At 40.3% G+C, this 72089-nt stretch overlaps 2 protein-coding genes across 2 annotated transcripts; both read left to right on the top strand.

Annotated features, from left to right (window-relative positions):
- Positions 1 to 24638: 24638 nt before the first annotated feature.
- On the top strand, positions 24639 to 25568 carry LOC145441568 (uncharacterized). The gene has a single exon (XM_080319467.1). It carries the CDS (start codon positions 24639 to 24641, stop codon positions 25197 to 25199), a length of 561 nt encoding a protein of 186 aa, XP_080175593.1. The 3' UTR covers positions 25200 to 25568.
- An 18754-nt stretch (positions 25569 to 44322) lies between these two features.
- On the top strand, positions 44323 to 50247 carry LOC145447722 (uncharacterized). Its single transcript, XM_080325977.1, has one exon. It carries the CDS (start codon positions 47122 to 47124, stop codon positions 48322 to 48324), a length of 1203 nt encoding a protein of 400 aa, XP_080182103.1. The 5' UTR covers positions 44323 to 47121; the 3' UTR covers positions 48325 to 50247.
- Positions 50248 to 72089: the final 21842 nt, after the last annotated feature.

The raw sequence follows: 72089 nt of genomic DNA, 5'->3' as shown, positions 1-72089 counted from the left end.
TGCGGAGGGATCATCTCAGTGACGTGCGGTCAGGAAGGGGAGTGAGGCAATACCTCACCCGTCGTCTGGACGAGTATAAGATAATTGCCAGTCGTGCCTCACCTCGATAATGCAATTCATCATGGACAGCTGAGAATTTATAATAACTAGCATCAATCAAATGCTATCGACGCTCTGATTCCGTAAATCCAAATACTAAAAATGACAGAATATCGAAACCCCCTCAAATCCACCAAGGGATGTGAAATTCTGAGCACTAAACACTGCGAAGATAATGACATCTAGGGCTATGGTTCTTTCTCTCTCTCTCTCTCTCTCTCTCTCTCTCTCTCTCTCTCTCTCTCTCTCTGTCAACATTTTGCTGGTAAGCCTTCAATAATAGTAATATTTCATCCAAATTACCGTTACGACTATGCAACTACAAAGAAATGCGACTTTGCCTTTATTCTACTGCTAAATGTCGTGAACTCGTACGGTCGCAACTTAGTGAAGTTTGTTTAAACGTACGAGCTAGCCTACTTCGTGGGTTTTTCAGGAGTGGAGATGGCAACATAACTTTTTTAAGGCAACACAACAGGATTTCCTGTATAGGTTTTCAAATTAACCGTATTCTCGTCCGATATAATAAATTTCGTATTTTGTAATGAGTGTCCTGATTTCAAAATATGCTATCCCTATATTGCAGGGGTGACCAACCTGCGTCCGTAGAAGGAGATTTATGCGGCCGTTGACACGTGATTCAATCACTACGTGTTGGCGGCGGTGGACTTGCAAATTGGCTTTACGATTTGACTCCCAAATTTTTTGAGAAATTTAGTAATCTTGAAGTTTTCTTCGTGCCCTGCGCGATTCAATGCGACTTCATTCGATCAATTTTAGCTTCACAGTACATATGCGAACAGCAGAAGAATATGATGAGCCCCACAATGAAATAAAACTTGGGAGACAGTGTTCCTCACTAAAGAAATTTGTTTTTGCTACGCATAGGCGGTTCCGATCTTTCCACTACCAACAATCGCGATGGGAGGTCAAGCAAAAAGAACAAAGTGACTAATAACAATCGGTTCACCAACCCAACTCTGCCAGTGAATCTATACACTACACATGGACTGAAAAATAATAAATATTTGATAGCAATATGTGAATCTACTAACAAGAGACGTAATTCAATGGTGAATCTGAAAATATATTCGCATGACCATAACGAATCTCAGGAACCATTCCAAACGGGACCACTCAGGATTTAGGTGCGTATAGTAAGACGATATGAAGAAGTAGATTAGTCCAGAGTTTATCGGAAATGGACCCGGACGGATTAACATGGGTATTTGGCGTTCAGTTAGTTCCTTACGGATATGCCCAGGAATGTGGAAAAGTAATTGAGATGCGGCCGTCAATAGCAAAAAGGGTCGGCCACCCCTGCCTTAGAACCCTATATGTTCTGTAAATTGACCAGACTACTTCTAAACGTAGGCGTTCACATGCAGGCTTCTAGTTTATTTCGTGTTCAAGACTATAGCAGAGACTGCTGCAGCCAATTGATGAAATTGCTGTGCCCGAAGTACAATGGTAGCTAACCGGACATTATGGATTGCACTTTACCGGTAATTTGACCTTGAGTCCGTTGCTTTCTTGGTAGTGAATTCCCAATCCACAGATTCGCTCAATACAGTTTATTCGGATACGTTATTGTCGTGAGCGTAGAAGAGTCTCGTCTTAAACCCCGAAAACCAAATTATAAACTCAGGGTTCCTCATTCAATAATGAGAAGATATCGAAGTGTGATGAGTAGATAACAGTGATATGGTGCGCCGATATGGTGCGCCGATTTGGTGCGCCGATAAAGTGCGTAAGCGGTGTCTTACAAAAAGCCTAGAAGTTGGCCGTGCTACAAGTCGACACATACGGAATCAGAAAATGCAGAAAATCGGGCTGGTGCAAATGAACGATGCAGTGGACAAACACCATGAATACACCAAACCAGTGCTTTTCAACCTTTTTTGGCTCCATTCGCACTTTTTTTGGGAAATAAATTTCACTCGCACAAACTAATCGAAAATTGTTATACAAAAAGAAGATGAAGATACTTAACAACATTTTGCTTTTCAGATGTGCAACAAATTGACTTTTATGTAGCTTAAACTATCAAGTGTCTCATTAAGAAGTGAATTTTTTTCGCTCGTTTTGCTTTCAATTATTCCACTAATACCCTTCCCGGCCAAAGAATGTTGTTGGGAATTTGTGCAAGAACGTCTACTGGTGCTTGGGTTAGATGGCCAGGTCTTACAGTATGTTCTGCACTCCTATCCAAAATACAGCGTATTTTTCGCGTGTGAAAAATGATACCTGGCAGAAATCGATTTTGAGACCTGACACAACACAAAGGTCCCGGAGGCTCCAGTTTGTCGAAAGGATGAAAAAACCAACATGTTTGTTTTGAGGCTTTTGCCTTATGTCTTGTAACATAAGGTGCAAAACGAGCAAGGAGAGTGGGCACATTAGAGCTCGCTACGTTATGATACGTTGCCCAACTTCGGTCTCGCGAGTTTATGAGAAGATAAAATAAACTCACGATTCTGTGTCTTCTACTCTTTAACTCAATCTAACCTGGGAATTCATAGCAGTTTAATAACGGTAAAGCAGCTTTTAGACTACCACCAAAGTCCGCGTTTTTGTAGCATCTCGCGACCCGAGCCTCACACATGAAAAGGAAATCATTTGTAATATTAATGTTGTATGCTACGATTTTACGGCATGTATGACATACAGCACGCGCACACCACAATTCTACCCAACACAACACAGCTGTACACAGCATGTCTGACGCACGCGATTTCAAATTAGGGAGAATTAAATTCTTCTGCGTGTCGCGATTGTACTACTGTCTACTCAGATTGCAAGAACGGGACTATTCCGTGCCAACAACGGAGCATAGCCAATCCTTCTCGAAAGGCTTGGCCATGGCCATCCAGCATCGGTCATTTTTAGGCCGAGGTTTTGTCACCACTTACATTTTTGGCGTCGCATTTTATCATCGGTTTGTTCGCCAATAGTTTACGTCTTCTTGTGCCCCGACGCAGTTGGGGTTGGCCTCGAAATGAATGAGACTAATAGTCTCAAATCTTATCATGAGTTTTCATGATAAAGCCTTATTTACTGCGTGTCTCGCTTATTGGCTACAGTACGCAACACAGTGACCTTGGATATGTACAAACTATCGCAGGATTTTTTGCAATAAATTCAATAAATATTACACACAATATTACAGATAGCTCTGGCACCGTGTCGACTTAAAATTATACCCTTTGCGGTCCATACTTTAATAACCCTTGAAGGGCTAACAATTTGCGTTACAGTAACTTACAAACGTGAGTCTGTAATGATGGTATTTACAATAATATCCTCGTGCCTCCCGCTAATCGAACAGGTATTACGAAAATGTGATGATTGTTTAGCGAAAGAAAGCAGAAGTGAATTTGACATCATTTTTCAGCTTGTCGCAGGCTCAGACGGGCTGATATATTGTGCTGTATGTCTGCCACTACACCAGCTTCCAAACTAGGCTTTTGGTTACGTAGGCTAATAATTATATTCCGAGAATAATAATTCAATACGGCTTGTGAGAGCTACGACTAGTGGTGCGTCGTATTAAGTTTTTACAATTTCGTCGCAACTACAAAAGTAACACATACCTTAAATTTCCTATTAGGTTTATTTGAATTATTCCAGAAAAATTAACAATTGATAACGATTTCCATTCGCACGTGATCCGGATTTTCATTCGCAACACCTTCGTCATTCGCACGTGATCCGGATTTTCATTCGCAACACCTTCGTCATTCGCACTTGATCTGGATTTTCATTCGCGCCATTTGCCCCACCTCCGCCATTCGCACTGCAATTTTTTGGATTCGCACTAGTGCGAACCGTCATACAGGTTGAAAAGCACTGCCACAAACAAACAAACAAACAACAACAACAATAGCTTTCGATTAAGAACAGTATTCTATTGTTAAATTGCAGTTTGATGCGGAAATTGGCAGATTTAAGAGGCTGGTGCGGAGCAGAGAAACCACTTTTGATCATAATGCTATAGCGTTTGCTGTTTTACAGTGGTTACTTAAAGCACACCTACTTGATTCCACACCATTCGTGTCTGACCATTTGTGTTTTAATTGCGAGCTGTGAGAGGAGCTTCTCAAAGCTCAAACTGATAAAGTCTTATTTATGTTCTACCGTGAATGAGGATCGACTATCACCTCCATCCATTCTTTTTTATAGAAAGGGACTACGTTCAAAAACTTGATTTTTAGGATATTGTCGCTGATTTCTTTCCGGCGAAAGCCCGAAAAGGTCAGTTTTGAGGCAGCTATTGATTTTGTTATTTGCCTAATACATGGCGCCAACCTTCTCGGCGAAAGGGCCTCATGAGATTTGGGAATTATTGCGCGGGTCACTTGGATGTTGAATTTTGATTACCATTCTTTAGTCGTCCGATAGGAGCGAGCCGGACTATACGAGAACATATATTACTACGCATCAAAATCGATAACAATTGTGTCATGAAAAGTCAGCGTGCAAAGTGCACTCGTGATCTAACCGCGCCCAGCGCTAACATTTTTCTAAGTTATATTGAATGAGTTCGGCCAATGCCTATGTCCCTTGCATATATTGAGGGTGGCCTCTGTATTCCGCTGGGCTCATTTGACAAGGACAGGAATATTCGGCGCTTAGACATATAAATATCGTAGATTCCGGCGTAGAGGCGTCTATCATTTTGTACAAAGGTTTCACCATCGCCTATCATCATTCTACAAATGCAGATGCGAAGTGGGATGTTCGACGACACGTTCTCTCATAATTGCGAGTATTGTCAGACTCAATTCGGTAAATTTTAAGAGGGGAGTACTAAAAGCAAGAATTTGAGTGACAATAAATCGCGCTAAGTGCTAATAAAAATATCGAGTCAACTAAATCTACCACGAAATATTCTAGTTTATGGTCATATACGAAGATCTTATGAAAAATCTGGCTGGCCCCTGGCTACGCCATTGCGTCGGAAATGATGTTCAAGTCATTAACAACCCAAATTTCGCGGTAACGTTTATCACATTTTTGGTTGGCCTTGCAAATTCACAATAAATTACATACTTTGTTGCACCGATAGCAGACGATATATTACATGGCATATTTATTTTGTAATGTTACAGCTAATCTCGGGAACTATTTCGCCGGCCACTCAAAATCTTCTCGCGGGAGACGGGTTGGCCGCCCCTGGCTTAATACATTCGTATCCATTTCTTGTCATTATTGTTTTGGCCTTATAAACGCTGAGATAGGCTTCTTTCTCAAGCAATATAGAACTTCTGATACGCGGCATATTATTTGTGATTATTTTTATTGAAAAGAGTGCTCGAACAGGAAACTATGTCGAAATTTGCTGTGGTGTGCTTATGCGGTGGCATTTTCAAGAAAAGCCATGGGCGACAGCACCTGCTGCTACGCCACTGCTGCCAACCCCATGAAATTGTTGTATATATTACTGTCAATCTAGCTGAGACGAAAAACTTGCACAGCAATGTAAGTGCTCATTGATTACTACCAACATTACAGACTCACATTTGCAATTTACTGCAGCGCAAATTCTCACCCCTTCAAGGGTTTTTAAAGTATTGGCCGCAAAGAGTATATGATGATAGGTCGACACGTTGCCAGAACTATCTGTTGATATGTATGTAGTATTTGTTGAATTTATTGCAAAAAATCCTGCGATGGTTTTTACATAAATGTCACTGTTGTTGCGTACTACACCCAATAAGCGAGAAACGCAGAAAATATGGCTTGATCATGAAAATCTGCGTTCTATGGTTCGAGTTCATGATAGGATTCGTACGACTGGTTTTCTGAAAGACGTGGTCGACTAACCCTGAGCTGAACTAATGTAGGGGTGTGCAACGAGCATGTCCAGGCCTATGAGACACATTCATTTCGAGGCCAACCCCTTCTATGTCGGGGAAAATGAAGATGTAAAGTTTTGGCCAACATACCGCTGATAAAGTGCGGTGCCAAAACATCAGCGGCGACAAAACCTCGGTTAAAAATGACCGTGGCTGGATGGCCGAGGCCTTTCGATATGGATACGATCCGTTATAGGCAGTCTGCACCTAATACTCTTGTGCTTGCAATCTGAGAAAACAGTAGTACAAATGCGACGGGCAGAGGAATTTAAAACACTCCTATTCGAAATCACCTACGTCAGACATGTTTCGTGTTACGTACAATTGTGGTCTGCAGGTTCAGTGTCCTATGTCATGCATGTCCTTGAAATCGTGGCATACTACCGTAATATTTTTTCAAAAATGCATTCTTTTTCACGTGTGAGGCTCAGGTCGCGAGGATGCCAAAAAATCTCTGATTTTTCTCGTGGTCCAAGTAGCAGGTTGTTGGTTTTCGAACTGATACTAAGTTTCAGGTGAGAGATCTTTGCTCTTCCCATTAACTCGCGAGACAGAAAATAGGAAATCGAAAAATAAAAACAGAACCCAAAGAGAGAGAGAGAGAGAGAGAGAGAGTCTTTATTTTCATCGAACCAAAATACATAACAAACGGCAGTGATGGTGGTACAGAAAATATGCATGCACAGTATTCGGTATTAGATAGGAATTATCGATAAGACCGTGAAGGTCATCTAGTCTGATCACACCAGCATCAAACAGGTACACTTGACTCTGAACAATCTGGCTGTAAAAAAATGTTTAGTTAAGAAAGGAAAATAGAAAAAATTCAAACAATGGTAGCAAATGATCAATGAAGCAATGTCTGGGCGAGGTAGGGCAACAGTGTTCGTGTAACGACAAGAGGTGATCAAGTAGGGCTTTTTTGAATCTATTATAAGGCAATTCACGGATATGTGGTGGTAATGCATTCCAGGTGATAGGTCCCGAGTAGTCGATAGATCTCTTAGTTAGGTTGCTATTGGGTGGGGGTAAGTAGATGTTTCCTTTAGACGAGGATCTCGTGTAATGGGAATGGACATGTTTAGCAGGTATGAAAAAGTCATCAAACACAGGAGGCAGACTATTGGAAAAATATTTGTGAACAACTTTTGATACTTCGAAGCGATATAGTTCATCAACTCGCAAAATTCGATGCTTACGGTGGTAAGGCGATAAATTGATACGTAAAGGTACAGATGAGATTAGCCGTATTGCAATTCTGAGAAACGTATCATAAGGTAGTGAGCTCTAATGTGCCTACTCTCCGTGATCGTGTTAGAGCTTATTTCCCAAGACATCGGGCAAAGTATAACAATTTTTGATTGGTGTGAGCTAATGAAATTCGTTATAAAAAAAAAGGCGAATCGGTTTCCCAAAAGGTAAAAAAGAGCTGTTATAATGTGTCTTTCCTGAATGTCTGCGTTCTGATACTGACCAATTTTGAGCATGTATGAAGTTTCCCATACTAGCTACTTTTTGCAGACTCGGTTATGGCGTGGAAGTCGCCGGCGGTGGATGTGAAATTCACTGCTAAAACTTTCGTTTGAATATTGGTACAAAGGAGTTTCTAGAAGACGACGTTGGCTTTCAAATATCTCACTATGACATGCGATGATATGAAATCATCGAGACACTACTATCCATCTTGTACATTGTACATTCTATGAATATTACTTTGAAACTGTTTTGATTGGGATCAGGGTATTGTCGACTCAATTATCACCTATACATAAGATTTTATCTACTGATTCCCGCTTGTGTGGACAATGTTGGTAGCCCTATCTCCGAGCATTATTTAATGCACTGTTTCGAGTAGCAGTAGCCTATGTACGGCAGAGTACAGATCTGAAACGTTATATTATAAATTATAGTTATTTTAGTACAGCTGAAATAATAACCAATGAGTGCATGTTGGATCATGTGATTTAGTATGTCAAGGGAAAACGGTTGGATATTTAATGTTTATGCTATTGAATTTATATATATACTGTTTGCAATATTAATTTAAAGGCAATCAGGACAAAGTCCAAAGTACATTTTCGATTTTAATATGAATCTCTGGTCATATACTTGGGAATAAAAGTAAGTTGCAACAATTGTAGGCACAACACAATATAAAGAGATCACTTTAAAAATGGTTGATCGCCACACGTAGATCACTTTTAATAGTATTCAGTGTTAAGGAAACTGGCCATTGATTTATCAGCATTTTCACAGCTGTATACGCGCTGCGCGTTCACGCGATTCGTGCATGGGGGTTTAGCATTAAATTACATCCGGCTTCGATCTGTTTCATGCATCGTCGCGGGACTTGCAAAATCGATGAAAAAGCTCGCTATGCATGTAAACGGTATTAGCGACGATATCGGTAGTCTATCTGAACGTAAGTATTATGGGAAGCTCATAGTCAGCATTAGTCAGGCTAACCCTGCTTTCCAGATAGCTTGCTCTGCGGTATATTTTACATTGGGAAGATAGCGCGATTACGATTATAGAATCTTATTTATGGAATCTGGAAAGTGTGCTAATTGTATTCTGATACGTATCCTATGATGAAACATTGCCATTTTGCCTGATATCTTCTAAAATTACCATACACATAATGGCACACGCGCCAGGGATAATCTTCAGAAACCAGTGTAGAATTTGACCGAACATTGTTTATCAAAAATCATGTCAATATCATGTGTCGCTAGAAAAAAAGATCATATAGCGTACCGGTATTTCGACTATGAAGTCTACTCGAATTTAATTTAGGATGCAGCCTGGATTCGTATTTGTTCATTTTTTTATATGACTACTGGAGTGGAGGGTTAAGTCATGGTTAAACTGTTGAATCAGAGTACACACTACCAATGTTCCCTCTAAGCTGCGCACGTGCGCAAATGCGCAGTGCTGAAACGTTCTCTACGCACAGAAAATCAAGGCCGCGCACAAAAAATCCGAAATGATGACTTTTTTTTAATCGTTGCGCACTCTTGTCCAAGGCATCGCGCAGGCGCTCTGACACGAGAAAAAATGAGAGGGAACATTACCAGTGCTATCGTTGAAGTCTGAAACCGAGGTAGGCCTATAAGTCCGGCTCGAAAAGGCAAATATTGCGCTCCGCGAAGCAATGAGAATTTGCAATCGTGTGCGTCTCACGAGAGAGATTTTTCTTTTACTGTGGTATCGTACGCGTGAGCGATACTGATATCATATCAATAGCGCAATCCTTTGCGGGAATGGCGGAATGGGCTAGCTCGAAGTTAACTGCGAGAAACTAACGAATAGTCTTCTCCGCGTGGCATGAATATTGTGTAAGATTTACTGTACAATTACATGCCGCGATGCGAATTTTCGAAGTCATCGCTTCCATAAGGCGAATCTGATCACGTATGGTGATATAGTATAATATGCAGAATATGCAAGTACAAGCACCATTATTGTTGAAAAAATCCATCCCTTTGCAAGCGTTGATCGGGAAATGCAGCAACTATATGCACTGTAGGGCGTTGTATTAGATCAGCTTCTCAGCAGTGTTGGGATGACTCGAGTCACCTTTTTCGCATGACTTGACTTGACTCGAGTCACTTTGCTAAAATGACTTGACTTGACTTGAATCGGCGTATCAAAAATGTGGATTGACTCGTCGTGACTCGGGGCAAAATTCAGGAGTCAATTTCAAGTCATAAATTAATCGGTGTCGAAAAAAATCACTGTATCTTGCATACGTCTGGATTGTTCGCGAAACGCTGGTGTAACCCGTGAGAGCGACCAATCATTCAATGATCGTGCGTTTTACTGAGCCTCCATTGTTCTCTCACAAATGAATTGACCACAAACGAATTGATCAAAGCTTACAGCTTACGTTGTCGTAAACTAGTAGTACAGTAATATAATAGAATAGAACCTCTTGTTTCATTGATTTTGAATTCGAATAAAGTTTATATACACCTCAACCATTGGCGCAGACTCGAATTGTATCATATCAATATGTATAAATGGGTAAAGGGTAATATATTGCATCTTATTAATTCGTTTCTCTATTCCCCATTTTGGTTGGTAACTATAAACTGAGGCCACGTGTATGTGAGCGCTACAGCGCCTTCTTGGGTATATATTTAGCTCTATATTCGTTCATCGGTTCAAAATCAATGACCACTCAATCTGTGTTTCAGAAAGCTAGCAAAATGTAATGACGTAATCATGCCTCATACTGCGAAAAGGCAACTGGACTTGAATTTTGACTTGACTCGTGACTTGACTTGACTTGACTTGACTCGACTTGACTCGAGTCACCTCCAAAAATCAAGTGACTTGACTTGACTCGAGTCATCTACGAAAACCGATTGACTTGACTTGACTCGAGTCAAAATGTGCAATGACTCGAAATGACTCGTGACTCGAAGGTAGTGACTTGATCCCAACACTGCTTCTCAGCAGCACTAATTTGTGATTTTATTCGATTCGTTTGAACGGGTATCTTCTGTCGATAAGGTAATACGCTGATCTTGTTCTTGCTTCAATCAGACTTGAATATTCGTATCACTGTATCTGACTGTATGTCTTGATAGTAATGAGTGCATTGCCGGTATTAAGACGTCACATAGACCTACATCGATCGCATGTATTGATTTCAAGTGCGTTCTCGTGCGTGTATGTCTGTCCTCTAGTAATCCATAGTATGTCACCATATCGTCGCAGTGGAATCAAGGTGACTTATGTCAGATTTCACTATCTTTTGGCATAGCAGATAGGAGGTCACGAAATAGCATGATGTAAGGAAGTCATTATACCAACGGGTACGCCCGAATATGTTTAATTATATTTAGGGGTCCTACCTTTTCTAACACATCTCACTCGATCAGCTTTACCTGTAAATGTGATTACGTGAGCAGGGACAGGATTAAAATTGATAGCAATATATGCAATTCCCGATGATATTGACTGATTTGATCATGAATTATAGAAAATGTTCGCGCTTCGCGCGTTTAGACGGAACGCCCACTGAACAAAGACCAGACATAGATTTGTAGTAGGGGTGAGAAGCGCCCAGCGTGAGGGGGGTCTGGTTCGGTTTATCACCCTATGGGGGGGGGCTGGTCGCGCACTGTTGTCCAAGGGCCCGCGCAGTGAGTTGGCGTATTTGCGCAGACTCGTGAAAAATTAGAGGGAACATTGCACGCTACTCATTTAGTTTGTTGCCGTTCAACTATAACTAACGGTGTTTTGAGTACTTCTAGTTCTAGTTCTAGTTTCGAATTTTGAAAAAAGAGTAGTTCTATAGATCTAGTTCTGGTTTCACATTTGAAGAAATATTAGTTGCCGGATAACTAGAATACACGTGTTGTTGTTTTGCGCGATTCGAGATACCGGCGTTCTGCTGAATGATGTTTATGCAGCCATTGGTCGCTCAAAGCCATCACTGCTAACAGTGGCGTAGCCAACGGGTGAGGTTTGGGGATCGAAATCTCTCCTATTTCAAACTCGAAACACTTCCTCTTGAAATGACGATTCTGCGTATAATATTTCGGATAAAATAAAAATCAATGTGTTTCTTAGTAAATTTAATTATTTTTCAGAGAATGAGAAGCAGTGAATAGGTTCCAGGGTCAAGTCAAAATTTTGCTCTATATTCTGCGGTCTATTAATTTTGCAAGGTCATTAGTTGTAGCTAGATCTAGTTCTAGCTACGGGCTTCGAAAGGAGATTAGTTCTAGTCCTAGTATGATTGCCTAGTTTGAAAAGTGAGTAGTTCTTTATTTAATTCTAGTTGCTAGTTTCCAAAATTGATTAGTTGTAGTAGTTATTGTAGTTGCGCTTTTTGGAAATCCAGTAATTTCTGCAAGTCGGTGTGGACAATATTGAACATATTGTGCGCGGCTTGTATTCGCTGTCTAATTCACTAGTCTTTGGAATATTTTGTAACCTTGATAGCTAACCATAAGTCTCCCAGTATGAGAGAGGTTGAGAAGTTTATGTTTCGATAGTCAGGTATGATTGGTTTTAACCTGGATCCTTCCGTGGTAGTACAATACGTCACTCGGTGTCTAAATGAATCTGGTCTGCTGTAATATACTTTTCTATGCGTATAATGGAATGATAATGCTGAAAATAAGGTATGCGCTATCCAAAGTGGCCTAATTCCGTGAAAGTAATGTTCATTGAGAAAACAATGCAGGATGGATGCAAGCTTTATGCTATAGAGGCAGAGCCGATTACATGTTTATGTGAAAGAGAAACTTTTGTTGGGAAAATATTAAATCGTAATCAGATTTCTTAGAAATTGTCAAGATAGAAAAACTTCCCTTCTTATCCATCTGATTGAATATATTTAGTCTTGGATTTAATGATATTTTAGTGCCTGTGAAAGTCAAGTCAAGTCAAGTTAATTCATTTCAGTGGAGTGAATTGGATTCAGTGGATTCAAGTCAGGTCATTCAGAAAATGGTAATCGATTCAAGCCATGACTCCAGGCGCGTCAATATCAGTTGTACTCGATAAAAAAGTTCCGACCGTGCCAGTATTTTGATGATGAGATTGACTTTACTATCTAAATTCAACTTCGTTCGTTTTTAAACCCATAAAACTATACACTCTAAGCGTATTCACATCCAAAGGGCCGGAGACAGAACCTTACACAGAATTACATCGCGGTCATAAATCCTACGTGCCTACGTGCATACCTTCCTAAGCACATACGCGAATGCATCATTTGAAATAGAATGCTGTACTCGAGTGTGAGTTAGGCTCTTGTTTCGTGTGCTATGGGGGTATATTGACACCCGTATATCAGGGTTGTTACATGGGTGGAAATACACAATCCTTACGCTAACATGTAGGGTGGTCTATTTCCTGAAAAAGGATCATATCTAGATATCCCTACTGTACGTACGTACACCAGAGATGAGCGGATTTGAAATTTCTATGTCCTAATCCAATCCAAATCCGAACCTTCAAATCCAAATCTAAATCCTAATCCATAACTTTTTCATATTCAAGTCCATGTCCAATCCTAATCCGATTCCAACTGGAAATTCAGAAAAATTACCAATTTATGCAATGGAGGGATTCGAAAATTTTCTTTCACAACCAACGATTCACTTGATTCAAGATAACTTAGTAACCTTAAGTACATTAATAACTGATCTGAATAAAGTTTGTCGCCATTCGCCCCACGACATTTCAATCCGCCAGAAAATTGGTAAATCCAATGCAAATCCTAATCCGTTCTGAAAAAAATTTCTAATCCAAATCCGCAAAATTTCACAAATCCTGTTTTTTCAAAACCTAATCCTAATCCATGCTCATCTCTGACGTACACCGGCGACATGGAGTAAAGTGCGTTCTAATGTGACTATGACGTCACCGCTGAGGGTTGATTGTGACGTCACAAGACACCGTCCCCTCGTATGACTCGGTTTCTCAAACTTTCTGGACCGACTCAAATCTCTCGTAACCCGAGCCTCACGCCTCCACATGATTGCATTTAATGTCAGTGTGTTACGTATTTACTGGCATGCATGGAATACAAAGGCGCGGACACCAAGTCGCAGCTCTGTGAAACATGTATAGCGTGCGCAACTTAAAATCGGTATGCAATATTTTTCTCTGTTGGCCAATTTTCTAGTACCGGGACAAGATTGCAAGGACGAGACGATATATTCGGTGCCGACCATTTCTAAACCGGACATATCAATATTGAAGACTTTGGCCAACTAGCAACGGTCATTTTGGGTCAAGGTTTTATGGCATATGTCTCAATGCAGTGGTTCCCAACGTGGGCGATATCGCCCACAGAGGGCGATTTGGCGGTCTAGGGGGCGATAGGGCTGGGGGGCGAAAACGAACGATGGGGGCGATAGGGGCGACGGCGCGTTAAAACGGCTATATTGGAGTCAGGACCGTAACTGCCGCTCCCCCAATTCCAAATTGGAAGAGGCGGACTCGAACGTGAACTTGACTTTTTCAAAGAATTTTGGCACTGTGCGCGATTTAATATAGCCTAGTCATATCTCTTGGTTTTGGGGTACCCTTACCCCAACAAAAATACGAAAGATTTTTGGAAATGGATACTTCGGCGTCGGAGATTACTGCGCCACGACGCACCGACACATATGGAGTTATAGGCCATGTAACATGCGACCTCGAGAAGTGTGCCAGAACGATCAGCAGATAGACGACCTTGGCCGAAAAGGAATGCCCTTGTTCTCACCGAAAACTTCGATATATATATACTATACATATACGTTCAATGGTCCATATGCGCATCAACGGTTGGCGTTGAATATTCCCTTTCTGGCGATCTGAACCCGACAGGACAAGTGCTACCCCGTGGAGAAAAATTATATGCCAATAAAGGAATACTTTGGTTTATCGCCCTATGGGGGGGGGGCGAAACCAACGTTTCCGGTGGCTGACGATGTGCTGCTACACGGTCCTGTTAGTCAGGCTCATCCAGCTTTCCAGGTAATTTGGTATGTGGGGTATTTTGCATTGGGAAAATAGCACAATCGCAATTAAGGAATATATGGTTCATGGCAGTGGTACCCAGCGTGGGCGATACCGCCTCCCAGGGGGCGATTTGGTGATCCAGCGGGCGAAAATAACGATGGGGGCGATAGGGGGGCGAAAACGGACAAGGGGGCGATAGGGGGCGAAAACGATAGAACTTTCAGTCAAATAATGATTCAATATGTGCTTGCTTTATTGCTCAGTTCAATTTATGTGAGATCGACGATGATAGAAAAGTGGCTCAATACTTGACCCATTCCAGCCTGCGATACCTGAAATGAATTTCAAGTCCCGTAAATTTGCCTCCTATTACACCTATTTCACTTGTTTATGAACTCTACCAACCTCGTACCATCCGGTCATTGACGGTCGTTTATTCTCAATGGATACACCGCTGTTGTTACATCATAATTAATCAAATATCAGCTGTTTCTGCGTGAGCCAGCAAGCACGAACACTTTCTGTTAATACTGCTCCTTAGTGTGTCGTTGCGAAGTATCCAGTGTTGCAAATTGGCGCATATCGGGGCCAAATTTATGAATATTGGCACATTTTCACGATAGTTGGCACCAGAATTTCGAGTATGGAACGTTGGCACTAGTTTTGCTCGTTCGATTTCCTTCAACTATCAAGGACGACGTCCATGCACGCGCTCTTCCACCATCAGTCTCGTTCGATTTTCATGCGCCCGCAACCTAGTCTTTTTTTGCCATCTTTCTGGAGTTCGGCTCTCTCTTCCTCTGAGCTTTTCAAGGCGCTGGAAGTACAGCGCGATCGGCGAAGAGGAGCCCAGATAAACCTCCGACACATAGAAACAGAGCAGAGCCGAGACTCGAACCAGCAACCGTTGGTGTCGTGACTGCAGTGTTTAACCAACTGCGCCACTCATTTTCCCAATCATTTTATCTGATCTCTATTAATATGTAAAGACATCTCGAACGATGAGGATAATTTGGTTATGTTACAGTCAGTTTGGTAAACTATTATGTTATGAAATATAGCCTATGACTTCCAGAGCCTTCCTGCAGTTGCCAACCCTATATATGACACCTCAAGCAAGCGATACAGTTGATTTTCGATCACCAATGTAGTTTTAATTGGTCTATACTTTATAGACGTAACACAACAGCATTGCTTCTCGAAGTAGCCTTATTTTTTAGCATACTAGTAGGCCTAACTCCAACGATTTCCAAAACGTTAATAACCCTGTGCGGTTAGATTTGTGGAGGACAGTATAAGTTGTTATGATACCGAATAGTACAGTAATGGCCATCTAACTTATCGTTGAACGTTTGGGGTTTAGGCAAAACTCTGTCTGTGCGCATTCACCGACTAACTGCGCGGTCCGTTGGTCAGCAGTGCGCAACAAATAAAAAATGGTCATCACTTTGATCGGACTGCCGAATTACAACTTTTCTCGGTAATTTTGTGGTGCTAACTAAAAAAATGTCATCCCTTCGGCTTTTTCGTGCGCAGATTAGATTTTCCGTGTCAGCACTGCGCAATTGCGCACGGGCGCAGCTTAGAGGGAACGGTGGTCACGAGACCTCAATAGATCTCAAATTTGGGTCACCTTCTAGGGGGGCGATGAAAATTTTTCGAGCTTTATAAGAGGGCGATGAGTCGAAAAAGGTTGGGGACCACTGGTCTATGGCATCGAGGAGCACTGATTGCACCGCGATACGCACGACGCAACATGCATATTTTGTCTGTTATACTACAAAATTATCATAAACCTAAAATAAACAACCGACTAGTATATTTATTGTGATATTAACCTGAATATATTCGGTTGACACTCGTCAGGAGTAATAGCCAGCAACTAGTGCATAATTTAAAAGAACATTTTATATCGACAATATTGTAATATCAGTTGTCCCTGGTCAAAAAGTTCCGAGTATACCAGTATTTTGACTACGAGAAAAATCACGCAGATATAATGTTCACTGCTTCAGCAACGGCCTCCTTATGACGCACAATGCATCAATCGTGGCATCCTGTAGCCGGCACTGGAGTTTTGTAACATAGAGTCCGCATGCATTGAATGCTCTTTCCGCCTCCACAGAAGTGGACCTAATAGTAATCAGCGCTTCATAGCGAGTCTAAAGGTTGGCAGGTCGTTTCCCGGAAGCTTCAAACACTTCGCATTCCTTTTGAACCATTCTTCTGTATAGGTTCGGAGTACTGGAAGGACGGGTAGCCGATACTGGAATCATAGTGTCCTATACTGGAATTGAGGACGGCGTGATATCTCTCTCAAATCCCTCCTTGATAAATTCACGTGATCAGGTGCGTAGCCAGCCGAAAAATAAGATGGCAGTGTTTGAAATAAAATGACTGGGTTTCAATTCTTTTCGAATTAAGTATTAGTGGAAATCAATTACGCTTGCACGCACAAACAATCACACATGTTTCCGAACATTCGATATCATTCAGTTTCGCGATGTCGCTCTTTACTCACAATCACTTATCAGAATACACTTAACGGCATATTGTCAACCAAGCCATCCGAGGGATGGAAGCCAACGCATGCTGGGCCCGCAGACGCGATGATTAGGCCAGCGATTATCTCTTTTGTACCAGGACTATTGCAGATGCGATTATGTAGGCCAGAGTCAATATCGGGAGCACCAAGCCAATGCAGAGGCGATTGTGCAAGCCAGAGATGCATTAATTACGAAAAGAATGTCACTCTTTAGTACAGGACCAACCTGCGGCCGCAGAAGGAAATTTGTGCGACCGTGGACACGTAATTCGATTAGTATGTGTTGGCCGCCGTCGACATGAAAATTTAATTTGCGAGTTGACTCCCTACTTTTGGAGATATTTCAATTAAACTTGAAACTTTCTTCGCGTTAGGCGTGATTCAATGCGACTTCATTTTTCGATTATTATATTGTCGTAGCGCGCTTTGCAATCTGGGCCTCACAGTACAGATGCGAACAACCGAAAAAAATGATGCACCCCATATAGCAGGGGTCGGGAACCTTTTTCTACCGAAGAGCCATATTGGCCCAATATTTTCAATTGTAACTCCCAAAGAGCCATACATGTCAATCAACTGTTACGTCACAATTGAAAATCCGTGACATATTGGTAGCACTTTAGAGCAGTGCTCTTCAACCTTTTTCGGAGTGGTACACCCTTTTAACGTTTGCTCAAAACTCGTACACCCCTGTTCATTCGGGGTCTTCAAAATTGACTTTTTTTCTCAAATCGTACTGGCTACTTGATAAAATTGTTAGGTTACCTAATTTAAGCCTACACACCAAATTTGGTTCGATTCCAACCAGTAGCCGGATTGCTACGGGAAAAAGAAATAACGAAAAATTTGAAATTTTTCTGTTCACCCGATGAAAGTATTATGTTGTCTATAAAAACGATGTTCTTCAAATTTGGTTCAATTCCAACCAGTAGAAGCGGAGTTATTGCCGTCAAAAATTTGGATTTGAATAAAATAGTATTTGGTCACACAGTCTATTGTCGCTAATTTGCATCACTAGTAACAAAATATTAAATTACAAATGTATGGCGAAATATTGGACATAACATCGGCATTTTAAAACAAAAGGGTTTCGATTTCATCATGGATGCTGTTTCGACCCTGGCTGGCTACGTCACTTTTTTATTTTCATTGCGGTATTTATTAACGTCGAGTATGAAGTACCGATTCAAGAAGTCTGAGCTATCGCGGCGGTTTTCTCAAAAATCACTATAAGACAAATGACTAGCTGAACACATGTTTGTTAACTGCATACTTTCCAACACCAAACGGAGCCATTGGTCTATTGCCGACGGCTAAATGATTACTGGAGATTTCTGCTTATGACATCACAATCAAACGGTGTACAGTATTACACTTGAGATAACATCGTACCATGCTCACAGGGCCGTAACAGCACTTCGTCAGCCCCCCCCAAATCGTTGGCCTAGGGCCCCCATGGGGTGATAAACCTATGGGGGCGTCGCCCCCCAGTCCCCCCCCCTTGGCTATCCGCTTTTTGACGCTATTTCACATCTCCACTGGGTGTACGTTATGTGAGACCGCTTTTCCCGCCTAGACGCGCGAAGCGCGAATAATTTCAGTAATTCAAGAATGTAATCGGGCAATATGGTCGGGAATTACATATATATTGCTATCAATTTTGATCCTCTCTCTGCTCACGTAATCAGATTTAACGGTAGAGCTGAGCGAAGTCTGTTTTAAAATTGTAGGACATCCCAATAATAATAATTAGACATCTTCGGGCGTATACCCGTTGGCACAGGGGTGGGCAATTATTTTTCTCCGCGGGCCAAATGAGAAGCAGAAATATGTTGGCGGGCCCAGAAATTTTAGCTGTATTCTCCAGCGTATTGATTTTATTTCTAAATTGAATGCTCCACCCTCAGACCAGACCCATCAGAATGCATGTTTTTAACACTACTCCTGAGCGAGATTTCTTAAATACACTAATTGGCAACGTTTTATGCCCCAATCGCACGAATCGCGGAATTTTTCCATGTTTCGTGATTCAATCGGTCAATATTATTGGTAATTGCATACATACAGCTATATTTTTTAAACCTCTTTCAGCCCTCGTACTCAGTTTTACCGCTAGAGCAGAGTGAGTTGCTGTCGTGAAAATATTCGAGAGGGCCTGTTGGTATAATTATACTTCGTTACATGTTATTATTTCGTGACCTCCCGTCTGCTACGTGAAAAGATATTGAAATCGTCAAAGGGTACTAAACTAAAAGACGCACACGATTCCCAATTGATAATTCTTCACTGGGAAATATTACCTATGGACAATTGGACATCGTGGTTTTCGGTCAACACGAGGGCAGTCCTTTTGGGCCAAGGCTTTCTCGCTATCGAGCTTTCACTAGTTAATTTGATCAGCAGTTGCAATTGCAGTGCATTCACGAAATCCCGTGTTGGCCTGAACTTCATATATCTCGGTACGCCGTGGCGCGGTAATGGCTGACGCTGAAATACCCAATTCTATGACTATTGATCTCGAAATCGCGCTTTGCGCGAGAAACATTTGAAAGAAGTTGCATAAATTAAAAAAATACTCTATAATTTATGGTCATTCACGAAATAATTTTGGGCGCTCTTCGAGCTCGCCCGCCAATTGGGGGTTTGGGGTGCGGCAGTTACGGTCCTGGGTATACTTTAAAGCTTATTGTCTTGGTAGCTGGTTTCCGAGAAGTGTTGAGCTTGCCGAAAATGGCCTTGCTGTTAAGCCAAGCTTGTGGACATTACGAAATTCGCCGTCCCTTGATCGAGCGATGGCCCTATATGTGCGAAGTGCTCGGCACTAACTACTAAACAGATTTGGTAGAAATCAAATATTTAGTCCTCCGAACCATCTTTGAATCTCTACTTTCGGCTTTCTTTTTTGCCATCCTTTATGGGTGGTGATATACTGATATAGAAATCACGGGCAGTGATTGACTTGTTAAGGATTTGTAAACACATCACGTAACAATTTGAAACACAGACCGTGTAATTTGTACTATGACAATGGCAACAAAGAAGGTTTGGTGACTTGTTGTGACTTTAATTGTAACGGCCTCATTTTCTACATTGACTTTACTTTGAATATGGATTAGGCACGCGAGGTACGTATAGGCTGCCTAATCGCAGCATGTTCATGAACAAACATTGAACAGGCTTGATAATAAACGAATTTACGGTTCAGTTAATACATCCTATGGTTTTAGTCCACGCAGCAACAGCAAAAAGTAGGTTTTATATCTTCACTTTCAAGCAACCTTTCGCGGGCCGCACAGAATAGCTCCGCGGGCCGCATTTGGCCCGCGGGCCGCACTTTGCCCAGGCCTGCGTTGGCAGGAACTAAACAGCACTTCGTCAGCTCCGCCCCCCCCCCCCCCCCCACAATAACTTGGGTTTTCGGTTCTCATACGGTGATAAACCGACCCCTCATCACAGTGTTCGCTTTTGCCGAGAAATTTGCTGCACTGTTTAGTGAGCCAGCTCGAAGCGCGACAATTTTCGATAATTCATGATACAATCGGCCAATAAGATTGCATTGCATATATATTGCTATCAATATCTTGTCCTCTCTGCTCATGTTATCAGATTTACCGGAAACTGTAGGGCCCATAAATAATAATTAAACATTTTCGGGTGGGCGGACCCGTTGGTATGACTTCGTTACATGATTTTATTTCGTGACCTCCTGTCTGCTATATCAAAAATATAAAATTGCTCTAACGTACTAAACTAAAAGACGCACACGATTTCAAATTGGTATTTCTTCACTGGCATATATTTTTTCTTGCTGGATGGTATTTGTCTTCTGAGGTTCAGATTGCCAAGACAGGAACATATGGCGCCAGTCATTTAGGCGCCTATGGACAATTTAACCTATTATTTGGTATATATAACGAAGTTTTCGGTCTGCGTAAGGGCAGTCCGTTTCGGCCAAGCTTTTCGCGCTGCCGATCGTTCTGGCACACTTCTTGGAGTCGCATGTAATAAGTACTAAATCATTATATATCTTGGTGCGTGGTGACGTGTTAATGGCCAACGCCGATATGTCCATTTCTATAAATGTTGCGTGTTTTTTCTTGGGGGAAGAGTACCAAATAATGAACATAATTGGCAACTTTAAATTTTGGAAAAAATTGCATAAATTTTAAAAAAATACGCTATAATTTATGTTAATTCACGAAATAATTTGGGACCCCCTTCGAGCTCACCCCACAATTGGGGGTTTGGGGTGTGGCAGTTACGGTGCTGCATGCTCATTAACCTGTGCGTCAACCTGTCCTGACCCATAAACCTGCCTTTGTGATAGCTAGCCATCGGCTCATTGTAATTCGGATCTGGTACACCCCTGTACACCCCATCCGAGTGGTACACCCTTTGCAAATTCTGGTACACCCTAGGGTGTACGACCACCCCGGTTGAAGAGCACTGCTTTAGAGTATGACATTGTCGATAGTAGAACTACTATGGAGGTGGGCAACCTTTTTGCTAACCACGGGCGAATTTCGATTACATATGTAGCCTACGGCCGCATTCCAGGGCATAGCCGCAATGAACTAACTGGACGCAAAATGCCTATCTTAAACTGTCCATGTTTATTTCTGTTGAACTTCGGACTATTCTACTTTTCATATCGACCTGTTATACGCACCGCAATCGTGAGTGGTAATGTTATGGATAGTCACTGGGTTTGGATATAGTCGCGCAAAGCATGAAAACTTTTCAGATCACCGATCGATTCCGTCATTAATAGTAGCAGTATCACATAATGCTATCAAATATTTATACTTTATCAGCCCATGTGATCAGATTCACTGGTAGAGTTGATAGAGGGAAGGAATGCTTTTGAAAATTTAGGCTAAGATAAAAATGATAATGCATCTTCGGTGGGCAAATTGCTGTTAGTAACTTTGTTGCATGCTGTTATTTCTTGGCCCCTCATCAGGATTGTCGGTATAGTGGAAACATATTGGAATCGCCCAAATGTACCATAAACAATTTATTTTCGTGAGGAGCACACAATTTCGAATCCGGCACAGATTGAAAAGTGTCCTACTATATTAAAATCGAGAAAAGAAGTCGCATTGAATCGCGGCTAGCGCGAAGAAAATTTCAAGATTCATTGAAATCTCTCAAAAATTCGAGAGTGAATTCGTAATTTCATTTTGCATGTCGACGGCCGCCAACACATACTAATTGAATTACGTATCGACGGCCGCACAAATTCCCTGCTACGGCTGCAGGTTGGCCACCCCTGCACTAATATGTGGGATTCGTAATATGCGCCATATTTTTCTGGCCACATACGTCAAGAACATGGATAGCTATTGCGTTGTTTTTAAGTTGAATTTGTAATTATGAATGTCACTTCCAAGGCAGTTTATTTGTCGGCGTGGATCAGGAAGACAACGTGTATTTGAAAACTGCATTGTTCTACAAGCGTGGCCACGTCTGCTATTCTCTTTAATCTACCAAGGTATCGTGCAATCCAAGGTTTCGAAGCTCGCGATGGCAGGTTGATCGAACTCGCGAGTGGTGTTAGTCGCCGGCGTGACAGCAACTTATATTTGGGGATTTTGAAAAGAGGGCGGTACGAGCCCCTAACCTTGGATAGTGGATATCCCGCACTGTCTTGACCTATCAAATACGTTCTTATGCTGCCACGAGAATAATATTCTGGCCGTCATGAAAATTTACTAACAAGTTGCTGCAATATTGATAAATTAGGCAAAAAATTAAAAATTTCCCAAAGAGCCATATCTTAGACCAAAATAGCCATAGGTTCCCGACCACTGCGATATAGAAACACCATCTAGGAACTATAGGTCTACGCTCCTCGCGAAAGAAATTTGTTTCTGGTACGTTTGGTAGATTCCAATCTCTTTCCACTATACCGACAATCCTGATGGGAGGTCAAGGAATAACAACACGCAACAAAGTGACTACAGTAACAATCGGCTCACCCGAAGATTCATCAACATTCATAAATTGCCAAAATTTTCGAAAACACTCCCTACATCAACTCTACCGATGAATCTGATCGCATTGGCTGAGAAAGGATAAATGGTAATACGAGAGACGACCAGTGTTAATGATGAAATTCGTTGGAGAATAGAATAGAATTTTCACGTTGGGCGCCAAGATCATTGTTCCTATAGTAACTATTCATAACGTGGGCACTATATAGTGATTTCCCCGCGTAGGGTAAGACGATATCATAAAGTCGATTAGTCCGGAGTTCACCAGTAATGGACATGGGTATTTCGCGTCTAGGTAGTTCATCACGACTGTGTGTCCTGGTATGCGGCCGTAGGCCGTATAAGTGATCGAAATGTGGCCGTGAATAGCAAAAAGGTTGACCACGCCTGCTCCAGTACCATACTTGCAGGAAAACAGCTGCATACATTACATTTGGGGTTGATTTCAATTTTCAAGGTTCACCGGTCCGCCACATATCTTTTGAAATTTTGCCGGTCCGCGGGAGGGGAGGTTGAGAACCACTGATGTAGACAACATTGAAGCAACACGGATTTTCACCAGCAGTGTACGCACAACTGCTGCTGTTTAACGTTTTTTCTCCACTCTTGGCAAGCTACTTACAAAGGACAGACACTTTCTACCCGAGAATGTAGGAAAGTATCTTCCGTTGTACTACAATACATTTTAATTGTATTTGTACCATACTTCGTGATGTGAGGACAGACAGTTCCAGCCAGAAATGAAGATGAGTAGTACAATTCTAGCATTATGCGTGAAAACTCATAATTTATATACATTAGGGCAACATTTTTTCAAAATTAGGTTTTTTAACGTCGAAAAACGTCAACAGTTCGACACTTTCATAGTTTCATAATTATCAGACCGTGCCATGCCGTCATAGAACTACTTACCGGTATATACACTGAAGAAATTGTGGAAAATATGTAATAACCACTTTGAACTTGAAAACAGATATTATTACCACTGTAAGAAATAAACACCATTGTCATTTCCATATAAAGAGCGACATGGAGTCAGAAAAATTATCTATTCATCACGACTTGAAAGATCATCCATGCGATGTTGCCAAAAAAGAATTCTCTCGAAACGTCTACACCAAAACTCATATATGTGATGTATGTGGGAGAACATTTACTATGAAGGGTGACCTCAAGCGACATATGAATATGCATGTTGGTATCAAAAGTCTTGAATGTGCTATATGTGGGAAATCGTTTCATCTGAAGAGCTACCTCAAGTCTCATATGGATATGCACGCTGACGTCAAAAGACATGAATGTGATGTATGTGGGAGAGCATTTACTCAGAAGGCCCACCTCAACCATCATATGGATATGCATGCTGGTGTCAAAAATCATGAATGTGATGTTTGTGGTAAACCATTTTTGAGGAAGAATGACCTCAATAGTCATATGGCGATGCATTCCGGCATCAAAAATCGTAAATGTGATGTATGTGATAAAGCATTTACTAGTAACCGTTGCCTTAAACTTCATATGAATACTCATGATGACGTCAAAAAACATCAATGTGAGATATGTGGGAAAGCATTCATTAGGAAGATTGATCGCAATTGTCATATGAAAACGCATATTGGCAGAAAAGGTATTAAATGTGATGTATGTGGGAAGACATTAGCCCAGATGAAGAGCCTCGGGGTTCATATGAAGATGCACGCTGGCATCAAAAAACATAAATGTGATATATGTGGAAAGGCATTTACTTATAAACATGCACTCAGGCAACATATGAATATCCATACTGGCATCAAAGACCATGGATGTGATGTATGTGGGAAAGCATTTACTCGGAAGGGTCTCCTCAAGCTTCATATGTATATACATGGTGGCATCAAAAATCATAAATGTGATTTATGTGGGAGAGCGTTTACTCAGAAGAATAACCTCCAGCGACATATGAATGTGCATACTGGCATCAAAAATCATGGGTGTGATGTATGTGGGAAGGCATTTACTCAAAAAAATAATCTCAGGAAACATATGGATATGCATGCTGGTGTCAAAAAACATGAATGTGATGTTTGTGGTAAAGCATTTTCTCAGAAGGGTCTCCTCAAGCTTCATATGTATATACATGGTGGCATCAAAAATCATAAATGTGATTTATGTGGGAGAGCGTTTACTCAGAAGAATAACCTCCAGCGACATATGAATGTGCATACTGGCAGCAACAATCATGGATGAAATGCATGGGGGACAGCATATACTGCGAAGGGTTACTCCAGGGGTGAAGTCATTAACATGTATTACATTCAAGTATCTGAAAAAAGTTTTTTTTCATCTCCGTCCAATTATTCGATTTTATTCTCCAATATTTCCTGACGTAAATTCATGGACGTTTCATAAAATGCATAGGGATATTCACATGTACAATTGCAGTCGATATGTGGCAGCCGTGCTCTATACCGCTCCCGGTTATAGTAGTGATGTCTTGTGTTGTTCCTGTGTCTTTCGCATCTAGCCGCTTCGACGGTTAGACGCTTAATAAAGTCTCTGCTGCAGTTCTTGTAACGTGGGTGATTATTACTGATACTTTTACAGATATGTATTCTGTTAGCTCAGTGGTTCCCAACCTTTTTCGTCTCGTGGCCCCAATGGCCGATATTTAAGCAAAAATTCCCCCCTATGAAAAATTTGCCTGTGACTAAAAAAGGTGCTTTTTAACGCCCAGCCACTTGTTGACTGAGCAATTAATGACCAAACATATTCAGTTATGTCCGATTCCTGTCGATTGGGGACCGTACTACACTTCGGTAAAGTACAGTTAAATTTGACCCTCGAGAGCCTCACTTTATCAGGGGGTGTATTATCTACGGAAGACAGTGAAATCCGCCACCTAGCTTAAAATCGGCCAAAGAAAGGTACAATTGTAAAGAAATAATTTCTACAGTTCAATACTACAATAATCTATAAACCATGTGAACCCAGTGTATCTTCCGATACTACGCCAAAGTCAGATTCCCCCCTAATAATATCAACCCCCCCCCCAGTTGGGAACCACTGATTAGCTGGTTTAGTATTGAATATCTGAAGTTTTTGAGATTCAGACATTGTGGATAGACCATCTCAAGAACACTTATCTGAGCTGAGCGTAGAATGAAGTCACAGAAACGTACTCATAGAAGTTCCAATTTAAGACATAGCAAAATTATACATACCATGGGTGGCTTTGGTGCAAAACTGCAATGCACGTGCTTGCTCAATGTGTGTCTGTCTAAAGTCATTGATATTTTGAGGAGTTTTCAGATATAAAAAGATTTCAAATAGTTGAAGGATGCACAGAACACAACCCTATAAAGTGTGTATTAAGGAAGGGGTCGGCAACCATTTTAGCTCTGCGGAGCGGTTTCAAAGACAAAATACTTTTCGTGGACCCGTTTGCCAAACCGTCTGTTCCACATTGAAACTAGTGTGGATTGACTTACGGTATATGCCCTATGCATTAATATATATGCATTATTAATTATTAATATTAATATCCATTATTATATAAGCAGGACCTTAACTGTCGCACTCCAAACCCCCCAATTTGGAGGGTGCGAGCTCGACAGGGGCCCAAAATTATTTAGTGAATTAGCATAAATTATAGAGTTTTTTTAAAATATTTATGAAACTATTTCAAAAACATTTTGCGCTGGGCGCGATTTTAAGTTGCCAAATATCTTGATTTTTGGTTACCTTCCCTAAAGAAAAAACACGCAAGATTTATAAAAATGGGCATTTCGGCGTTGGCCATTACCGCGCCACGATGCACCAACACATATAAAATTTTAGGTCAGTGGTTCTCAACCGGGGGTCCGCGAAGCATTTTCAGGGGTCCGCGAAACCTCTAAATTTGTAACGTGATTGATAACCTTTTTTTAATTGGGAAAGGCATGACGGGTTCGCTTCATAATTGCTCAAACTTTAGGACTCACATCATTAAAATGGTCGTCTGAGATGACACATCCTACTGTTTAGAGATGTTTTGTTGGGGTCTGTGGAAAAATGAAATGTTAGAGGTAGCACTTTTGATTTGGAGTTGTCAGTCTCAGCAAATTATCAAACAGTCGTTTAAATATAAATTCCTTATTTTTTTTCCTAATCTGTCCCAATGAAGGAATTGAAACCTCTCCAAGAAATCCATTTACTCCTGTGATATAACCACTAAATAACTTCAAGGTGAGATCATAGATAGAAACGACTAGGCTGGACGTGAACTTTTTATTAAAAACTCACAACAAAAATCTGTCGTCGAAAGCGTTACGCGTTAATATTACATTCGCCACCAATATATATGTGTGAAAATGGATTTTTGGCACTCGTTCGTATCCAATCGAAGTGACGGATTTTCAAGACAATAAATACAGCTGCAAAATTCGTTACTATATAATAAAAGTCTACCCATTTTTTACATATACTGTGATGCTATTTTCAAGAAAAGCCATTTTGTTGCTGTTTATCAATAGCCTACAATCAGTATCTGCACGAGACAGATGGCGGTTGCGCGATAATCGAGCTAATTTTGAACGAAAACTTGAGGGGGTCTGCGGGGTCCGTGGTGGTCCAAAAGGGGTCCGCGAAGACAAAAAATTGAGAACCAGTGTTTTAAGCCATGTAACATGCGACTCCAAGAAGTGTGCCAGAACGATCGGCAGCGAGAAAACCTTGGCCGAAAAGGACTGCCCTTGTGCTGACCGAAAACTTCGTTATATGCACATATGCACATACAGGTTTAATTGTCCATAGGCGCCTAAATGACGGCTGCCGAATGTTCTTGTCTCGGCAATCTGAACCTCACAAGACATATACCATCACGCAGGGAAAAATTATATGCCAGTGAAGAAATACCAATTTAAAATCGTGTGCGTCTTTTAGTTTAATAGCCTACGTTTGGGCGATTCTTTTTTTTTTGTTGATATAGCAGACAGGAGGTCATGAAATAACATCATGCTACGGAGTCATACCAACGGGCCATACAGTAGCCTATCCAAGACACCTCAGTCAGCTCTACCGGTAAATCTGATTACGTGAGCAGAGAGGACAAGAAATTGATTGCAATAACAATATACATGCAACTCCCGATCTTATTGACCGATTCATTCATGAATAATAGAAATCTTTCGCGCTTCGCGCATTAACGCCAGAAATGCTGCTTCAGTAAACGGCCTCCAATGTAGATTACAAGTAGCGGTAAACAGCGTGCAGCCTGAGGGGTCTGGGGGGAGAAGCACCCCAGCAGTTTGGTATATCATCGTATGGGGGCCCGAAACCACCGTTTTGAGGGGGGCTGACGACGTACTGTTACGGCCCTAAGCAATAAGCATGGTACTGCGGAGGGATCATTTCAGTGACGTGCAGTCAGGAAGGGGAGTGAGGCAATACCTCACCTGTCGTCTGGACAAGTATAAGATAATTGCCAGTCGTGCCTCACCTCGATAATGTAATTCATCATGGACAGCTGATAATTTATAATAACTAGCATCAATCAAATGCTATCGACGCACTGATTCCGTAAGTCCAAATATTGACTATGCCAGAATACCGAAATCCCCTCAAATCCACCAAGGGATGTGAAATTCTGAGCACTAAGCACTGAGAAACTATTGACATCTATGGCTATGGTTCTCTCTCTCTCTCTCTCTCTCTCTCACTCTCTCTCTCAACCTTTTTGCTGGTAAGCCGTCAATAACAATAAAATTTCATCCAAATTACCGTTACGACTATGCAGCTACAAAGAAATACGACTTTGCATTTATTCTACTGCTGAAGGTCATGAACTCGTACGGTCGCAACTTAGCGAAGTTTGTTTAAACTTACGAGTTGCGAGCTACTTCGATGGTTTTGCAGGAGTGGAGATGTCAACATAACTTTTTTAGGGCAACATAACAGGATTTCCTATATAGGTTTTCAAATTACCCGTATTCGCGTCCAATATAATAAATTTCGAATTTGTAATGAGTGCCTGATTTTGGGTCTCAAAATATGCTATCCCTATATTGCAAGGGGTGGCCAACCTGCGTCCGTAGAAGTAAATTTATACGGCCGTTGACATGTGATTCAATTACTATGTGTTGACGGCAGTGGACCTGCAAATGGGCTTCACGATTTTACTCCTAAATTCTTTAAGAGATTCAGTAATCTCGAAATTTTCTTCGCGCCCTGCGTGATTCAATAAGACTTCATTCGATCAATTTTAGCTTCACAGTACATATGCGAACAGCAGAAGAAAATGATGAGCTCCACAAAGAAATAAAACTTGGGAGTCAGTGTTCCTCACTAAAGAAATTTGTTTTTGTTACGCATAGGCGATTCCGGTTCGCATTTATAACATACTAACTTTTCACACTTCGAACAGTTTTTGGTCGCATTTTCAAGTACCAGTACCAATAGATGAAATCCCAATAGTGCGGTGACTTTACTATTCTTCGAAATTACAATGAAATGTCGGTCTTGGTCGTCTGATTCTCAAGTCATATGACTTGGCTCGAGTCATGCGAAATGAAGTCCAAGTGGAGTCAATACACAGATTGACTCGAGTCGAGTCATTTCCGTATTTTGAAAACATGACTCGACTCCAGTCGAGTCTTTACTCGAGTCATTTCAACCCTGGTTGCTATAACAACCATCGAGCACGGGTTCATACAAGGGTTCTATAATGACTCGAATCCGACTCCAGTCACAACTTTCTGATGACTCGACTCGGGTCATTTTCTCAAAATACGGTTCATGACTCGAACCGAGTCATATGAATCGAGACTCTACCGACCAAGCAGGGTTGTAACCAAGTCACATGGTTCCGAGTCACGGGTCAATCATACTTTTGTGGTATTGACTCGAGTCGAGTCATTTTCAATTCATCACAGACTCGAGTCCGAGTCCAAGTCACCGTTTAAGGGGTCAAGTCCGAGTCATGGTGTTATGACTCGAGTCGAGTCCAAGTCACAGTATTGAAGTCATGTTCAACTCATGTTTTCAATCCTGCTTGGGTGATATCGAATTCCTTGTTTGCGAAACATGCTCATTTTGCCCCTATCAGAGTCTTGACAAGTGTTTATTTAGGCAGATAACGGACGGGTCCTGGCCTCATTTACCGATGCTAAAGATAACTTTACTAATCTTAGACCTTAAAATCAAATATCTCTCTTGTCAGTCTGATACATCACCAATACAAGCATTCAGTTTTTATTATGAGCACATCGACGATAGCTCACGAATAGCTGATAGAGAGCCAACGAATTCACGTCTACATACTATCTGATAGAGAACCAACAAATTCACGTCAAGATACTATAGTTGATAGAGAATCAATAGATGCATGTTTATGTAGAGGTATTTGCAACAGGCCAGCATGCTGTAAAAGCGTGCATGCAACTATGTACATTGTGCAGTGACAACAGAACAGATACCTTTTGATTATACTAAAGTGCATTACAGACTACATCGCAGTTACAGCATTGCAGAAATAATTGTACAATGGGGCTGTTCAAAAACATTTTTTCAAATATTCCGGCTACTTCTTAAAATTGCTAGATTGCCTAAAAAATCAAATTTGGCTCAATTCCAACCAGTAGAAAGCAATGCTATGAAAGAAAATTTTAGACTAATTTCAAATAGATATTTTCGAATTTTACCGGCTATCTCATGATATTGCTACATTGTGTAAAAATATGATTCATAGCAAATTTGACTCCATTCCAACTAGAAAAAGTGAAGTTATTAGATTAGAATGTTTTGGATATGAAAAAATAGTCGGCTTACTACTATGTATTATATTATATGAAAGAATTTCTCACTAAAATACTCCATTTATTTTCAAATCCAAAATATTCTCCTCTTACATCATTGATTCCACTTTTTTCAAATTAAGCCAGATTCAGTGTTCCTTCTATGCAACATAACAATTTTATCAAGTAACCACCCAGTAAAATAAAAAAAGAAGTTATTTTAGAACAGCCATATTGTACAAACTTCACATAACATTAGCCATTCATTATTACTCACGTGCACAATGCACATACCTAACAAAACGTCAAATGGACGAGGGGCATTGTGTGTTTTCACAGACAGCAGATCAAATCAATGAGTTACACCTCAAAAATACTAATGTGGAAAGGAGATCCTCAAATATGTTAAAGCGGCATGGCCATAAAATGAATCCACATATACTGAATACACGTTCCACTAGTGCACTAGAACTTGATGCAGGAATTGACAAGCATTTTTGAACCACACTGAATATCATTCAATACTCATTCTTTCTAGTCGCCCAAAAATGCAAAGAATCATCGCCTTCAAATCTACACATGAGCTTATCATCTCTTCACCATCTGAGTCATTTCATTGGCTCTAATTGAATTTTGATTCAATTGCTTGCTTGTATAATTGAAAAGTCTTGAGTACTTTAATTGCGGAGGATCTATTACCTCTTCATCACTGGACGATTTTGTACAATGCATTGCTACTATGTACATTTTCTGTTGTTTTTACGGCGGCATATCTGATATGAGACAAGTGCGAAGAAAGCAGTGGTGACAAATAGCGATGTCGGCAGAATTCGTCGGATGCGTTGATCTATAGCCATTATGATTCGCAAATTTCTTCATCTTCAAGTCATATAAAATAAGCCGAGTCAATGACTTGGGTCGAGTCATGCGTAATGACTCGAGTACAAGTCGAGTCAATCCAAATATTGACTCGAGTCGAGTCGAGTCATTTTCCCATTTCAAGAAATTGACTCGAGTCAAGTCGAGTCATAAAAAAATCGTGACTCGAGTCTGACTCGAGTCATTACAACCCTGCGACCAAGACCGTCATTTCATTGCAATTTCGAAAAATAGTGAAGTGACCATACTGTCGGGATTTCATCTATTGGTTTGGTACTTGAAAATGCGAGCAGAAACGGCCAAAATTGAGGAAAATTAGTATTTAATAAATGCGAACCATTCGATATCACCAAACAGTGTTATAATAAAATGGGTATAACATAGCGTTACAACATTTTTGAAAATCTGAAAAGGACACTTATTCAGAATTTTCAGACTTGCAAATCCGGAGGTGAATTCTCAAAAAATGGCAAATTTTTTCTACTTTGAGGTCGGTTGACCAAAAAAAGTCAACTTACTCGCTCAACGCCCAAAATACAGATTTTCCTCCACATTGTCAGGTGGTTGACTCAAAAAAAGGACAAAAGGGCGTCCTCCGAGGACACTTTCAAAAAATTCAAAATAGAGGACAAATCTTCTTTAAAGAGGACGTATGGTAACCCTAGTATAACAAGACTTCAACAGGAAACTGAGCAGTCAACACAATGACACAGACTCGGACTCGAATCATAAGACTATGACTCGGACTTGACCCTCTGCACCCTGACTTGACTCGGTGTCGAATTGAAAATGACGCGATTCAACACTGTATCAATGAGATTTACTTGTGACTCGAAGCCTTGTGATTTGGATACAACCCTGACTCATGCTCAGACTTATACAAACTACTCGATATGCAAAAAGGACAACTAGAACTAGAACTAGAACTAGAGCTACTCATTATTTTTCAATCCCGGAACGATAACTAAAACTAAAACTAGAACTAACAACTTCTTAAAATCCGCAACTTAAACTAGAACTACTCACTTTTCAAAATCCGCTACTAGAACTAAAACTCAGACTAACATCATTTTAGAATTCATACACTACATATAGTGCCAACTTTTGACTTATCCTTCAACGTATTTCTGCTTGTTATTCTCAGAAAAATAATTGCCCAGCTCGGCCACAGGGGTTCCCAAGTCATTTAATGTTGAGAACCGTACCCAATGCAAGCCTACACACCAACTTTGGCTCAATTCCAACCAGTAGACACATTGCTACAAGAGAAGAAAGTTTCTATTTACTATATACAAGTAAATACCAAAACATTTGAAAATTTCTGTTCACCCCATGAAAGTGTTAGGCTGTCTATAGAAACGATGTTCACGTGGCGAGATAGCGCAGTGGTATAATCCGCGGCTGCAACACCAATGGGTGCGGGTTCGAGTCCGACCGAGGTCGACTTCCGAATTCCGATACCTAAGTGTTGGAGGTTTACCTAGGCTCCTCCTCGCCACCTCATCCGCGTCAGCGGTGTCTTACAAAAGCCTAGAGGTGGGCCGTGCTATAAGTCGGCAGTTACGGATATTAAGAAGAATATCGGCCTGGTGTAAATGACCATAGTAGTCGACAAACACCATGAATACCCCAAAAACAAACAAACAAACGATGTTCACCAAGTTTGGTTCAATTCCAACCAGTGGAAGCGGAGTTATGGCCGTCGAAGAATTTGGATTATGAATAAAATAGTATTTACGGTGACCAATTCTTTAAATATTTATTATTACTAATTTACTATTTTATTCAAATCCAAATTTTGCGACTGCAATAACTCCACTTCCACGACTTGGGTTTGAACCAAATTTGGTGAACATCGTTTCTGTAGACAACCTAACACTTTGATGGAGCGAACAGATAATTTTCAATTATATTGGTATTTATTTTTATGTGATAAATAGAAACTTATTTCTCCTGTAGCAATGAGGCTATACTGGTTGGAATTGAGGCTATACTGGTTGTAATTTGGCGTGTAGGCCTAAATTAGCTAACCTCACAATTTTATCAAGTAGCCAGTACAAATAGAGAAAAGAAGTCATTTTGAAGACCCCTACTGCACAGTGCACAGAGTACACAGCCGGCTAAAAGCAGCGTATAATTTGTAGTCCTATAGCTGCATGGCGACCCGAGACCTCAAATTTAATCCACTGGTCTAAATCAAAAGCTAGTGTCGCACTGATTCCGAAAACACAAATTAAAATGTGAGCATGGCAATTGGACCAATCCGAAACAGCCATCAAGACCGATTGTTCCAAATAATCGGAGCGCCGCAACACGATGACCAAATTGACCATGATAATGGAAATTATATCGAGCGAATATTCGGAACAATGCCGATGTTCAAACTTAGACAGCTATTTCGCGGTCGTTCCGTTGTCCCGACCAGCCGGAATCAAAGAGGAAACAATAGCTTTCGATTATGAACAGTATTCTGTTGTTTAATTGGAGTTAGATGGAGAAATTGACATATTTTAGGAGGCTGGTGCGGAGCAGTGAAACCACTTTTGATCGTAATGCAGCAGCGTTCGATGTTTTACATTGGTTCGGCCGATACTAATATCACTCACATATATTGCGGGTCACCACTGTATGGCCAATCATGCCAAGCTGCAGCATATCCTCGCGAACAATCTCATCAATTCTGATAAGATTGCAAACGGGCCACTGTAAAATCCACTGGCACCTTCGCAGAATTGTATGTCACGAGATGGGTTTATGCGATACGTCGACGAGACGGTCGAACACTTTTCAATTCATTGCCAACGCTATTCGACCCACCGTAATCACTGGAAGACGACAGCGGCGAATCCAGGCATACCGTTTCAGCTCACAATGCTGTTATCAGATCCACGTATTTTACTACCAGTGGCTGAATTCGTTATCCTCACCGGCAGACAGTTGTGACTCTAATGGCTTTGTCAGACTCTTAAGACCTGGTGTAAAAGGCCATTGTAGCCGAACATCATATGTACAATACTAAGAACAACAACAATAGACTTCTGTTAAAAACAGTATTCTATTGTTAAATTAGAGTTAGATGAAGAAATTGACATATTTAAGAGGCTGGTGCGGAGCAGTGAAACCACTTTTGATCGTAATGCAACAGCGTTCGATGTTTTACGGTGGTTAGTTAGATCACGCGTACTTGATTCGACACCATTTGTGTCTGACCGTTTGTGTTTCAATTGCGAGCTCTGAGAGGAGCTTCTCAAAGCTCAAACTGATAAAGTCTTATTTACGTTATACCATGAATGAGGATCGGCTATCACCTATATCCATTCTTTTTATAGAAATGGACTACGTTCAAAAACTTGATTTTTAGAATATTGTCGCTGATTTCGTTCCGCTGAAAGCCCGAAGAGTTCAGTTTTAAGGCGGCTATTGATTTTTTTTATTTGTCCAATACATGGCGCCAACCTTTTCGGTCAAAGGGCCACATGAGATTTGGGAATCATTGAGCAGGCCACTTGGATGTTGAATTTTCATGACCTTTCTTGAGTCGTTCGATTGGAGCGAGCCGGACTATACGGAAACTAGCAGGGTTGTAACCGAGTCACTAGTTAATCTCACTTTTATAGTTTTGACACGAGTCAAGTCGAGTCATTTTCAATTCACCACCGAGTCCAAGTCATCGACCCGGTATTCGAGTCCGACTCATGGTATTGTGACTCGAGTCCGAGTCCAAGTCATCGTGTTGACTGCTTAGTTTCCAGTTAAAGTCTTGTTAAGCCCACTTTTATAACTCTGTTTGGTGATATCGACTGGTTCGCGTTTGTAATATACTAATTTTCCTCACTTTTATCAGTTTCTGGTCGCCTTTTTAAGTACCAGTACCAATAGTCGAAGTCCCGACCCGATAGGGTGGTTTCTTTACTATTCTTCGAAATCACAATGAAATATCGGTCTTGGCCGTCTTGGTCTCAAGTCATATGACTTGGTTCGAGTCATGCGCAATGACTCGAGTCCAAGTCGAGTCAATACACAGATTGACTCGAATCGAGTCAAGTGATTTCCGTATTTTTAGAAAAGGACTCGAGTCAAGTCGAGTCATCAGAAAATCGTGACTCGAGTCTGACTCGAGTCATTACAACCCTGGAAACAAGACGTATATTACTAGGCATCAAAATCGATAACAATTATGTCGTGAAAAGTCAGCGTGCATAGTGCGCTCGTGAACTAACCGCGCCAAGCGCTAACATTTTTCTAAGTTATAATGAATGAGTTCGGCCAATACCTATGCCACTTGCATATATTGCGGGTCGCCTTTGTATGCCGCTGGGCTCATTTGACAAGACAGGAATATTCGGCGCTTAGGCATATAAATATCGTAGATTCCGGCGTAGAGGCGTCTAATTTTGTACGAATGTTTCATCATCACGTATCATCTTTCTACAAATGCAGATGCGAAATCGGATGTTGGACGACACGTTCTCTCATAATTGCGAGTATTGTCAGACTCAATTCGGTGAATTTTAAGGAGGGAGTACTATAAGCAAGAATTTGAGTGACAATAAATCGCGCTAAGTGCTTATAAAAATATCGAGTCAAATAAATCTACCACGAAATATTCTACTTTACGATCATATACGAAGATCTTATGAAAAATCTGGCTGGCCCCTGGCTACGCCATTGCGTCGGAAATGATGCTCAAGTCATTACCAACCCAAATTTCGCGGTAAAGCTTATCAAACTTTTGGTGGACCTTGCAAATTCACAGTAAATTACATACTTTGTTGCACCTATAGCAGAAGATATATATAAGAGTACTAAATTACATGGAATATTTATTATTTAATATTACAGTTAATTTCGCGAATTATTTCGCCAGCCACTCAAAATCTTCTCGCGGGTGACGGGTTGGCCGCCCCTGGACTAATACATTCGTTCTCCATTTCTTGTCATTATTGTTTTTGGCCTTATAAACGCGGAGATGGGCTTCTTTCTCAAGCAATATAGAGCTTCTGATACGCGGCATATTATTTGTAAATATTTTTATTGAAAATAGTGCTTGAAACTATGTCGAAATTTGCTGCGGTGGGCTTATGGGGCGGCATTTTCAACAAAAGCCATGGGCGGCAGCACCTGCTGCTTCGCCACTGCTGCCAACCCCATGAAATTGTTGTATATATGACTGTCAATCTAGCTGAGTAGAATAACGTTGCACAACATTGTAAGAGCTCATTGATTAGTACCAACATTACAGACTCACATTTGCAGTTTGCTGCAGCGCAAATTCTCACCCCTTCAAGGGTTATTAAAGTATTGGCCGCAAAGAATATATGATGATAGGTCGACACGTTACCAGAACTATCTATTGATATGTATGTAGTATTTGTTGAATTTATTGCAAAAAATCCGGCGATGATTTTTACATATCCAGGGTCACTGTTGTTGCATACTATATCCAATAATCGAGACACGCAAAAATATGGCTTGTTCATGAGAATCTGCGACCTTTGTCATGAATTCATGATAGGATTCGTACGACTGGTTTTCTGAAAGACTTGGTCGAAGACCGTTGAGATGAACTACTGTAGGGGTGTGCAACGAGCGCGAGACACATTCATTTCGAAGCCAAACCCTTCTATGTCGGATTGTCGGGGCACCTGAAGATGTAAAGTTTGGCCAACATACCGCTGATAAAATGCGGTGCCAAACGCGGCCAAGCCTTTCCAAATCGATACGCTCTGTTGTCGGCAGTTGGCACTGAAAAGTCCTGTTCTTGCAATCTGAGTGGACAGTAGTACAAATACAACGAGCAGGGGAATTTAAATCACTCCTATTTGAAATCACGTGCGTCAGACAGGTTTCGTGTTGCGTACAATTGTGTTCTGCAAGTTCGGTAGTTTATGTCATGCGTGTCCTTAAAATCGTGGCATGCAACTGTAATATTACAATTGCCATATTGTTCAGGTGTGAGGCTCGGCGAGATGCCACAAAATCTCTGATTTTTTTCGTGGTTCAAGAGGCTGGTTGTTGGTTATTGAAGGTTTTCGAACTGTTATTAAGTTTCGAGTGAGAGATCTTTGCTCTTTCCATTAACTCGCGAGACAGGAAATGGGAAATCGAAATATAAAAACAGAACGCAAGTCTGAGATGTGTATCATAAGGTAGCGAGCTCTAATGTGCCTATTCTCCATTATCGTGTTGGAGCTTATTTCCCTAGACATCATGCAAACTATAACAATTTTTGATTGTTTTGAGCGAACGAATTTCAATTTCAAAAAAAAGGCGAATCGGTATCCAAAAAGGTTAAAAGCACTGTTACATTGTGTATTTACTGCATTTCTGCGTTCTGATACTGACCAAGTTTGAGCATGTATTAGGTTTCCCATACTAGCTACTTTTTGCAGACTCGGTTATGGCGTGGAAGTCGCCGGCTGTGGATGACGAAATTCACTGCTAAGACGTTCGTTTGAATACTGGTATAAAGGAGTTTCTAATAGACGAAATTGGCTTTCAAATACCTTCCTATGACATGCGATGATATAAAATCATTGAGACAGTTCTATCCATGGTGTACATTGTACATTCTATAAATATTGCTTTGAAACTGTTATGATGGAGATCAGGGTATTGTCGGCTCAATTATCATTTAGGGGAGACCGGGGACAAATGTAACTAGGGGCAAATGTAACAATCGACCTCACCGCTAGTAGGATGGAGAAATCAGCTTGATATTTCAAGTGTGCATGCAGTAGTTATCTCTCCTATTATATCTGGAGTTACGTTGAGCTACGATGCGTAACCCCGGAATAATTTGCAAAAAACGAAATTTTTGACCCTTGAGTAAAGTTTTTCTGGTCTGGAATAATTTGTCTAGACGAATAGTACCTCAAGTAGTTACAACGTAATATGTGTAGCTGGAACAATGTTACTATAGTCTACCGTGGTGATGGAAAGAATAGGACTTGCATCGCCGGGAAGGTACCATACTGAGACACTAATCATGGTCGAGCGTGTCAGGGGCAATCGTAACACTCTGTTACTTTTGCCCCGTTACAATATGTTATCAATTCTGAATGTCTTTGTTCATATGTTGGTATTACCATTCATCTACAGCAGAATAATCTTGCAACAGCCAGAAGTTCACCAGAACAGATACTGCCTTGCGATACCAATTCTAACATGATCATCTGTCGAAACGGCCATACAATAGTGGTGATGTGAATCTGACGGGTCGGTTATTTTCGTGATTCAACCACCCTTTCTCATATTGATCGACCTCCGAATGGAGGCGTGGGTTCGAATCCTACTTCTGACACCAATTGTTATGTTCTTGATCTTGTTTGATCAATAACTCAATACGACGAGGTTGCAATAAGAAATCAGTATATTAACAGCAGAGTAACACGATCCAGAGTTCAGTTAAATGAAAGACGAGGAGACAACAGAACACAGGGTATAAATACAAGCACGACACACGAGGAAAGAATGATTGGCTGTAATTACTAATCCTATAGAAAGAAAGAGTTGTACGACACTAAAACGTAAATGCACGAACATAACATTTTGGTGTGTCGAACTTCAATAGTCATGGCTTAATTCTCGTCCTCTGACTTTGATCATGGCCCACTTACATTTTGATATTTGATGTGAACAATTTATGTTAATTTTCTACAGCACAGATAAATGTCATTATAGCTTTGACGCCACACAATGTTGCGTCCTCGTTTTACTATACTATCATCGGCCCATTCAACCAAGATATGTTAGCCAGGTCGGTTTCGCACCTTCGCAGGTGACCGAATGACCAACCCATTATGCCCGCTGAACAACAGAACCTTGGTAAAAGAGGTCGAATATGTGTAGGGAGATGATGGAATGAATGAGTCTCTTGTACACTTTAAGCTTGAACAAGACACGAAGGGTGATATTGCATTCAGATGCCATAAATGCGATGGGGCTTAGCCTAGAAGCGTTCAAACGTCTCTTCCTTTAGTTCCATGCAATATTACAATTTGTGCTTCCGTTTTCGTTGTTCATTTAGTTTGTGTTTAGTTATAAATAACACTGTTACAATTGCCCCGCAAGGGTGGTACAATTGCCCCTGGATACGGGGCGATTGTAACATTTGAGCAACGAGTTTTGCGACCCAAAATTTTTATGATTTATTGTTGATTGAGTTCCAATTTAGTTTTCATATCAACTATCGAGTTGTTGGCTTCTTTATAAAAAACTTTGGAAGTGAAATTTCCACGAGAAAAACACGTAATGTTGGAAAATACGAAAAGTGTTACAATTGTCCCCGGTCTCCCCTACATAAGATTGTATCTACTGATTCCCTTTTGTGTGGACAATGTTGGTAGCCCAATATCTCCAATCATTGCTTAATGTACGGCAAAGTACGAATCTGAAACGCTATATGATAACTGATTGTAATTTTAGAACAGCAGAATTAGCAACCAATGAGTGCATGTTGTATCATGTGGTTTAATATGTCAAGTGAACACGGCGCGATATTTAATGTTTATGCTAATGTATTTATATATATATACTGTTTGCAATATTAATTTAAAGGCAATCAGGACAAAGTCTAAAGTACATTTATGATTTTAATATGATTCTCTGTTCAAATACTTAGGAATAAAAGTAAGTTGCAACCGTAGGCACAGCACAATATAAAAAGAATACTTCGAAAATGGTTGATCGCCACACGTATATCACTATTAAGAGCATTCATTGTTCAGTGAACTGGCCATTAATGCATCAGCATTTTCACAGCTGTATAGTATACGCGCAGCGCGTTCACGTGATTCGTGCGTGCGGGTTTAGCATTAAATTACATCCGGCTTCAGTCTGTTTCAGGCATCGTCGCGGGACTTGCAAAATCGATGAAAAAGCTCGCCATGCATGTTAACGGTATTAGCGACAATATCGGTAGGCTATATGACCGTGAGTATTATGAGAAGCTCATAGTCAGCATTAGTCAGGCTCACCCAGCTTTCCACATAGCTCGATCTGCAGTATATTCTACATTGGAAAGGATCATATAGCCTACCAGCATTTTGACTATGAAATCTAGTCGAATTTAATTTACGGTGCAGCCTGGATTCGTATTTGTTGAAATACTATTTTTACATTGCTTGAGGGTCAAGTCCAATGTTCCCTCTAAGCTGCGCACGTGCGCAAATGCGCATTGTTGAAACGGTGTCTGCGCACAGAAAATCTACGCTGCGCACCAAAAATCAGAAATGATGTTTTATTTTAAGTTGTTGCGCACTGTTGTTCAATGGATCACGCAGGCGCGCAGATTCGTGAAAATTAAGATGGAACATTGTCAGGGCCAAATAGTGTTATCACTGAAGTCTGAAATCGAGGTATAAGTGTGCTCCACAAAGGTAACTATTACGCTCCGTGAAGAAATAAGAATTCACAATCACGTGCGCCTCACGGAAGATATTTTTTTAGTATGGCCTCGTACGCGTGAGCGATACTGATATCATTTCAATAGCGCATTATTTTCTGGGAATGGCGAAATAACATGGTAAGTTATAAATAATATTGGACTAGCTCGAAGTTAATCTCCGAGAAACTAACGAATAGTCTTCTCCGCGTGGCATGAACATTGCGTAAGATTTACTCAGGACCGTAACTTTCGCACCAAAACCTCCCAATTGGAGGGGCCGAGCTCGAAGGGGGTCCAAAATTATTTCGACAATTAACATAAATTATGGTGTATTTTTTTGAAATTTTTCAGGAATTTTTTATAATTGTCTGATATCTGATTATTGGGTACCCGTTCCCAACAAAAAATACGCATGATTTATAGAAATGGGCAGTTGGGCGTCGGCCATGTCTGTTCTATAGACTGCTGATAGTGCTCGATTCTCCCCTAGACCTCTGGTTTGATTTGAATATATTTTGAATATCGTGTATAAGTATATATTACCCGTCAACCATTGCCGCAGGCTTGACTTGTATCTCATAGATATGTAACCTACTTGGGCAGCGTATTGCATTACATCAATTAATTTCTAATTTTTTAGGTTTCGTATTCTCTATTTTGGCTGATAATTATAATTATAGCTTGAGGCTATATAGCTACTTTCGTGGTTTAGCTGTTCTACATATGTCTGAGCGGTACAATGGCTTTTTGCATGCATATTTAACTTTGAAATTGACGTATTTCTAGAATAGCATTTACGAGAAGCGCGCATATATCACTAGCAATGTAACTTTAGAGGCAAGCGGGACAAATTCCCGAGGACATCTCTGATTTTAACATGCTTCTCCGGTCATATACTTCGGAATACCAGTAAATTCGAACAGTTACAGGCACAAACCAATGTAGAAATTTTACTCTGATAAGAATCGTCTGATCATTGTTTCATCAGCATTTTCATAGCAATATACGCGCAGCTCGCGAGTTCACGCGGTCCATGCATGGGTTTTTACATTATGTTACATCCAGCTTCAGTCTGTTTCGTGCAGCGTCGGGGCACTTGCAAAATCAATGCAAAAACAGGCCATGTGTTTAGTGAACTAATTGACGGTATCAGCAGCGATATCGGTAGGTTACGTGAGTATCATGGGAATATCATAGTCAGTATCAGTCAGGCTCATCCAGCTTTCCAGATAATTTGGTATGAGGTTTATTTTGCGTTGGGAAAATAGCGCAATCACAATTATGGAATCTCGTATATGGAATCTCGTCTATGGCACCGAGAAAATGCGCTAATTGGACCGCGATACGTACGACTCAGCATGCCTATTTTGTCTGAACTACAAAATTATCATAAACCTAGAATATACCACTGTCTAGTATATTCATATTGATATTAACCTGAATATATTCGGGTTACACTCGTCAGGGGCTTATATCCAGCAACTAATAGATAATTGAAAAGATCATTGTATATCGACAATTATGTAATATCAGTTGTCCCTAGTCAAAAAGTTCAGAGTATACCAGCATTTCGACTATGAAATTTATTCGAATATAATATACGATTAAGCCTGATTTCGTATGTGTTAAAAATGACAATTATTGTCTAACTCAGTAGTCGGGAACCTATGGCTCGCGAGCCATATATAGCTCTTTTGGGTATAAGATATGGCTCTTTGACATATTTTTAATTTTGCACTTAATTTTATCGATATTGCAGCAATTTGTTAGTAAATTTTCTTAACGGCCAGAATAATTATTCTCGTGGCAGCATAAACATGTATTCGAGAGGTCAAGACTTTGGCGTATCCAGGGTTGAGGGCCCGGAACCGTTTACAAAATCCTCAAATTTAAATCGCTGTAGCGCCAGCGACCAATATCCCTGGCGAATTTGATATACCCGGCATCGCACGCTGCGTAATCTTGGATGGCACCATACGTTGGTTGATCAAAGAGAATAGCAGACATGGGAACGCCTATAAGACAATCTAGTTTTCAAATACACATTGTTTTCCTGTTATACGCCGAGAAATTAACTGCCTTGGAAATGACAGTCCAATTTCAAATCCAAATTACAAACAACGCTTCGCTATCCACGTTTTTCATTGATAAGCAGCTCACCAGTACTGCCGTAAAATGTAGGCTTGTAGTGCAACGTTTATGTCACCGCCGAATTGAGAAGTCGAACAATATTTGGATTTTCGGAATCAGTTCTACAGTTATATTAGATTAATATCAATTAATATAAATTCCTATCTATTTACGATGAATTGTGCTATCACAGGATGATTGGTATCCTACCAGTTTTTACAGAGAAAATATGGCGCCCACGACTAATCCCATGTAGTGAGTTCGAATTTGCACTACCATAACGAAACGAATTTTAAAGTGTGACGTAGCAATTGATTGACATGTATGGCTCTTTGGGAGTTAAAATGGAAAATATAGGGCTAAAATGGCTCTTTGTACGAAAAAGGTTCCCGACTACTGGTCTAACTTAAGGGTTCAGACCTTGATAAACCGTTGCATATGTTGTACATATTGTGTGAGGGTGGTACCTTGGTAGCGAACCATAATTCTTCCATTATACGCGACATAACTCATTTTGAAAGTGTTCTCGTTCCTCGAATACGTACAAGTCTTTTTCATACTCGCGTGTAATTGGTTGGCTTCTCCTGGCTCCTCTCGAGGTATTACGATACATCGCTCAGTGTACGAATGAATCTGGTCGTTTGTGTATGTTGGGATGGAAATGCAACTAACAAGGTATGCTTTACTAGAAGTAGTCTGGGAGCATAATTCCGTCAAAGTATCATTAATTGCCGGATGGTTGCAAACTTTGCAGATTCTACCAAATATTTTTCTAGAAAAAAAGGTTATTGAGAAAATAGCAAATTGTTATCAGATTTCTTCGAAATTGCTTTGATAGAAAAACTTTTATTCTTATCAACCTGATTGAATATATCTTTGGTTATGGGTTTATTGATATTAAAATGCTGGCCAATACCATTATTACGGCCGTTCATGGCATGCCAATACTGTTTCCTTTATCCGGGTTGTCACCGCATGCTGATCTACTTACCATACATCCAAACCGTAAACGGAAGTCGAGTCCAGTGAATAAAGGATTATAGCAGGCCTGTTGATCAATAGGTTTTTCGAAGCATTATAGTTGATGACTATATATGATTTACGCCCAAGTCGTGACTCATTCAGTAATATGCATGCGTCGAAATTAGAATCAGGTCAAGTCATTTTAGTATATTGTCATTGTTTAGCTTTTTATATTTGTATTCACTGATGGTGGATCCGTACTGAAACGGTGAATTCGCTCAACACTTGCATAAGCGCCTTTGCCTTCTCTCGATGAAAACACGACATGTAGGCTTCAGCCGTTTCCTTCACAATGAAGCAGTCATGCTGTAAAAGTGCTGTGAAGCAGATGTTGTTTCTTCATCATGTATTTCGTACCTCAACATGTCCTGAATTAATCTTAAATCATCACCTGCCAAACTACTAACAATGCGCACTCAGAATCCCCGCCGGTAGCAGACTTCTTGAACACCTGATCAGCAAGCTGCTGCTGCCGTGGTCATTGAAGCATAGCCGATTAGCCAATCAAGAGCCGTGGTTATTTGATTACTAGTCTTCTCGCCGTTCTATGGGCAGTGGCACGCCCATTCTTGAGCAGCTACTTTCAAACGCTTTGACCGAAATCTTAACGGCTTTCCTGTAAGCTTCTTTCAGGCTAATTGTTGTTTTTTATCAATAATCTATAGAATGAGACACAATCACGGAAACTTTTTGAGATTTTCCAAATTTTGGACAACCCTAGTGGACACGTAATTCAATTAGTATGTGTTGGCGGCCGTCGACATGCAATTCGAATTTAACGAATTGACTCCCGATTTCTTGAAAGATTTGAATAAACCTTGATATTTTTTCGCTCTACATGCGATTCGATGTGACTTCATTTTCGATTTAAAAAAAAGTAGCGCCCGTTGCAATCAGACCCCCACAATACAGACGTGAACAGTAGAAGAAAATGATGCGCCTCATAGGGAAATAACAACTCGGAATCGTGTGCTCCTCACTAAATCGACAATCCTGATTGGAGGTCATGAAATAGCAGCATATAACAAAGTGACTAATAGCAATTGGCCCACCCAAAGATGCATCATAATGTATAACTTGCCCTTAATTTTCGAAAACTATCCCTGCATCAAATATTTACCGGTTATTCTGATCAATTTGGCTGAGAAAGGGTAAATGTTTGATAGTAATATCTAAAGCTGCCAATTAAATGACGAAATTCATCGTAGAATCTGAAATTGTTTTCGCGCGTTGTGCGACTATAAACTGGCCCTTAACATAACCAGTGACGACTCGATATTTCGGTGCGTAAAGTAAACCTATATCGTGAAATAGATTAGTCCGGAGTTCACCGGAAATGGTCATATACGCTTTAACATGGGTGTTTGGCGTCGAGCTCGTTCATTACGGTTATGCCCTGTAATGTGGCCGTGAATAGATAAAAGGTTGGCCCCCCATCGCTTAGGCCATCAAGTGTCATCCACAGGTTAAAAAGCACTATTATAGCTCATGACTTGAAAGATGACTCTAACATCTGCGCCCAATTCGTGACCCCTTCAATAATATGCATTCGTCGAAATTCGAGTCAGGTCAACTCATTTTAGTGTAATGAGCCAAATCAGGTCATCCCGAAAACGTTACTAGAGTAAAGCCATAATTCGAGTCATGTCATCATCAGTTGTCGGTACTAAAAACCCATAGAGTGTGCCAGTCTTTCAACAATGAAATTGACTCGAACATTTATATTCAAATCTGTTCATATCTTAATCTACAAAATCGGATTGTGAATTTTATTGAAATATCGCCGTTTGCATTAGCATGTATGGAGCTGGTGTCCAGAGCACACGCAATTTGTCTGCCAACAGTGCGATTTTGTTTGGTTTACATCAGTGGTTCCCAATCTTTTTGTGGTTTGGCCCACTATAAGAAGTATAAAACATTTACCTGAATGTTGCTTTTCGTAGAAAAAATACCTGGTAATGCGATGGCTACGCTTATTTATGCGAACAACATACCCGCATTTCCTCCTCAATTCCAAGCAGTTCCCGTGCAATTTTTAAAATTTCAGCCAAGACTAAAACTAATGTTCACATATTCATGAAGATATAAATCGCAATGAAATTCTGATTGCGTTTGCAGCCAAGGTAAACGATTTGGAGGGTGACAGACATAACTCATCCATTTTCGTGAAAAAGCATTCTAAAAAACGGGACGTTTAGCAAATGAATGAGCTCATATTATGCAGTAAGATTGCTTGATTCACTGCTTCTAAGTGAACTAACTACCAATCAAAGGTTTTCAACAATACGTGAACAATACCAAACCCATTGACAATGCAATGATAGATTCCACTGTAATATAACGTACTTGTTTATCAGCCATGAAGCGGTTAGAGCGTTTTCAAGTCGCATGCTAGCAATCCTCCCTAATTTTAAAAGTTTTTAATATATTTTTCTCCAAAATTACAACAAAAATCACGGCAAACTTTAGAATCTGTGCGGACGTACTAATGTCCCGCGGCATACAGATGTGGAATCAATGGTTGAAATTAAAAGCAAGTATTTGATACGATTTTCTTTCATTGGAAGACAGAAACTATGCACGTTACAGTGATAATTATTTTTCCCGGGAAAGCATGGTGCTAGACGCTATAGTGAATAATCAGATAATTAACTGCACGCAGCGTCTAGATTGAATTATATGGACTTTGCCTTTTCCAGGAAGGATCATGTTCGTATGACTGAGAACTTCAATAAAGAGTTCGCTGAGAGGTCAAATCGTGTCATTAAAAGAGCCATATATAGCTTACGAGCCATACGTTCCCGACCATCGCACAGACGTTATGGGTGTCATGTTTATCACATTTCTTTTTGTTTCTTTTCCAGTTGATGAGTAATTTTTTTTCTTTTCATAGTGTTACTCGCTGACTATAGTTTGAATTGATCAAAAGTGATCGAACTGATGATCGTATTGATGATATTCGGGCAACTTCAACATTCATATGGATATGCACACCGGCGTCAAAAATCATGAATGTGATGTATGTGGTAAACCATTTATTAGGCAGAGTAAACTCAAGCTTCATATGGATATGCACGCTGGCATTAAAAGTCATGAGAGTGATGTATGTGGGAAGGCATTTACTCGAAAGGGTGACCTCAAGCTTCATATGGATATCCATGCTGGCATCAAAGTTTATATATGTGATGTGTGTGGGAAAGCATTTACTCGGAAATATGACATGAAGCGTCATATGGATATGCATGCCGACGTCAAAAAACATAAATGTGACATATGTGGGAAGGCAGTTATAGATAAAAGTAGCCTACGGCGACACATGGTTATACATGCTGGCATCAAAAACCATGAGTGTAATCGATGTGGGAGAGCATTTACCTATAAAAGTGCCCTCAGGCATCATATGAATATACATGCTGGCATCAAAAATCATGAATGTGATGTATGTGGGAAAGCATTTATTCGAAAGCGTGACCTCAAGCGTCATATGGATATGCATGCCGGTGTCCAAAAACATAAATGTGATATATGTGGGAAGGCATTTACTGATAAAAGTAGCCTAAGGCGACACATGGTTATACATGCTGGCATCAAAAACCATGAGTGTGATGTATGTGGGAAAGCATTTACTAGAAAGGATCATCTCAAGCATCATATGGATATGCACGCAGGCTTCAAAAAATATGAATGTGACGTATGTGGGAAGGCATTCGCTTGGAAGCTTTCCCTAAAGCCTCATATGGATATGCACGCCGGCGTCAAAAACCAAAAATGTGATGTATGTGGGAAAGCATTCTTTGATAAGAATACCATCAGCCATCATATGAATATACATGCTGGCATCAAAAATCATGAGTGTGATGTATGTGGGAAAGCATTTACTGGAAATGGTAACCTCAAGCTTCATATGGATATGCATGCTGGAATTAAAATTTATAAATGTGATGTGTGTGGGAAAGCATTTACTTGGAAATGCAACCTCAAGCGTCATATGAATATGCATGCCGGCGTCAAAAACCATGAGTGTGATGTATGTGGGAAAGCATTTACTAGAAAGCATCACCTTGGACATCATATGGATATGCACGCGGGCGTCAAAAACCACAAATGTTATGTATGTGGGAAGGCATTTGCTAGGAAGGCTCACCTCAAGTCACATATGGATATGCATGCCCGCGTCAAATAACATAAACGTGATGTATGTGGGACAATCTTCACTCAGAAAAAAACCTTAGGTGACATATTAGAATAAATGCGGGGATGAATGAAATGAATGAAATCTGTATGGGAAAGCATTTTCTATAAAGGGTGGCCACTACCTCAAGCTTCATATGGATATGCATTCAGGCATCAAAAAAAAGTGAATAGCATTCACGCAGAAGAATAACCTCAGGCGACATATGAATATGCATACTGGCATCAACAATCAGGAATTAAAGTATGTGGTAGAGCATATACTGCATAGGGTTACTTCAAGGGTGACCTCATTAACCTACATTACTTTCAAGTATTTGGAAATCGTACGGTTTTTTTTCATTTCTGAACAATGAGTCGATTTTGTTCTCGAATATTTCCTGACGTAAATTCATTGCCGTATGGTTGCATGCATTGTGTATTCACGTGTACAATTGTCGTAGGTATCTGGTAGCAAGCTGTGCTTAATACTTCTCCAAGTGACAGTTATAGTTGTGACGCCTCCTATGATATCTGTGTATTTGGAATTCAGCTTCTGCGTTTGAACGCCTAACAATGTTTATCCAGCAGTTGTTGTTTCGTGAGTGAGAAACTGCGGACAAAAGTTTTTTCATTAGTATGTGCTCTATCACCTGGTTTTGTATTGATAGCTGTAGTTTTTGAAATCAGGACATTGTGGATGACATTTCTCAAGTATATTAATCCGACTAATTGACCCTTTGGAAATTTTGGTGGATTCGAATAAAAGTTAAAGAATGCGTCGCTTGCAATCTACGTTGGAAAACTATACCTTTTTGGACGAGCTATTGTGTCAGGCTACTGCTCTTACGGATATTTGTTGTTATGGTGTACGATATCGTCGATTTAATATTTGAGGAAAACATGTTCGAATACAATCCAACTTGAAGAATCGTGTTGTATCATTTGCACTGTGTTTGTGCATAGAGGCAAGAAGCTGAGTGAAGAATGAGTCCACGGCATCCCAATGCACCTACTGAAGTCCTGATTTAAGTCATAGCCTGAGGTTGTCAAAGTAGTTTGAAAAGTAGTATTTCGTTTATGACCAACTCTAGTCATAGCAAACTTCCTGCGCGTGGACGTGCATATTATTGCTCATGCTCAATGTTGCAATGTGTAAAGTCATTGGTAAGTCGAAGAGTTTGTGAATAGAAAAAGAATTTGAACATTTAAACCGTTGAAGGACTCATAGCACGCAACAAAATAGACTATAAATTAGAACAGGGACCGACAACTTGGGATGGTGTGAACCTCTGAAAGGTTCTGTGTGAACGCGAACGTCAACCTTATGTCGTTACGTGACGTAATTTTGCTAATTTTAACCCTACATTTCAGTGAAGTGATAGCCTATATTATTGTAGATGTAGGCCTACACGATAGGCTACCTAGCGACCACTCGGACCACATCATGTCACAATGCTGAAGTACATATTGACGTTTTGAACGTCGCCAAATGTATCAACTGGGGCAATCAAATGATATAATAAACCCATGAAGTCAATATCTTCCGTCGCTTTGCAAACAATTTCGACGGGGACTTGCAAGGTAATTCAAGCTTACGCCTTAACGTTGTAAGCCAGACCGGACAATGTAATCGGCGTCTGAGTATTGCTACGTTGATATTGATCAAAGTGTAAAACGGGTTTTGCTACCGACATTACTCCATTAACAAGTTATACAACAGTGGCCAACACCCCAATCGCAGGGATTTGGTGTTTGTGGCTACGTGCAAGTGGTGCATTTTCGCTCTTGAGGTTGTGTGATTGCCGGTCACGCTCACACCAGAAATTCACTTAATATTCACAAACGAAAAGCTGGATATTACGAGCAAACTTTTGTAACAAAGCATGTGAAATTTTTGAAATTTCCAAGGTGCATGCTCGTTTATTGTTGATTTTGAAGTGGAGACCGGGGACAAATGTAACTAGGGGCAAATGTAACAATCGACCTCACCGCTAGTAGGATGGAGAAATCAGCTTGATATTTTAAGTGCGCATGCAGTAGTTATCTCTCCTATTATACCTGGAGTTACGTTGAGCTACGATGCGAAACCCCGGAATAATTTGTAAAAAACTAAATTTTTGACCCTTGAGTAAAGTTTTTCTGGTCTGGAATAATTTGTCTAGACGAATAGTACCTCAAGTAGTTACAACGTAATATGTGTAGCTGGAACAATGTTACTATAGTCTACCGTGGTGATGGAAATAATAGGACTTGCATCGCCGGGAAGGTACCATACTGAGACGCTAATCATGGTCGAGCGTGTCAGGGGCAATCGTAACACTCTGTTACTTTTGCCCCGTTACAATATGTTATCAATTCTGAATGTCTTTGTTCATATGTTGGTAATACCATTTATCTACTGCAGAATAATCTTGCAACAGCCAGAAGTTCAACAGAGCAGATACTGCCTTGCGATACCAATTCTAACATGATCATCTGGCGAAACGGCCATACAATAGTGGTGATGTGAATCTGACGGTTCGGTTATGTTCGTGATTCAACCACCCTTTCTCATGTTGATCGACTTTTGGTGTGTCGAACTTCAATATTCATGGCTTAATTCTCGTCCTCTGACTATGATCATGGCCCACTTACATTTTGATATTTGATGTGAACAATTTATGTTAATTTTCTACAGCACAGATAAATGTCATTATAGCTTTGACGCCACACAATGTTGCGTCCTCGTTTTACTATAATATCATCGGCCCATTCAACCAAGATATGTGAGCCAGGTCGGTTTCGCACCTTCGCAGGTGACCGAATGACCAACCCATTATGCCCACTGAACAACAGAACCTTGGTAGAAGAGGCCGAATATGTGTAGGGAGATGATGGAATGAATGTGTCTCTTGTACACTTTAAGCTTGAACAAGACACGAAGGGTGATATTGCATTCAGATGCCATAAATGCGATGGGGCGTAGCCTGGAAGCGTTCAAACGTCTCTTCCTTTAGATTCACGCAATATTACATATTGTGCTTCCGTTTTCGTTGTTCATTTAGATTCTGTTTAGTTATAAATAACACTGTTACAATTGCCCCGCAAGGGTGGTACAATTGCCCCTGGGTACGGGGCGATTGTAACATTTGAGTAGCGATTTTTGCGACCCAAAATTTCCATGATTGATTGTTGATTGAGTTCCAATTTAGTTTTCATATCAACTATCGAGTTGTTGGCTTCTTTATATAAAACTTTGGAAGTGAAATTTCCACGAGAAAAACACGTAATGTTGGAAAATACGAAAAGTGTTACAATTGTCCCCGGTCTCCCCTAGTAGCTCACAGTTGAAATTCAATAAATTTCAACTAAAGATGTTATATTGAAGTGAAAATTGTAATATATGAAAAAGGTTCACAGAGCAGAACCTGCCAAGGTTAGTTTGTGAACGTGAACCTCTAAATTTGTGAGGTTCACACACAGAACGCGAGGTTCACACCAACACTACCGATAACCCTTTCTGCTCTGCGGATCGGTTTCATGATGAAATACCTGAGCCTAATCCCTAGGCGGTAAAGCCATCCAATGTGAGGTGTCACGTTGAGGATAATGCTACTGCACAGAAGAAGATCACACCCTTTCGCCTTTAAATGACCACTCGATATCATACAAGATTTCACAATTAAAAATGTCTATGACGTCATGCTTTATGAAATGTATAATGATTTCGTGCGGTGTGTTCGCAAAAGTACTTATAATGAAACTTGGCAATATTTAGTTTGCTCATCTATTTTTTGTCTAAGACAACCAGTATTTTGTGTAGTGTACGATACAACATGCATCGTTCACGACAGTAGCTCGGCTTAGATTCGCAATCGAAAAGTTATAGTCGCGATAAGTTCAGTACTGTGCTTTTTCAACCTTGTTGCGCATTATCTGCGCTTTGTTTGCAAAACAAAATCCTTCACACAAAGAAATGGAGAAAATGAAGAGTATTCGGCTACTAATTGAGGCCAATAAATGTCTCATTAAAAGGACAACACTTTACTCTCGTTTTTGTTTCAGCTTTAGTGCACACGGACTTTTCAGCAAACTACATTGTTGGATTTTGCACAAGAACTTCTAGTGTTTAGAGTGCAAGGTCTCCTCTATAAGAACTATCCAGCACTCCCATCCAAAACACAGCGTATTTTCCGGCAACAGAAATGCATGCTGGTACAATACGTTTTTGGCAATTTGGCAAAACGTTCTGGAAGCCCCTGAAAGGTTGCCAAACCCACATCCTTGTTTTATACGCTTCCGCCAGGTGGCTTGGAAAACGGGCTCCAAAACTATCATGAGAGTGAGCCCATTATCGCTCGTCACATTAGTATATGCTGCTCCTAGCTATGCCCTATTATCTTGAATCATCCATATTGTGACTCGCGAGTTAATGAGATGAGCTCACCAAACCGTATACTCACACATCAAAAAGAATGCAACTTTCAGTTTAGTATGCTAAGGTATTACGGGTATGTATGACATGGAGAACGCGAAACTACAGTTGTACGCAACGCAGCTCTATGTGAAACTTGTCTGGCGCACTCGATTTCAAATTGGGGTGCATTATTTTCCTCAGTGTGTCGCATTTTTACTACATTTGTACTACTGTCTACCTGTGTTGGGATGACTCGAGGCATGACTTGACAGAAATTATCAGAAATGTGAATTGACTCGTGACTTGGAGCAAAATTCACGAGTCACTTTCAAGTCATCAAGTAATCGGTGTCGATAAAAATCACTGTCTCTTGCATATGTTCGGAATGTTCGCGAAACGCTGGTGTAACCTGTGAGAGCGACCAATAATTCAATGATCGCGCGTTTTAGTGAGCCTCCATTGTTCCCACACAAATAAATTGACCGCAAACGAGGTGATCGAAGCATACAGTTTATTGTCGTAAATAGGGCCTGAGTGATTCGATTCTGAATTCATGTATTCTGCGTCAAGTCGAGTATTCGAGATTATTTGGTATGTTCTCGACCGGATCGATTTCATTGCACTTTGTGGCGGGTTGTGGGTTATTCATGTCTTCAGAAATATGTTAATTCCAATCAAGTTACTAACTTTGTACTATGTTTCGTATGCTGCCATATGGCCAATCAAGGTTTGCAGCCATCCGAAGTGGGAACTAGTATCGAAACTATAATCGTCGTTGATAAATTAACTTTCACTGGCGTAGAGCGTATATTTTCACTACTCTAAAATATCGCGTCTTAGTACTCGACTCGAATCATTAAAAAAAATATTCGATTCAGATTCGAGTACTCGAATCGTTGTGCCCAGCCGTAGTCGTAAACTAATATAGCAAAGTAATTTAAGAGCAAAATGTATATTTCTGTTCTCTGTTCGTACGTTAACCAAACCTCTTGTTTTATTTAAATTCTATTCGAATATAGTTTATATCAGGCCTGGGCAAAGTGCGGCCCGCGGGCCAAATGCGGCCCGCGAAAGGTTGCTCAAAATCCGCAACAATAAACCTGCATTTTGAATGTTTATGCGTGGACTAAAGCTATAGGATGTATGAACTAAACAGGAAATTCGTTTATTTTGAAGTATGATCATTAATACGCCACGATTACCCTGCCTATATAGTATATACGTACCTCGCATGCGTATTAAGATTCAAAATAAATGCAATGTGGCAAAGCATGAGTATCAATCGAATTCACAAGAAATCACTATTTTCATAAAGCTTGAGTCGAACCTTCTTTGTTGCCATTGTCATATTGCGCATTATACGGTACGTGATTCAAATTGTTACTTGAGGCGTTTTCAAATCCCTAATTCGAAAAACAAGTCATTCGGTGCTCGCTACTGCTATGACTCATCATATCTATCACCTATAAAGGATGAACGAACATGTCAAAAAGAGAAAGCCAAAAGCCGAAACTCACAGAAGGTTTAGAAGAGCACTAAATATTTGTATACTGGAGATAGGGATAAACCCGCCCTTTTTAGTTTTTGCCGAGTATAGTGCCGAGAATATGGATTTTATTATGACAAAAACACGAAACACTCGGTCAAGGCAGGTCGAACTTCAGAAAAACTACAAACTTCGCTTAACATCAAGGGTCTTTGAGCTGCACTGCAAACTGGTCGGAATGCAGCAACCAAGACAAACATTGTACTATCCCAGTGTTTCCCAACCGGGGAGGAATTCCCCCCTTGGGGGGAATTTTGCAATTTTTAGGGAGGAATTTCACTTTAGAATTGTAACGGATTTCCCAAATTGTTCATGTCCGAACTGTCATGTAGTCAACCAGTTATATCAGAACGTATAGCTTCTTATAGCTGTTTTCTTTGCTGAAAGTATGTTCAAATGCTATTTGAAATCTCTTTCTCACATACAAGTTCCTTGTTTTTTTTTTAACTAGTTCAGATGTGCTGCAGTTCGCAAAACAATTTTGTAGGCCAGAGACGGCCTCTCAATCAAATATATTCTAAGCGAGCAAATGTCCTGCAGAATCTATCACAACAAGGCCTCTATCGAAAGTATTTATCTTATATTTTCAAGTCAACATTTTCATAAAGTGACAAAATATTCCAACGCCATCAATTCAAGTCAAAGAGATCGCTAGCTAGCCTGCCTTTATTTTTAGTGAACAGCAACTCGATCGAAAAAATGCATGTTAAACTTGGTGCAATGTGGCCGAAACAGAATGAATGTCCTAAATTTCAATGAGCTCAAGCAGGAAATCTGATTACGTGTATGTTATATATCAGGGTATATATCAGGGCTGTAACCAAGTCACGAGGCTCCAAGTCAAAAGTCAATCTCACTTTAATAGTTTTTACTCGAATCAAGTCGAGTTTGTTTGTTTGTGGTATTCATTGTGTATTTCGACCACTATGGCCATTCACACCAGACCGACACTCCTCACATTTATTCCGTAACTGCCGACTTATAGCACGACCCACTTCCACTTTTGGTAAGACACCGCTTACGCGGATGAGGTGGCGAGGAGGAAAATCAAGTCGAGTCATTTTCAATTCACTATTGAGTCAAGTCCGACGGTCTAAGTCACCGAGCATAGGGTCAAGTCAGATTCATGGTATAATGACTCAAGTCCGAGTCCAAGTCATTGTGTTGACTGCTCAATTTCCAGTTGAAGTCCTGTTAGACTCACTTTCTATAACTCTGTTTGGTAATATTGAATGATTTTGATTCATAATATACTAATTTTCTTCAATTTGAGCAGTTTACCGTCGCATTTTCAAGTACCAGGACCAATAGACGAAATTCCAATAGGATAGGAAGGCCACTTTACTGTTCTTCGAAATTACAATGAAATGTCGGTCTTGACCGTCTTATAGTAACGAGTAATATGACTTGGTTCGAGTCATGTACAATGACTCCAAGTCGAGTCAATACACAGATTGTCTCTAGTCGAGTCGAGTCGTTTCCCTATTTTGAGGATATGAGTCGAGTTAAGTCGAGACATCAGAAAATGCTGACTCGAGTTCGACTCGAGTGTTTTCAATCCTGCTGTATATGAAAGTACCAATATCATTGGCCAAATGCATTCGCAAACTTAAGAAAAAAATCGCGAGACCAGTAAATTTATGCATAATGATTTTTCACAGCGGTTATATAAACGATTAGTGCATGATAAGCCGAAAGTACAAATGGAAATATGAGGTCTGTTGATTCAAGCCTTCCAGAATTTGTTTGATTGGGACCAAGACCATTGTTTTTGGAGGTCTACAAAGTGTTGTTACAGCACTGCTAGAAACAAACACTCTGTGCCGCCCGTCTTATGCTTCGGTCAACAGGTGATTGCGCGGTTAAAAATGACCTTTTTTAATCATCGGGCAGATTTCTCCTAAGGGTGTATTTTGGCTCAAATTTCGGCCAAGGGAGGCACGAGATGAAAAAGGTTGGGAACCACTGTACTATCCCAGATGCATTTCAGTGCAGTGTTTCTCGAACTGGGGGCGTAAATAAATCTCGTAGGCGTGAAGCTGAAGTAATTTTTTTTTCGCGCTCCGCGCGATTTAACCCCTACATTTTTGCTCTGAGTATTGTCCGACTTTGATATTACAGAAACTTCTCATCAACATTCACAACCATCCATGCCATTAAACTATCCGTCGGGATTGCTAGTATGCTGGTTGCTCTTTTTATTATGTTGTGATATCATAATAGGGGGGCTTGGGCGTGAAATTATCACTATAGAGAGTTAAAAATGTATCATGTTTAACACTGTTTCGAATCACGACGGCAAATTAATATTTTTTCAATTAGCCGGCACTTTCTCATTACCTAACATCAACACATTCACTGAGCAGCATTTATTAACAATGGTGTTTAGAAACAAAATTAATATAAGCTGGAGAATATTCGTAAACAATTTCACTCGGCCCGCCAAGGTATTTTATAGTTCTCATTTGGCCCGCGAAGGAAAATAATTGCCCACCCCTGGTTTATATAGTCCCCAACCATTTACGCAGGCTAGAATCGTATCATATCAATTTGTAAATGGGTACTGTATTGCATCTTATCAATTCGCTTCTCTATTCTCTATTTTGGCTGGTAACTATAAGCTGAGGCCATGCAATTACTCACGTAGTCTAGCAGTTCTTCGTATATGTGGACGATACAGCGCCTTCTTGCGTGTATAGTCAACTGTATATTCATTTATCGGTTCAAAATCAATGACCACTCAATCTGTATTTCAGACAGGCAGCAAAATGCAAGGACGTAGTGAAGTGGACTAGTTTCCAGATAATCCATGTTATACCATTTTTTCGTTTACTGGCGATGTCTTCGTCCAGACGCCACCATGGGCCCTTGTCAAGATCAAAACAAGCGGAAAGCACATACCCGTCTCTTCAGGCATACCATGAACACGATTTTTCGTCATGTCGGTGTGACGAAATAGGTCACCGTAAATACTATTATTTCAAAAAGGGCCGAAATTTCAATTTAAATGACTGCTGGTTGGAATTGATTCAAATTTGGTGTGCAACGTTTCTTTAAATAACCTGACGATTTGACAACCAAGCCGAAAAAAGTTTAAAAAATAAGTTTTTTTTTGAACACCCCCAGTGAACCTCACTTCCAACTAAGTTCATGTCTCGCTGCTACTTAGGAAGACGATGAGGATTGTAAAAGTGCATAGTTACACAGGCTCCGCCATATCAGCTCTTCTTTGCGATGAATCAACGTATTTTGCACAACTAAATTCAACCTTCAAGGTGCGCGGTATGTCGGGTAAAGCGAATTCGCGGAGTTTATTGATTGCGGCCATGACAGCAATTTTGATTTCTCGCGGCACCATCGCGAGACCTAATTGTCACGCTAGCGTGCCGTGGAACACATGTTGAGAACCACTGCATTAGTGCTACCGATACGTTACGAACTTTCATTTGTGACGTAACAGTTGAATTATATGTATGGCTCTTTCGGATTTGCGATTGTAAATATTGCGCCAATATGGCTTTCCGGTCAAAAAAGGTTCCCGATCCCTGGACTAGACTCACGAGTCACGAGAGTAGTGGCTCTCAACCCGGTGTCCACGAAGTATTTTCAGGGAGCCCGCGAGACATCCAAATTTGTAAAATGTTTTATCGCCTAATTTGTATTTTTTCAATTAGGTAAATCACGAGACAGATTCGCTTCATAACTGATAAAACTTAAAGACTCAATATTACAAAAATGGCCGTCGAAAACGAATCATCCTACTGTGCAAACTCATTTTAATTGATAAATTGACAGCAGCCTAATGATACTAACATATATTGCTATTGAAGATGGTATGTCGGGGTTTGTGAAAAGATAAAAAGGTGGAACACTAAGGTCAATCAGGGTGACTTCGAAATGTTTACTAATTGTCAGTCCCAGCAAATTAGTGAGTAGTCGCTATAAGTGGACATTTGTTATCGATTTTCTTTGGCAATATACATAACCCCTATTCAAGAATAACTTCATGATGAGCTGCTAGATGGAAATCGGTAGGCTGGACGTTCAGTAGAAAATCTTTTTTCCAATTTAGGTGCCTGGTGTGAACGGATGCATTAAGGATTATTGATTACATTCGCCACCACCTATCATTGTGGAATTGGATTTTAGCACTTGTTCATATCAAATCAAAAGCTCGGGTTTTCAAGACACTACCACTTATTTCAATAAATGCACCTGCAAATTTCCATTTAAAATAATAAAAAACGATGCATTTTCTACATAATGTATAATATTATTTATGATATAAGTCTTTTGCGGCTTTTTATTACTATCCTACAGTTAGATTTGGCACAAGCAGAGGTGGTCAAAGTAGCGACAAAAAAATCTACTCAAGTACAAGTAGAAGTACTTCTTCCATAAGAACCCTGAAACTACTTGAAGTAGAAGTAGAATTGACGGACTTTAAAAGTACTCAAGTAAGTAAGTAGTTGTGAAAACGATCCTAATTTGTTCACATGGATTGTAAAAAGGTGCAAATTGATCTATGCGAAAGGTGACGAGCTTGATTCATATTGATGCATACCAGCAGGTATCCAATTTTCGATAGCATAAGCATCCGTCCACATCATGGGAAGAAATGATAGGATTGATATGGAAATGCGATACTTATACTCTGTTTTCTCGAACAGCACGTTTTAGAAAATAGCATGGTATGGCGCCATCCCCCATATTATAAGGTCCGTAGTTTAGTCGAAAAGCAATACGGAGAAGTTGTATAGGATACGGTGTAAACACTTTGCGCGATTAGTAAACGTTAATAAAAAATATGGTGGACCGTAAAAATGCGATATTGTGTAGCTCTATTTCCGGAAATTAAAGGCATTAGTACAGTTGCTTTTATACTTCAACATGTATGTTATCCAGACAAAATAACTGATTTTAATTATAGCTCAAAGTATATGATACCGGGGATTGAAAATGAAACATAAATACTACTTCTAAAAGCGGAACACGTTTTTCATGCGTTTGGTCCAGAAAGTTTCAAAGGTGGTATGCTAAATCAGCTCTAAAACTAACAAAAAATGTCAGAGTCCACTTTGCCCGGTTAGGACGAGCCATGGACATGCTAGATTTCAATATAATAAGTAAATGCTACATTGCGAAACATCGGTTTCAAACGTTTTGATGATCCATATATACCGTGATGAATTATTTCATATGGGCGAAGGGGGACAATGTGGTATGAACGCAGAGATATCTAGATATCTAATTCCAGATATCCCTGTGTGAACGGAACCACGCCAACCCGCTACCGAAATTATATTCATCGATTCTTCCGTGAAATCATACTGGTAACTCCGTATTCACTGCGCGCGATACGCGACGAAAATTCTGGTTTTACTCAATTCTTATTAAAATTAAATGTTCATACTCCGTGAAAACAGCCCCGAAATTCCTCCGGCTGTCTTCCTGATTGAAAGATTGAACTACTTCTACTTAACAAACTGAAAATGACGAGAAGTAAGTAGATCACAAAATATTACGAAGTAGAAGTAGAAGTAGCGAAAATCAGATCTACTTGAGTAAGTACCATAAGAAGAGGATAACTACTTGAGTACTTCGAAAAAGTAGAAGTACTTCGTTACTGACCACCTCTGGACACAAGTCATATCACGGTTGCACGACAATTGAGCTAATTTTGAACTAAAACTTCTGGGGGTCCGCGGGGTCCCTGACGGCCAAAAGGGGTCCGTGAAAACAAAAAGAGTGAGAACCACTGTACTAGTGTCATTACAACTCTGGTTGAATTAGTAGGCTCCTTTTTCATGTCCCGATCCTACGAATCTTTACTGCCGAACTGCAATGAAAGCATCTTCACTTTTTCTCTGAGCAATTTCTCTTTTTCTGCTTTAACTTGTTATGTACCAACTATGTACCAATTAGTTCTACAAGATGCGCGCAAGTGTACTGAATTGAAATCGACTATAAAGCTGGTACAGTCTTTTATGGGTTCGTTGTCGATTGTTACGGCATCGATCGGCATTGCATCGCAATAATCACTTATCTTGTGTTGAAACGGACGAAATAATGTTTATTGTGCAACTTAATTATAGGAATTTGGGAGTCTGTGTCTGAATTAGTGGACCATTGTCCGTATTAACCTGAGTTATTCACTTGAAATTTTCACTACCGGAACATTTTGACTGAATAAAGCGGTTTTCCCGACTATCCGATGCCCGAATTAAGCGGAATCTACTGTAGGTCCTCGTAAATACTCGATAGGGCCACTTGCAAGTTGTGTAAAACAGTACGTTTCCAGCTAGATCGGCGTAATAAAAAAAACTACACACATTCATCATGTCTGATTGAAGACTTTGACCAGACTGTCGAAAATCAGGATAAAAGACTGCGTTATTGAAGACATGCATCAATTGTTTTATCAGACCAAACTTACAATAATTTCTAGATTCCCTCACGTACACCGATACATTACTGCCACACAGCGCCTACACCACATTTCAAGACAATAAATATGCACGTTTATTCAAAATTACTGTAAAAATGTTCAAGATTAGTCATTTATAAAGACCAACGGACAAACATGTGCATGCATTTTATGATAATACTATTATTCAACTTGTTATCATATTATACCGTCTTTTTCCTGCGTATCTACGTTCTGATGTTGTACGAGTTTTAGTACCCTATGAATCAGGTTTCGCATATTAGCATGGCTACTTTTTGTAGACTCGGATATGGTGTGACAGTCGCCGGTGGCGCATGACGAAATTTTCCACCAAAACTTTGGATACAAGATTGGCATAAAGAAGTTTCCGGCACACGACATTGGTTTTCAAATATACCTCACTATTACTTGCGATGATATCAATCATCGAGACAATTCTATGCGCGATGTTCATTGTACAAATATCACTTTGAGGCTGTTTCGTTTGACACCAGGCTATTGTCGGTTCAATTATCACACAATTATCACACATATGATTGTATCTACTGATTCCTATTTGTGTGGACAATGTTTGCAGCCCGATACCTCCGATCATTATTTAATGCACTGTTTCGAGTATGTACGGCGAAGTGCGAATCTGAAACCCTATATGACAATGATAGTCATTTTAGTGCCGCAGAATTAGTAATAGATGAGGGTATGTTGGAGCATGTGATTCAGTATGTCAAAAGAACACGGCGCGTTATTTACTGTTTATGTTGAGGAATTTATATATATACCGTTTGCTATGTTAATTTAAAGGCAATCAGATCAAATTTCCAAGGACATCTATGATTTCAATATGATTCTCTAGTCATATACTACCTGTGACTTTTCAGTAGTGATGTTTCATGTTGTATCTGCGGGTTTGGCATCCAGCAGCTTCGGCAATCGAACGCCTAATAAAGTGTCAGCAGTTGTATCGTGTGTGATCCAGTGATGAGCAGGTATCGATTTCTGATAATCCAAATCAGTGCAAGAGCTCGAGTATAAGAGGAACTTTATCCGTCCGAATGCGAACAATCTGAATCAAAAGTCCACTCGAATCCGAATAATGCCGTCCAGAGTCCGAAAAAGTCCGAATCGAATAACTTTTGCGAAGGATCTTAATTGTACATCTCGGCATGGTATGGTCTTTACAAAGGCTTAGGTTTTGGTTAGCAGATTTATATTTGCTCGGACCTTAAGCAGAACAAATTAAGAGTGCTACCAGTGCTATCAGAAGGTGTTTACTGTCCGTGTTTGCTTTTCGAGCGGACGATTTTTTTAGAACTTGAAATCAATAGTCGAAATAGTCGGTCAGAACTATCCACAAATACCCGGCAGCAAAAGTTACAACTATTCGAAAATATCCGAAACAAAATCCGCAATTGAATCCGAATACCATCCGACTGTTCAACTACCTGATTTCCTACTTAAATAGCTGTAGTTTTTTAAATTATTGAAGACATTGTGGTTAGTCCATATCAAGTACAGAAATCCTCTCAATTGTGCCACCCAGTGAACAAAATCGGATGAGATCGATCTGCATGTTATGCGCATTTGATGTCAAATTGATTCTTCAAAAGAAACAATTATCGCGTTTCAGCTGCATAATCATTTCTGTACTACAGCTTACAACCGCTATTAACCCTGCCGTCACTTGAAGCATTGTTGACGTCTGACAGATATATTAACCGATCATTACGTCATCATGATGTGTCGTGTTGAAATTCATCATGAGGTACAAGGCATACAAAAAACAGTGGAAATTGAGAAGACCTGTCATAGCAAATACATAAAACGCAAAATAAATTCAATGCCAGCTCCTAATCAGCTGTAAAAGTTACAAAAGAACTCATTGCATATATATAAAACACAGTTCGAATAGAACTTTCCAATGTTATGAGTTTCAATAAAATTAATATTGAGTTATATAAGCTCCTAGTCAGTTAGAAAACGTGCACGGAGTAAACAAACATACTTCGTCTATTGATTTAATGACAGCCCACAATCATTGCACAAGTTCAAAAATTATACTTACATTTAATAATATAACATTCATGCCAAGTTCTACTAGATACAGACATACCGAAAGAATTGGTGCTTGGAAATTAACCATACACCACGAAGTCAGCTGACATTTGAGTATGAGACACTTAAATGTGCATGTACATGTGACTTTCTGAACAGCAGATCTAATTTCAATGCACATGGCAATGTTCCGTGCGCTACGGTGTCGCATGATCACATGTTAAATAGACTATGATGAGCATCGTCCAATCTATAAAATGAAATGAAATCATAATGTACACTGAAATGCCTATTAAAATATCAAGTCAATGGGAAGGCCAAAGGGCTACGTGAGATACCGGAACCATTGCGCGCGTGAATGTTGATTACAATTTTTAGTCGTTCGATAGGAGCGATTAAGACTTGTCATCAAAGTTTTCATCGACGACGATCTTTCTGCGAGTGCAGGTGCGAAGTCGAATGTTGTACGACCGTTCCCTTATAACGGCGAATATAGTTAGACTAAATGCTAGAAATTGGGCGTATATGTAATTTTTTTAATTTTCAGGAGAGTTACCAACACTGAAAGCAAGAAATGGAGTGACAATAAATGGTGCGAATTGCTAAGAAAGTGTGGCTGGCCCCTGGCTACGCAAATGCGTCGGAACTGAAATTTTATTCATCAACATCCCAAATTTCGTAGTTAAGTTTATCAAATATTTGGTTGGCCTTGCAAGTTCAAAAACATCCTCTGGGTGATATATTTTTCTATAATATAACTAATTTCGAAAATTATCTCGTGGTCCACTCAAAACATACTCGCGGGCCACGGGTTGGCCGCCCCTGTTATAAGTCGTGAATGGGATGTCATGATTATGGCAGGAATCAATGAGAAAGGACCGTTGAAAATCATATCTTGCACAATTTAGTAGAAAATGGCGACGGTTTCGGCGATATTGCAATGAAGACAGATCTGAGTATCTGAACATCCTATTCTAAACAAATGAGCGTTAAGCCTGCGCTTATAATGCATCCCTTTACCTCAACGAACGTACAGCTACTGCCAGAGAGTTCGCGAATATTGACGGACAAGTATGGTTGCATTTAAAACAAAAATCAATTTAAAACAAACATGTTTAAAACAAGGCCGTAATTTAAAACATCTTTTTTTATTATTTTTTATTTGTTTAGTCTTGGCGGCACGAATATTCAATTCTGACGTCATATTGGATTGACATTGACAATTAAAAAAACAGGGTAAAAATAGCTCTTTTGACGAAATATATGTACTATTGCTATTGAACCAACTATTTTGAGTGTTCCAATCATCCCATTTCTATATACATCGGCTGCATTGGGTGGCAATTGCCTGTTGCCGTATACAACATATTTTTGTAAAGTATTTTCACAATTATGGCATAATTTTACAACTTCAATAAAAAAAAATGTTTTTTAAAAAGGCCTCGTTTTAAAACACTGATTAAAACATGTTTTAAACAAAGTCTTTTAAAACACCGTTTGTCTTAAATGCAACCTTACGTACAAGAGACTTAGCGTCTCCGATGGTCACCTCAGGGAGCTGACGATTAGGGGCAGACAAGGCCGCTGATTTAGCTTCTGTGAAGAAGACCCTCACTCAATATCAACCCCACCAATCGCCAATACGCAACTGCTATGTTTACACCCAGTAAATGTTACCCAAGATGTCATAAAAGCATGTTTCCATGACTATATCTTTGAATGTCACGACACAGCTATCGAGATATATACCGATAGGTCCAAGACCTCATTAGCGACCGTCTACGATTTTTACATCATCTCTCGCTCGGTACAGATTAGTAGAAACTGACATGCTAAGCGATTCTTCGTGCATTGTCCTTGCTGTCCGATAATGGATGCAAAGAAGAGAAATATGCTATTCTTTCAGACTCGTTCAGTGTGTTAAATACGATATCCAACTCTCTCAACCCAGGGGTTGGGAACCCTTCTCTCTCCGAGGAAAGATTACATAAATGAAATACGTTAACCTCATTAGAAGGTAGTTATTCAATGTTAGGAGTGAAGTTAAGAAATATGTTCCTACGCAGAAGGAGATCTGGTTCTTCCGCCTCTAAATAAGCACTCGACCTCGGTATCGTACAACTTTCTACAAAAAACGTCCATGGCACAATGCTGTTGTCAAATGTATAATGATTTCTTGCGATGTATTCGTAATGGTACTAGTAAATTGAACTTAACAATATCCAGTTTGTTCATACCTTTTATGTTCAAGACATCCAGTCTTCTGTGTACGTTCGATAAAATATGCACCGTTCATATAAGTAGCCCGGCTAAGGCTCGCAATTGAAAATCTGATATTTGCGACACGTTTAAAAGAAATCCTTTCAACCTTTTTGAGCATCAACTGCACTTTTTTTGCAAAGAACATTGCATCCCCACGAGCCAACAGAGATAATGAAAAGTATTTGACTACCTATCTAGGTCATCAGGTTACGCATTGAAAGGGCATCTCCTTTGCCCTCGTTTCACTGGGAATTTGTAGTGCGAATGACAAAGGTGGTGCGAGGTAAAATCCGAAAGAGTGCGGAGGAAGATCGTAAATAATTGTTAATTTTTCAGACGTAGAATTATCAATACATTCTCGTAATAACGATTAATTATAACGAAGCACGAGGATAGGAGTAACAACATGACAAACTCACATTTGCACGTTACTGCAGCGCAAATTATTACCCCTTCAATAAATGGGCCGCAAAAGGTATGATGTTACGTCGACACGGTGCCAGAGCTATCTATTGATGTATATGTAGTTTTTGTTGAATTTATTGCAAAAATCCTGCGATTGTTTTTACATGTTCAAGGTCACTGTTGTTGCGGACTATATCCAATAAGCGTTACACGCAGAAAATATGGCTTGATTTTGGATGTATTGTACATTCTATGAATATTACTTTGCAACAATTTTGATTGTCATATTATTGTCGCCTCATTTATCACCTACATAAGATTTTATCTACTGTTTTCCCTTTGTGTGGACAATGTTTGTAGCCCGATACCTACGAGCATTATTTAATGCACTGTTTCGAGTCGCCCATGTACGGCAAAGTGCAAATCTGTAACGTTATATTACAAATGATTGTCATTTTAGTACAGCAGAAATAGTTACTAATGAATGCGTGTTGGATCATGTGATTCAGTATCTCAAGTGAACACGGTGCAATATATTTAATGTTTTTGCGAATAAATTTATGTATATAGAGTGTTTGCAATAACAATTTAAAGGCAAACAAGACATAGTTCAAATTTCAACTATGATTTTAATATGATTCTCTTGTCATATACTTAGGAATAAAAGTAAGTTGCAACAGTTGTAGGCACAACACAATATAAAAAGATCACTTTAAAAATGGTTGATCGCCACACGTATATCACTATAAAAAGTATTCATTGCTCAGGGAACTGGCCATTGATTTATCAGCATTTTCAGAGCTGTATACGCGCAGCGCGTTCACGCGATTCGTGCATGGGGGTTTAGCATTAAATTACATCCGGCTTCAGTCCGTTTCATGCATCGTCGCGGGACTTGCAAAATCGATGTAAAAGCTCGCTATGCATGTTAACGGTATTAGCGACGATATCGGTAGTCTATCTGACCGTGAGTATTATGAGAAGCTCATAGTCAGCATTAGTCAGGCTAACCCAGCTTTCCTGATAGCTTGCTCTGCGGTATATTTTACATTGGGAAGATAGCGCGATTACGATTATAGAATCTTGTTTATCGCATCGGGAATGTGTGCTAATAGTACCGTGATACGTATCCTATGATGAAACATGCCCATTGTGCCTGATATCTTCTAAAATAACCATATACATAATAGCACACGCGCCAGGGATAATCTTCAGAAACCAGTGTAGAATTTGACAGAACATTGTTTATCAAAAATCATGTCAGTATCATATGTGGCTGGAAAAAAGGATCATATAGCGTACCGGTATTTCGACTATGAAATGTACTCGAATTTAATATACGATGCAGCCCGGATTCGTATTTGTCGAAATACTAATTTATTTTCTATTACTTGAGGGTTAAGTCATGGTTAAACTGTTGAATCAAGCTTGTACACACTACTCATTTAGTTGGTTGCCGTTCAACTATAACTATCGGTGTTTTGAGTAGCTCTAGCTAGACCTATTTCCAGTTGCCGATTTTAAAAACTGAGTAGTTCTGAAGTTCTAATTCCAGTTTCGGAATTTGAAAATGGAGTGGTTCTATTTCTTAATGCAGATATTGAAAAGTGAGTAGTTCTATAGTTCTAGTTCTGGTTTCACATTTGAAGAAATATTAGTTGCCAAAAAACTAGCATGCACGTGTTGTCGTTTTGCGTGATCCGAGATACCGGTGATATGTTGAATGATGTTTATGCAGCCATTGATAGCTCAAAGCCATCACTGCTGACAGTGTCGTAGCCAGCGGTTGGGTTTGGGGGTCAAAATCTCTCCCATTCCAAAGTCGAAACACTTCCTTTTGAAATGACGATTCTGTGTATAGTATTTCCGATTAAATAAAAATCAATGTGTCCCTTCGTAAAATGAAATTATCTTTCAGAGAATGAGAAGCAGTGAATAGTTTCGCGGGTCAAGTCAAAATGTTGCTCTGTATTCTGCGGTCGATTAATTTTGCACGGTCGTTAGTTCTAGCTAGATCTGGTTCTAGCTACGGGCTTCGAAAAGAGATTAGTTTTAGTTCTAGTGTGGTTGCGTGGTTTGAAAAGTGAGTAGTTCTATATTTAGTTCTAGTTGCTGGTTTCCAAATTTGATTAGTTGTAGTAGTAATTTTAGTTGCGCTTTTTGGAAATCCAGTAATTTGTGCAAGTCGGTGTGGACAATATTGCACATATTGTGCGCGGCGTGTATTCGCTGTCTAATTCACTAGTCTTTGGAATATTTTGTAACCTTGATAGCTAACCATAAGTCTCCCAGTATGAGAGAGGTTGAGAAGTTTATGTATCGATAGTCAGGTATGATTGGTTTTAACCTGGATCCTTCCGTGGTAGTACAATACGTCACTCGGTGTCTAAATGAATCTGGTCTGCTGTAATATACTTTTCTATGCGTATAATGGAATGATAATGCTGAAAATAAGGTATGCGATATCCAAAGTGGCATAATTCCGTGAAAGTAATGTTCATTGAGAAAACAATGCAGGATGGATGCAAGCTTTATGCTAAAGAGGCAGAGCCGATTACATGTTTATGTGAAAGAGAAACTTTTGTTGAGAAAATATTAAATCGTAATCAGATTTCTTAGAAATTGTCAAGATAGAAAAACTTCCCTTCTTATCCATCTGATTGAATATATTTAGTTTTGGATTTTATGATATTTTAGTGCCTGTGAAAACAGTTATTGTGGCTTTTCCTAGCATGCCGATGTCGTTTCCTTTATATGAGATGTCGCTACATGCTGATCGAACTTACCACATCCAAACCGTAAACGGAAGTCGAATCCAGTGAATAAAGGATTATAGCATGCCCATTGATCGAGAGGTTTTGCGAGGCTGAATAGTTGTTGACTTGAAAGACTTATTAAAAATTCGCGCTCAAGTCATGAATCATTCGATAATATGCATGCGTAGAATTCAAGTCAAGTTAATTCATTTCAGTGGAGTGAATTGGATTCAGTGGATTCAAGTCAGGTCATTCAGAAAACGGTAATCGATTCAAGCCATGACTCCAGGCGCGTCAATATCAGTTGTACTCGATAAAAAAGTTTCGACTGTGCCAGTATTTTGATGATGAGATTGACTTTACTATCTAAATTCAACTTCGTTCGTTTTTAGACCCATAAAACTATACACTCTAAGCGTATTCACATCCAAAGGGCCGGAGACAGAACCTTACACAGAATTACATCGCGGTCATAAATCCTACGTGCCTACGTGCATACCTTCCTAAGCACCTACGCGAATGCATCATTTGGAATAGAATGCTGTACTCGAGTGTGAGTTAGGCTCTTGTTTCGTGTGCTATGGGTGTATATTGACACCCGTACATCAGGGTTGTTACATGGCTGGAAATACACAATCCTTGCGCTAACATGGAGGGTGGTCTATTTCCTGAAACAGGATCATATCTAGATATCCCTACTGTACGCACGTACACCAGAGATGAGCGATTTGAAATTTCTATGTCCTAATCCAATCCAAATCCGAACCTTCAAATCCAAATCTAAATCCTAATCCATAACTTTTTCATATTCAAGTCCATGTCCAATCCTAATCCGATTCCAACTGGAAATTCAGAAAAAATACCAATTTATGCAATGGAGGGATCCGAAAATTTTCTTTCACAACCAACGATTCACTTGATTCAAGATAACTTAGTAACCTTAAGTACATTAATAACTGATCTGAATAAAGTTTGTCGCCATTCGCAACACGACATTTCAATCCGCCAGAAAATTGATAAATCCAATGCAAATCCTAATCCGTTCTGAAGAAAATGTATAATCCAAATCCGCAAAATTTCACAAATCCTGTTTTTTCAAAATCTAATCCTAATCCATGCTCATCTCTGACGTACACCGGCGACATGGAGTAAAGTGCGTTCTAATGTGACTATGACGTTACCGCTGCGGGTTGATTGTGACGTCACAAGACACCGTCCCCTCATATGACTCGGGTTCTCAAACTTTCTGGACCGACTCAAATCTCTCGTGACCCGAGCCTCACGCCTCCACGTGATTGCATTTAATGTCAGTGTGTTACGTATTTACTGGCATGCATGGAATACAAAGGCGCGAACACCAAGTCGCAGCTCTGTGAAACATGTATAGTGCGCGCAACTTAAAATCGGTATGCAATATTTTTCTCTGATGGCCAATTTTGTAGTACCGGGACAAGATTGCAAGGACAAGACGATATATTCGGTGCCGACCATTTCTAAACCGGACATATCAATATTGAAGACATTGGCCAACTAGCAACGGTCATTTTGGGTCAAGGTTTTATGGCATATGTCTCAATGCAGTGGTTCCCAACGTGGGCGATATCGCCCCCAGGGGGCGATTTGGCGGTCTAGGGGGCGATAGGGCTGGGGGGCGAAAACGAACGACGGGGGAGATAGGGGAGATAGCGCGTTAAAACGTCTATATTGGAGTCAGGACCGTAACTGCCGCTCCCCCCAATTCCTGATTGGAAGAGGCGGACTCGAACGCGAACTTGACTTTTTCAAAGAATTTTGGCACTGTGCGTGATTTAATATTGCCTAGTCATATCTCTTGGTTTTGGGGTACCCTTACCCCAACAAAAATACGAAAGATTTTTGGAAATGGATACTTCGGCGTCGGAGATTACTGCGCCACGACGCACCGACACATATGAAGTTATAGGCCATGTAACATGCGACTCCGAGAAGTGTGCCAGAACGATCAGCAGATAGACGACCTTGGCCGAAAAGGAATGCCCTTGTTCTCACCGAAAACTTCGATATATTGATACTATACGTATACGTTCAATGGTCCATACCAGGGCTTTGGAGCCGGAGCTGGAGCCCGGAGCCGGAGCCCCGGAGCCGAGCGTTTTCATCGGAGCCGGAGCTCTACATAAAATCAAGCCGGAGCCGTAGCCGGAGCTGGAGCTCGTTATTTGAGGAGTAACTCCGGCTCCGACCTATTTCATAAGATGCTATTATATATGCAACAACCACATCTGCTGATTTATCATAATTGAACACCAGGCATGAATTTTAATGCTGTGCACGGCAATGGCATGGAGTAAATTGCGTTCTATTGCAACTATGATGTTGTCGACAATTGACAAGTATTCAGTATGAAGTCACAAGCCGGCACGGTGGCACCTATATGTCTTTGTTGTTACATCGGATGTTATTGACGGCTGACGGACTCTAGATTACTATAGCTAACTAACCTATTAGTAGATTAGTATTCTATATAGACCAGGAATGGCCAACCGTTTCGGCTAAAGAGCCACATGAAATAGACGAACGAGTGCGCGGTCCACTAGCCACGCCAAGCGGGTAAAATTTTCTAAGTTTATTAATAAACTAGGTGAGTATTGCTGGTCTATTGTATACCACCCGCTAGGCTCAGTTTGCAAGGACACGACTAGTCGGCGTCTGGTCACATCAATATCGAAGGTCTCCGATAATATGCGACTATCATTTTGTGCCTACATTTCACCGTCGACGATTTTATGCGAGCGCAAACGCGAAAAGACTTTCTTCCGTAATTGCGAATACATTTAGACTCAATCGGGTAAATTAGGCGTTTTTTTTTCATTTTCAGTAGGGGTAGGCTACCAAGCAAGAAATCGTGTGACAATTAAACACGCGAAGCGTGAAGAAAAATTTCGCTACTATTTTAGTTTATTGTAATGTGCGACGATTTACTCAAAATGTGACTGGACCCTGGATCTGCCAATGCGTCGGAACTGATATTTTAGTCATCAACATCCCAAGTGTTGCAGTCACAATTATAATTTTTGCTTGGCATTGCAAGTTCACAATCTGAGCAATTCATTTTCGATAATATAATAGGACATTACCTCGCGGGTCACGCTAAACCCTCTCGCGGGCCACATTTGCGGGCCACCCCTCAGACCCCTGATATAGACAGGACCATTCGATAATTTTGGAGCCGGAGCCGGAGCTGGAGCCGGAGCAGTGGTTATAATGCGGCTCCGGAGCTGGAGCCGGAGCTAATGTATGATAGAAGAGAGCTCCGGAACCGGAGCTGGAGCAGTTAAAATTTACGGCTGCTCCAAAGCCCTGGTCCATATGCGCATCAACGGTTGGAGTTGAATGTTCCCTTTCTGGCGATCTGGACCCGACAGGACAAGTGCTACCCCGTAGAGAAAAATTGTATGCCACTAAAGGAATACTTCGGTTTATCGCCCTATGGGGGGGGCGAAACCAACATTTCCGGTGGCTGACGAAGTGCTGCTACACGGTCCTGTTAGTCAGGCTCATCCAGCTTTCCAGGTAATTTGGTATGTGGGGTATTTTGCATTGGGAAAATAGCACAATCGCAATTAAGGAATATATGGTTCATGGCAGTGGTACCCAGCGTGGGCGATACAGCCTCCCAGGGGGCGATTTGGTGATCCAGCGGGCGAAAATAACGATGGGGGCGATAGGGGGGCGAAAACGGACAAGGGGGCGATAGGGGGCGAAAACGATAGAACTTTCAGTCAAATAATGATTCAATATGTGCTTGGTTTATTGCTCAGTTCAATTTATGTGAGATCGACGATGATAGAAAAGTGGCTCAATACTTGACCCATTCCAGCCTGCGATACCTGAAATGAATTTCAAGTCCCGTAAATTTGCCTCCTATTAC

Source organism: Botryllus schlosseri, chromosome 1, assembly GCF_051294905.1.
Source record: "Botryllus schlosseri isolate E-star chromosome 1, Bs_hap1, whole genome shotgun sequence".
Classification (NCBI taxonomy): Eukaryota; Metazoa; Chordata; class Ascidiacea; order Stolidobranchia; family Styelidae; genus Botryllus; species Botryllus schlosseri.
Note: the sequence above shows the minus strand (reverse complement) of the source record. Positions and strands in the feature narration are given on the sequence as shown.

Coding starts and splice junctions, on each gene's coding strand:
- LOC145441568 (XM_080319467.1), top strand. CDS start 24,639: ATGAAGAGCCTCGGGGTTCATATGAAGATGCACGCTGGCATCAAAAAA.
- LOC145447722 (XM_080325977.1), top strand. CDS start 47,122: ATGGATATGCACACCGGCGTCAAAAATCATGAATGTGATGTATGTGGT.